Source organism: Quercus lobata, chromosome 8 (assembly GCF_001633185.2).
Source record: "Quercus lobata isolate SW786 chromosome 8, ValleyOak3.0 Primary Assembly, whole genome shotgun sequence".
NCBI lineage: Eukaryota > Viridiplantae > Streptophyta > Magnoliopsida > Fagales > Fagaceae > Quercus > Quercus lobata.
In genome coordinates, this window is record NC_044911.1 from 51,405,926 (window position 1) to 51,478,014 (window position 72,089).

The following is a 72,089-nucleotide window of genomic DNA, read 5'->3' on the forward strand; positions in this document are numbered from 1 at the left end:
GAAGAAGTTCCTGTGTTTGTGCATTGCAGGGTTTTATGACCAAGCATCTTTTTGATTTTCATCGTTGGAATGAACTGAAGAATTTTGCAACCAACAACTTTCTCTAGTTGGTGATTGAAGTCGTGTACTAGAATCTGCACAATTGATTAGTCACATATTGGGAACTGTGCATTAAAAAGAGAAATTTTCACTACAAAACAAGTCCAATTGGGTATTGGGGTAAGGGTTCAACTGTAGGTTGGTATAAAGTACTGGGATTCCTTTACTTGTAACCGCTTGTTGTGATAATGGTGGAATTTCAGGAGTGGTGACCTGAAAATCACCCGGTGGAGTTTTTGCCATGTTGGTTTTCCCCATTCATAAACAAATCACCGTGTTAATTTATTTTCCGCTACACTTAGTTTAATTGGTGATTTGTTTGTGCTACCACACTTTTGCATGTTAATTTGATTAATTAATAATCTTAACTAATTAATCAATTAATTCATCACAAGGGGTCAATTTGTTTTTGGCCTATTAATGTGTAGATTTATTTTTTGCAGAAATTCCAATTCAGTCCAAGCCTATTTGACGTGTAGGGTTTTGCGTTTTACTTCAAGTATTAAAGGAAAACCCATAACTATGTTTTAGAAGCCTTTTAAGAGTTGTATGTTGAATCTTTTGTGAGATCTAGAGGTGTTTACCTTCATACACACACATAGAGTTATCAAGATCAAGATTCGCGTCAAGAACTTGATGATCTCTTCAGTTGTTGCATAAAGAACTTTAAAGAAAATCTAAAACCTTTGAGTGGAGTCTCAAAGTCAAAAGTAGGAGAACTTGTGGTTGCAAGAGATCAAGGAAGGAAGTAGTTCGTGGACTTAGAGCTGTCACGTGGTTGTGGTAGTAAGTTTTCTACTTGAGATATCAATTAGATGTTAGTGGTTTAAGTTCCATTGTAAAAACTTCAATTCTTTTATAGTGGATCTGTTTTACCTTGAGGATAGCTAGGTTAAATCCTCCCCAGGTTTTTTACCGGTTAGGTTTTCTTGGGTTATTATATCGTTGTGTTCTTTATAATTTCGCATTTTTTACATGATATGCTTTATTGTGTTAACCTAGAACTGAATAATTTATCTAAGTAATCACTTGGTTAAATAACTAAGTTAAACAACTTGTGTTAAGGGTTCTAAAAACGTACAGTGGGTTTGTTGAGGATCAATGATAGACTTGGCTACTAGAAGAAATAGAGTCATAATTTGATTTTGTCAAGTTTGTGGGTTTGTTTTATTTTTGCTTTGATATTTCTAGCTTATGTTTCATTTCTAAGAATTTTTTAATTTTTTAAAGAAAACTTAGAATCATAATTTCTACTTGCTTGGCTTCAATCTTGTTGGAAATTTTGGTTGATGGGGGCAATAGCTTTTGGTCGAGGAAGAGAGAATAATAAAAAAAAAGTTGGGAAAGAAATAGTTTTAAGAGAATAATAAAAAAATTGGTAAAGAAATAGTATCTTAATGAAATGTAGTGTATAATAAATTGTCTGATGTGGATGTTTTGGCAAAGCAGTTGTCTAAAATAGAACAAGTAGGTTCTTATTGTAAAATAGACAGGATTCACATAAGCTCTTGTAAAAAAAATCCTGTCTATTTTATAATAAGAACATATTTTTTCTATTTTACACAGCTACTTTACCAAAACACCTACATTAGACAATCTATTTTAAACATTTACTTTATCAAAACACCCAAATTAGAGAAAAGTGACAAATAAAAGTTGTGATAATGATATAAAAATATAATATTAATAAAATAATGGTTGACAAAGCTATAGTAATTGTGTATATTTACATGATTACTATATTTACATGATTACTGTAGCTAGTTTATATATTTGCAAACTTTTACACTTGCTTGTGTGTGGTAGTTTTAACTCATATTGTGTAAAATTTTACCCTTTTTATATTTTAGCTAAACTAATGCAATTGCTAAGAGCAACCACATCAGTATGTGTAAAATTTCTCTTCTATTTTAGCATAAAAATCTACTTTTTCTATTTTACATGGTCACTTTTACAAATACCCATATTATACTATCTATTATACACCCTTTTTTATTTAAATATTCATTTATTATTAGTATTATTATTATTATTATTATTATTATTATTATTACCTTTATTTTTTCTCACACGTTATCTCTCATTCTCATCTCTCACACGTTCTCTCATCTCTTAGCTCTCTTCTCTTCAGAGTTTAGACCACCACAAAACTTCCCTGGCTGAACCTCTATAGCTAAAACTGAAATAGCCACCACGAAGGCGAACCTCCATGGTTGGGCCTCCATTTCCTTCATCTATTGCTGTCCTTGTTTGCTTTTGTTGCTGCTGCTTATTTGATGTTGTCATTGCTTTTTTTTCTTTTTTCTTTTTTTTTTTGCTACTGCTATGGCCGCTGCTTCTTCTTCTTCTTTGATGAACCACATATATTTGTATATGGGTTCGATGATATGGTTTTGTAAATGGGTTTGATGAGTTTGAGATTTAGATTTAAGAAAACCATATGGGTTTGATGAGTTAAGATCTAGATCTAGGATTTGTTTGATGATTTTGATGATTTGTTTGTAAATGATGATTTGTATAGAGGAGATAGAGATGGAAGAGAGTTAGGTGGAGAAGGGAGAGAGTTGATGGAGAAGAGAGAAAATATGACTTGAGAGTGAGAGAGAAAATTATTAAAAGAATAAAATACAAAGCTACAGTGACCGTGCGTATATGCACGGTTACTGTAGCAAATGTGCAAATATGTACACTTTTAGAAGCACTGATGTGGAGCATTTTTGAGGCAAAATATGTAAAATTTGTGTCTTTTTGTATTATGCAAAGGTTTACATCCTCTGATGAGGATGCTCTAAGAGTCCATTGGGTTGAGAAGATGGAAAAGTGGGAAGATAGAAAATAGAGAGAGGATGAAAAAGTGGCAGGATAGAAAAGATTTTAGTTTTCCTCATATGTGTTTGGTTGAGAGGGTGGAAAAGTGAAATGATGAAAAACTTTTTTGTTTAGTTGAAAATAAAGTTTGTATAAATTTATCATCATGTACCTATTAAATAAATAAATAAATAAAGTAACACATTATACTTTTAAAAAATTGTGTATAGATGGACACTTCATTAAAGTAAAAATGAGATGGCATAAGAAATTAACCCAAAACTGTTTTCTAAAAAAAAAAAAAACCAAAATTAATGAGAAAATAAACATATGAGCACCAAAAAAAAAAAAAAAAAAAGAAGAAGAAGAAGAAGAAAAGCTACACCTGGAAAAAAAAAAAACACTTCGAGACAAAAGCAAAGGAAAAAAAAAAAAAAAAGCTAATACATTAGTAACAGATAAAGAAAAAATCAAAGCAAAAAGAAAAAAAGAAAAGAGGAAGCCAACACGTAAAAATCAAAGGAAAAAAAAGAAAAGAAAAGAAAAAGAAGCAACCAACACGTTGGAGACTTAGAGGTAAATTCCAAGGGTGTTTTTGGAAGCTCATTTCATGAGCTTCTCTCTCTCAATTTTCTCTCCATTTTGGAGAGAAAATTTTTTGGTAGACTCGGAGAGAAAACACTTAGGCTCCATCATTTATTTTCCTTTCTCTCCACCCAACCAAACACACTTTAAAAATGTTTTCTTTCCTATTTTCTCTCCAAATTTTTCATTCACTCTATTTCACCTCCAAACAAACACACCCTAAGGGTGACAATTTTCATCCAAATCTATTAAGCCACCCATGACCTAGTGGGAGCCTAGGTTGTGTGCTAGTGTCAGTCCGTACAATAAATTTGTTTGAAGTTGGGCTAGAATGTTATCTTGAGTTGGATCAAATTAATATTTTGGGCTAAGCAATTGGATCCAATAAACGAGCTCTAATGTTTTGTCTTTTGAGCTCACTCAAGTGTCCGGTGAGCTAATAATTAAGCTGATTCAGGAGTCCAAATTTTTTGTCCCACACTTTCTGCTCCACTATATACTCCACAAATAAAAACATGCCACATGTCCATCTGATTTATTAAATGCTAAATTTATGCCTTCTATTATTTCAATTTCCTAAAATAAATAAATAAATAACCCATCATATCTAGGTAATTGAAATAATAGAAGGAATAAATTTAGCATTTAATAAATTAAATGGACATGTGGCATATTTTTATTTGTGGAGTATATAGTAGAGCAAGAAGTGTGGGATAGAAGATTTGGACTCCTGATTCGATTATTTAATAATAGTAATTTTTTTTTGAGAGAGAAAGACCATATAGCAATCTTTTTTTTTTTTTTTTTTTTTTTAAAAAAAAAATTTGTTTTGCCAAACCAGACAATTTGTTTTGATCCATTTGAATTTCGTAATCTCGGAAAATAAAAAAATAGAAATTCATTATGGCTTCATTGCACTACCATTTTCTAAATTTGGGGCATAACGAAAATAAGAGATTCTATAATGAGATGATACAAGATTTTTCAATAAATATAAAGTTTCAATGTTTTATTTATTTATTTTAAATTATGATCCATGGGATTAAAGCAACTAGCGAGTTAAGCGATATGCATAAAATCTAACTTTCAAGTTTGAGATATGTTGCTGAATTGGCACCTCTCCATATACAAAGTGCTTGGGAGTTTAGGGGAAAAAGGATTCGAGCTGTGCGTTAGCAGCATGTTGTAATTATCATTAAAAAAAAAGGGTTTGAGATATGCTTTTATTCTTTAAATTTTAAAAAAGTGTAATATAATAGGATTTTATTTGGCAAAGACTTGGCTGCAATTTTATAACATTCTTTGATTTTATGTTCTCTAGTGTTATTACTTGTAAAACCTTAAGTTTGAATTGAATTAGGTGGCTTTTATTTTAAAATTAAATTTAATTAGCAATTTAGGCATGCCTATTTTGTTTTTTCAATTTACATATTTATTTTTTGATTTCTAAAACCTATTTTTATATTTATATTTTTTTTATTTAGCATTGTGATTCAATTGATGACCCATTGGTTGATCTCATGACACAACTTTTAGACCTAGTTAACATCCAATCCATGTTTAATAACTATGTGCACAATTCCACCCAAAGGAATCAATACCATACCGGCAGTGGCAGAGCCAAGAAGTTTTTCTAAAGAGCCAAGTTAGATATAACAAAATTATTGAATATAAAAAATCAAGACCTAGTAAAAAATTTATTTTATGAATTAATATTTTAGCTTAATAATGTTGTTTCCTATTTTTTTTTTTTAATTATATAAAACTTTTTGAGGACTATTTTTTCACATCACATGACATTACTTCATTGGCAATTCACGCCACATTAACATATTATTGATTTTTGGGTAAATCTCTTTAAAGCCCAAAATAAGCTTATATCTCATTCAACTACAAGAATTGGGCTCACATGGCCCATAACATCTTCACTTCAAGAGGTGGATTCATGGTTCACATTTTCTCTTCATCGATTGGGCTTATGAACCATGACATTTTCAACATCAATATATGGATCGGGTTCAAGAAATGAATTAAAGCTCACAGCCCATATCCTCTCTCATGCTAATGGAAAAGCGGCTTCTCCAACAAAAGACCATATTTACACAAAATGAAAGCAAACCCTAAGGTATATCATCTCATCTTCGGCTCATGATCCAAGCTTATGACTCTCTTTGGGGAAACTTTGGGAGTCGTAGTTTGGAGGACTAAGAAGTATGTTCAGTAAAACTCCAGCAGTTTAAAGTTGATAAAAGTAACATGTTACTTGACATGTTTTTTCTAACTCCTTGAACTTTGATGGGCCAGTTTGTATCGGTTAACATATGGTAAGCCTCTCTTATCACATAAACACTTAAAATGATGAAACTCCTTTTTGCTCTTTGACTAAAACTTAATACTCATCATATAACAAACACTCAAAAACTCTAGCCATCTAAATGCTAAACTAATAAATATTTATTCAATCTCTAACTGTTCCTATATGGATTTAGAAACCTAATTATATTATTCCACATAAACTATATTACTATTTTCAACTAGAATCCAACTCAAACACATGGCAAAATTTGATTGACTATCTTCAATCTTCAAATATAAAATATTTATGATATCTTTAATACCTAGCTGCCATTTGCCATAATCAAACCAAATATTCCCTTGCCAGTTGCTAAAGCAGAGTATCAAATGCTCTTTTTGCTCTCCAAGATTAAGTCACAACACAATGAGACCTTGACTAAATTTCTAAAGCTTTATTAACTATCTATTAGTTATTCTATAACTTACTAAAAATGTATTGTAATGAAATCCTAGACAAAAAATATAAATACCCAAAAGAGGAAACCTTTCCAGTAGAACACCAGTAGTGTGTTCAGCACTTGAACCTAGCTGGAAGTGACATCACTAGCCATTTAATGCTCAATCCTAGTAGCCTGCTACTATACCCAAAATAGCAAGATATCCTTAAAAGAGATCTTACCATTTTTAACTAAATCCAAGAAATAAATTCTAAATATTCTCTCCAGCAACCTGACATCATCCAGCTAATCTCATTTACTTCAGCTCCAAGCAACAACTGCCTTATGACAACTATGACAACTTTTTCAGATAGTTGTGACAGTTGTTTCAGAATAGATGAGATAGCTGACCCAACAGCCTTAACATTACAGAATTTCTTTATTTGGCTAAAAACCAAAACGAACCAAAGAAACTATCTTTTTCTTGTTGAAATTCTTTCCTTTTTCGCTGGTCTTTCCTCTAGCTGATAATATCCAAAACAGCAAAATCCCTTTAAAGTTGAACATACCATTTTCAGCCAAATTCTAGGATAGATTTTCTAAAAATTTATTGCTGATTGGAACAGATTTTGGCTGAGATTTTTTGCTAAATACCCCCTTAAACTCAGCTATAAATAGATCCCCTCATCAACACACCAAAGCACACCAATAAAGAAGAACTAACCTCTCATAACTTCTCTATTTTCTCTCTCTCTCTCTCTAATTATCTTCTTAGCTCTTTAATGAGGTTCTGAGTTTCTGAGTTCTTAGTACTCAAGTTAGTAATTAAGCTATTCAGTCTGATAGTTTTTAGACCCCTTAAAACACAATTAGATTAACCTAGGTAATTAGCCAAGTTGTTACTTAGTCCAAATTCCAAATCTAGGTTATCACAATCAAACAATCATATCATGCAAAGCAGTGGAAAAATAAATAACACAATGATATGATAACCTAGGAAAACCAAACCGGTGAAAAACCTGGGGAGGATTTAACCTAGCTATCCTCAAGGTAAAAAGCAAATCCACTAGAAAGAATCGAAATTCATACAATAAGACTTACAAGCCCCCACGCTCGACTTCTTATTGCTATCCACCAATAGAACTTACTGACACGACCACGTGCAAGTTCCGAATCCACGGACTCCTTTCTTGGATTCACCACCAGATACAAGCACACCCGCTTGTGTTTTCTTTAAGTTTCAATGGCAGCAACCGAGTTGATCATCAAGGTGTAGATAATATCTCCTCCTTGAAAACCCTAAGTTTGTGTAAAGGAAAGTTTCTCTAAATCTCACAAGAGATTTACACAAACCGCAATATGAGCAACACTAAAACGTGGCTAGGGTTTGCCTTTTATACTTAGGACAAATTAGAAAACCCTAAAACATTTTAAACAACTAGGGCTGAGTTGAAAATCTGCAGAAAAAAAACATTTTGCCCGAGATTTGATCGATCAAGCCAGGCCGAAATGCATTAATCTTTTTTGCATTAGCTCGATTCCAACTTTACATAAAATACACAACTTTGATCAAGACTAAAACAATTTTAAACACATTGTTTTGATCACAGTTTGCCAACAATACATATTAGAGTTCTAAATATATAAATACCTAAGTCCTTAGAACCTAACACAACCCATAGCTCATAAATACCCCTAATACAACTACTCATAAACACTTATCCATCCCCCAACTGAAAATCCCAACAACATTGCTTAACACACTACAACACCATTACTCTTCTTATGCTTATTCTCTCACTCTCCATATTCAGAAAATACATCTATCTTTCTCTTACACAATCCCATACACACTTACTACACCATTCCAAACACTTACTACACCATTACATACTATACATCACAACTCTTCTAAACTCCACTCTCATACTCTCTTATTTTGAAATTCTACAGTTATATTGCCCATAAACACATCTCAATACTCTTTTCCACTTCTCTTATAAAATCCCATATCTTGAAAGCAACAAAAGCCATCACTATAATCTTTCCAACAGCTCTAATATCATTCCTTTTCCATCTTATATATCTCTCATACATCTTACAAATTATATCTCTCACAACTTACCCATACATATTTCTCATATATATTACAAACCCATCTCTCACCAAATACCTATACTTATTACTCATACAAATTACAAATACTACATCCCAACATCTATATCTTTTACCATCTCCATACTTGTTAAGAGATATCAAACACTTATACTAAAAGTCTTTCTCATGGAAGGCGTAAACTTCTAATACTAAAACCCTTCTCCTAGGATACACAAATACTTCTTACAAAAGCCCTTCCCATGGAAGACAATACTATTCATAGCTTCACAATAACTAAAAGAGTATTATCAAGGGGAAATTCATTTAAATGCATGATAAAGGGGACAAACTTAACCAGCCTCTACACACAACTGGACATACTCTCTCTCCCTCCAGTTGCACCCATTTTTCCCCTTCAATTTTGAAGTTATCATGGCATACTGCCTTTCCACCACTAGAGTCATTTTGCTGGAATGCTATCAACTCACTGATGCTATATAACTAGAGCTACAACCATACAAAGATAAGTCATTGCATTTCCATATCTCCAAATTTACATTATTGAATACATGATTACTTCGCTAAATACATATTACTTTATTCAACTATTATTTCAACAACTATATGATTCTTAGACTTTGCGGCCCAATGTCAAGTTTTGGACGCAACTCCCCATATAAACTCGGGTTTAGCAAGGTCACCACTATAGCGAACAACATGTAACTGCGCATCGAAATATGCCCCTAAGAAAACTCATTTATTATATAACCACTACAAAAAAATCGTCCTGTCCCAGCGTTTTTTTTCCCGGCATTTTTACAAACCGCCGTAATAGATAAGCCTATACCAGCGCTTTTTGCCAGCGCTTTCAAAGTGCTGCCATAGGAGTCCTATAGCGGCGTTTTTCAAAAACGCTGGTATAGGAAGCCCAAAAGCGTTGGGATAGGGTTACTGATTTCCCTTATAGGGAAAGAGCTATCCCAGCGCTTCCAAAAGCGCTGGGACAGGGCTCTTTTCATAAGGGAATGGAGGGACCTGTCCCAGCGCTTTTAAAAGCGCTGGGATAGCTCTTTCTCCATAAGGGAATGGAGGGACCTGTCCCAGCGCTTTTAAAAGCGCTGGGACAGGTCTCGCCGTTCCCTTATGAAAAAAGCCCTGTCCCAGCGCTTTTGGAAGCGCTGGGATAGCTCTTCCTCTATGAGGGCCTGTCCCAGCGCTTTTAAAAGCGCTGGGACAAGTCTATCCGTTCCCTTATGAAAAGAGCCCTATCCCAGCGCTTCCAAAAGCCCTGGGATAGCTCTTTCTCCATAAAGGAATGGAGGGACCTGTCCCAGCGCTTTTAAAAGCGCTGGGACAGGTCCCTCCGTTCCTTTATGGAGAGAGGCCTATCCCAGCGTTTTTGTAAGCGCTGGAATAGGGTCAACCTATTCCAGCGCTCTAAAAGCGCTGGGATAGATCACCTAAAGCGCTGGGATAGGTCACCTAAGAAATGACAAAAATACCCCCAAAACCATAAAATGACCAAAATACCTCTAAAACCCAAAAAATGACCAAAAATTACAAAAATACCCCCCCAAGCCCAAAAAATGACCAAAATACCCTAAAAACCTAAAAATTACCAAAATATCCCCAAAACCCAAAAAATGACCAAAATACTCTCGGAACCTAAAAATGACTAAAATACTCCCAAAACCCAAGAAAATAACCAAAATACCCCCGAAGTATTGTTAAATTATATTTTATTAATTTGAAGTATTATATTCAATCTTATTAATCAAGAAAATATTAAATATTACTTGTGGGGTATTTTACCCCACAAGCTGTTTGTCCTCTTTGGGGAGCCAAGCCCGCAAAGTTTTGTTCTTGGCCCCGAATGTGGTCTTTGGGATTTTCATCTCAGGCACTTTGGCCGATATTGGCTTGACACCCTTAGTCCCACATCGTGTGTTAGTGGTACACCATGCTGACGCTCCAAGAGCTTATAAGGCATTGGTGGGGCGCATCTCCAACCGATGTGGGACTAAGGGTGTCAAGCCAATATCGGCCAAAGTACCTGAGGTGAAAATCCCAAAGACCACACTCGGGGCTGAGAACAAAATCTTACTGGCTTGGCTCCCCAAAGAGGACAAACAACTTGCGGGGTAAAATACCCCACATTACTATTTATAATTTTAAAATAAATTAATCAAGAAAATATTAAATATTACTATTTATGAACTATTTATTTATAAAATATGTTCATAAACCTAATTGTACAAATTATATCAAGAAGTTCAAGGTATCCTACCGGCAAGGACACGCGTATTCCCACCATTCGGCCCAAGTTCGACCCACAGTTATCCCAATGTCAATATCAAAATGACTAGACACGGGTAATTCATATGTAAACTTTTACATTTACATTGCAATACAATATATATATTTTTTCTCTTTATGTACCTTTATTTATCTATTTTTGAAATTATTTTGAGTGTGATACCCTAGAAGGTCTAGATACTTATTTTTATTTTATTTTATTTTTTGTAATTTATGGAATATTTAGTTCGGTCATATATACAAGAAATTTTATCACCAAACCTATTTGGGATGGAACTCATCTACAATATGAAATTAAGAGATTTATGTGAGAAGAGCTATCTTTTTTATTTTATTTTATTGTGTTCCTATTTTTCTATTAACATAATTCAATTATTACTTAAATTCTATGATTTTTTATTAAAAAATTTAGATAATGCAATTCATCTTAATTATTGATATTATTTTTTGATTTGGTGTTCTTAATTGATTATGCTAATTATTTCCTTACTTATGACAATGTTAAAAAGGTTATGAGTGGTAATTTATAGGTAAAATTTACATATACATTGCAATCTAGATACTTTATTTTTGTAATTTATGGAATTTGTTTTTGGTTATATATGCAAGAAATTTGTTAGCAAGTATAATGGAAAGATTTTTAATTGTCATATATATATATAAACAAATTAAAATTTTACTACAAAGAGCTTCTAAAAATTTAAAACTTGCCATAATTTTTAAAAATTACTTTTTTATTTGTTATTAAATTATATTCTATTATAAAAAATATATTTTTTTATTAAGTTATAAATCGGGCATAATACTAGTTTATTAAATATTATTATGTCGAAAATATTTAAAGAGGAGTACTACTAGTTAAGTGGTAAGACACGCGCAGAATATTATGCGGCCCAAGTTCGAACCCTACTAAACACGTTTAAATTTTTTTTTTCTCTCCTTAAAACAAAAAAAAAAAAAAAAAAACCCTAATCTCTACTTTTCTCACTTCAGCCTCCTCATTCTTCTCTCATTTCTCTTTAATCTCCATTTTCTCTGTCTTTTTGTCTCTCTCCGGCAAACCCACACAACACCATCCACCAAAACTCAACCACACTCTTCTGTCACCACCAAAATTACCCGAAAAAAAACCCACATCCCAGAGCCGCCGCCGCCCAGCCTTGAACAACCCACCACAAACCCACAGGTATCTCAGACCCACACCACCACAATCATATCCACTTCTCAAATCTCAAACCCATGGAAAAGAAAAAAATGAGGGATCTTTGACCAGAAAAATAAAAGAAAATAAGTTTAGGATTTGGAGAGGAGATGAGATTTTGAGATAGAGGAACCGAGTGAGGAAGAGGGCGAGCTCAAGGTGAGCAACAGCCGTGGAGGCTTGGAAAGTGGCAGAGCAAGGTCGAGCCTTGGTGGTCTGTGAGCAAGAACTCTTCTTCTAGTTTGATGAAGAAAGCGAGGATCGATTCTTTTCGGCTTTTCGTCGAGGCCGTGGTGGAGAAGTGTGGTGGCAATGCTCAAGAGAGGTATGCATGGTATGGTGGCTCGAGGGAGGAACTTCTTGAAATCGTGAAACATGGGTTCAGTCACTGTGAAAGCCTGTACATGGCCAGTCTTATGGCTTCTGCCAAATATCCCATGGAAGAGTGAGTCTTTAATTTTGTTTCAATTTCTTTGTTAAATTTGTTGTTTCACATAGATTTGTGCAATGTCTTCTGTTTTCTTTTCTTTCTTGTAGAGGCTAATTGAATATAATCATACAGTTATATCAGTGATAAAAATTCTTAATGAAGGGAGAAAAAACTTCTTTAGTTACAATTGTTAAGTTGGATTTAGGTTAGCATATTTGCCTCAAGATATATTTTTGGAGTGTGTGAGAGAAAGAGGAAGTGAATATATAAAAAATTAGAAGATATGAGAGAAGGAAAAAAAATTAAAAAATAAAATTATTAGAGAAAGGAAAGAGAATTTTTAATGTGAGAATTTAGTTCGGAACTTCAGTTCTTGTCTGTTTAACACATACTCAAAGGGTTTCTTCACAAATTTGGCAAGTTACTGATATGAAAAGCATGCTAACATGTCACTAGGCTATGTAGTGTTGGAATCTTGTCAATTTTCATCCCTATAAATGATGACTTATCTTTTTGTTTTTGTTATTACTTTCATGGTTTTTGTATGACTAGGCTATTTTGCTATATAGGTTCAGGCTCTCATAAAGCATTTTGACTTGTTTTCATTAATATTTAACTGTACAGGATCTACTTTGTGCCATTTGTTTGTCACTAGGTTCCTTGATGATATAAACCATAGCTACTCATCTACTCATTGTTATGTGTTTAAAAATTTGAATTTTTGTGCCAAACTTTTGAATGTCTTTTTGCTGCTGTTGTTGTAGGTGGTGCAACATCAAAGCACAGCCGGGTGCCAATTGTTTAATTAAGCATTTTGGTGGTCATGGGGTCCCAATGGCATTGGCTTCAAACTCTCCAAGGGTAAATATAGAAGGAAAAATTTATTTTCATCAAGGTAAATCTTAAACCACTTACAACTTGACCGAGAAATTAACTTGCTAACATGCAGCAAGGATATCATTTTTTGTGTTTTTAATTTCTAAGATTCTTATTCAATATTTTCCAATTCTAGGATGGAAGGAATTCTTCTCTGTCATCATTGGTGGTGATGAAGTGGCATCTGGGAAACCATCTCCTGATATGTGAGATGCAACAAATTGTTTTTGATATTGACTTCTTTATTGAGGTTTTTTTTTTTTTTTTTGGTCGTAAGTGTAAAAGTCCATGTTTGTTATTCTAACTCCATGGTTCACTGTTTAAGATATCTTGAAGCAGCTAAAAAGCTAAATGTTGAACCCTCCAGCTGCGTAGTCATTGAGGATTCTATGTAAGTGACCTGACTTTTAACTCTAGAAGTTCCGAATTTGTCCTTTCATTGTATTATTCTGACCTTTGCTTTTGATAGCACCTACTGAGTATGGCATTGGGGAGGGGATGGTGATTTTCCCTTGCATGATTATTGATTTGCCCTTTTATACTTGCACTTTATAGTATCAACAGCCACTTATATTTAAGTCTTGGATAGAACATAGAAGAGTTACATATTGCCATGTGCTATATTGGAAGAAAAATATATTAAAAAATATTGTCTTCTTTTGTCTTTATACTTGTTTTTTATTTAGATTGGTGAGAAAAGAAATTTATGATAATAGAAATACCACCTAGATCACTTGGAGATCTGTATTATAAATCCCATGAGTCCATTAAGCTCCTTAAGCTTGTGTGCATTCCTCCATCACAGTCCATGTCATTTACCCTTGACACAGAATCAATTCATTTCTATTGAAGTACAATACTAACTAATTATTTGTTGCAGCCATTTTAGTTTTTTTTTTTTTTTTTAAATATTGCAACAAATCTTAATGTCATGGATTTTTTTTAAACTTAACCTTTTAGTTTTCTGAGACTTAGGTTGCAGAAATTCAGCCCTATAGAGGCATTACTTTTTCGTATATCTGTTATCTCTCATGGCATTAACTGTGAATTTATTCAATTTCCATTCTATTGTGAAACCTCCAAGTTTGAAATATTTAGTCCAAAACTTGTATGTAGCTCGGAAAATTACTTTGTATCAACATTTCAGGATTTTTGATTATTAATTCTTAATTTACTTGTTTTATTGCTGGAAGATGTGCAATTGTGCATGAACTTAACTGATGGAGTTGCATCTTTCACCCGTGCCTTTGTTAGATTCATGACTCTCTATTTCTTTTTTCTGTTTTTGATAAGCTTCAATTTCATTAAACTATAAGGAAGACAGAGCCCGGGGGGGGGGGGGGGGGGGGGGGATGTCTGCCTTACATGACCCTCTATTTCTTGTTTTCTAAGTTTGCTCTTTTTTCCTTTTTTCAGTTCTAGTATAATTCTTTTTGGTGATTTTCCCTTTTTTTTTTCCAAATTGGATTTCCAATTTAAAAGCTTCTACTATTTTGTTCTTGTTATTTCTTTTAGCTTTGAATGATGGCGGTGGCTTTATTTTATTAATGACTGCGTTAGAATGGTGCTGGTATTTGTGTTTGGTTTTAATTAAATGACTGGAATTTTTATATCATAGTCTAGACATTTGGGATGTATTATTTTGTGTATAACATTATAGACATTTGGGATGTAATTATTGATATGGTGTAATTAAATATATTTAGTTTCTTGGTTTAATGTGGTATTGTATTTGCTATTGGAAAATTTGAATTGTGGTTCATTACAGTTGCTATAAAATAGGTATTGAAAAATATGTATTGTAGTTCCATTATATGTGCTAAAAAATTAAATTTTTTTAAAAAAAAAAAAAAAGCCTATGCTAGCGTTTTTAAAAGCGCTGGTATAGGCCTTTTAAATTTTATTCATTCAAGACCTATTCCAGCGTTTTCAAAAGCGCTGGTATAGGTCTTTTAAATTTTATTCGTTTAAGGCCTATGCCAGCGCTTCAAAAGCGCTGGCATAGGTAGTACTTATTCCAGCGCTTTCAAAAGCGCTGGTATAGGTTATATTCACATTTTCGTAAAGGTTGTGCCGACACAAGTAAAAACGCCGGAGCAGGGTCTGAAAAGCGTCGGGACCTGTCCCAGCGCTTTTAAAAAGCGCTAGTACAGGTCCGGCGACCCTATTCCGACATTCAAACCGCGGCGGTTTGAAGCGCCGGGAAAAAAAACGCCGGGATAGGAATTTTGACCCTATCCCAGCGCTTTTTGGGGCTGTCCCAGTGCTTTTGAAACGCTGGGATAGCCCTGTTTTTTTTTGTTAGTATTTGGAGGTTGGGCCAAGGAATGAATGGGCTAGATAGGGTTTTTCTTTTTGGGTTTTCTTATATAAAAATTAATATTTTTTTTACCTAATTATTGATTTCTTTGGGTATTGCTTTTATTAGATTAGTTACTAAATTTGAGGGTCAAGTTTAAGGGTCAAAATCTTTGGGGGGGGGGGGGTGGTGGTGTGGGGTGGGGAGGGCATGGCTTCCCTAGCTCTGCCACTGCATACAGGTACCAACTATAGCACAATATGAACCTTATCGACCATTAAATCGAAACCAATATTAGCCTCCACGCACACTGGTGGAACTGACAGAGTTATGTAAAAAAAAGTTTTTGACAGAAATGCATGCAGAGTTAATCCCACATCATCTGGGAAGAGCCCTGCACTCCACTTTCTTTGACACTATGAAAGGCCTTTTAGGATCTATTCCCAAATGACACAAAAATCAATTTTAAAATAGTGATTTAAGAGGGAGGTTTTCTTTATAAAAAAAAACCTTCAAAGTAAAGTTTTCTTAGCCTCGACCATTTCTTGGTCTAAGCCTCTTAATAAAACGTTTACTAACCATTTTAGGTCTCTGTTTTATAGGTTTTATGAGCTTTTTGTTTGAGGTAATCTTTTGCTTTTCCTCTTTCATTTTCTCTAGTTTGTATTTTCTTCAGTGATTTAATTTGCTGCTTTGTAGCTTAAGTTTATTGCTTTAATAGTTCAGTAGCATGCTAGGTTATATTAGAACAGTTTAGGTTGGTTGTTGTATGTCTGGGTTCTATGTTGGGTTGTGTACATCGATCCTTCTCTGCGTACTGCATGTGTACACAGGCTTAACGCATAAACTCATAACTTGTTTGGTCTTTGCTTTCTTTCTTTTTTATTCAGTCTTAATGCATGTTTCAACTTTGGCTTAGATTAGGTAATGCATGTTTATGTTTTAATTGCTTTATTTGCTAGATCAATGATTAGGACTTGAGTATGCTTGGATGCGTATATGAACTTGCATATGAATATGATCATGTATCTGTGTATGGATGTTATGGTAATGCGGTGAGTTAAGTTCATACAGATTAACATGAACATGCATGTTTGAACATCATGAATTTGATGAGTATATGATAGGAATGCTTTGTGGGTATGTATGCTTAGACGTATGTTAGAGTTCTTGTATATCTTAGAACTAGAGTGTGTGTGTGTGTTTAGGGTAGCCTCTTAGAGGGTTCTTTAATAGAATTAGGATATAGAACACAAAGACATGGGCCGGGTAAGGTCGGGTGCCTAACACCTTCCCATCCTCATACCTTAACTCTAGACCTAAAATTTGGATATACAATGCTTTCTGCAAGGGACCTAAAGTTTGGTTCCTAAACCTATGATGTGCATTGATAGCTTAATTTTGCATATTTATATCATTATTAGAAAGCATTATCATAGTTATTTTGAGTTAATTCATGCATTTTATATTTGGTTTTGGAATAATATTGAATAATCAATTTTGTGCTTAATTGAATCTTATTGCATGAATTTGTCTTTTGTAGGAGAATGAAATTAATTAAGCAGATTTGTGCAAGGAAGAAAGCTAATGGACTTTAATTTTATAAGGGTTATGATGAAGTTAAAGAAGACCAACCCAATTAAATTTAAATCCAATTGGAGTAAGAAATCAAAAGAAATTTGCACCAAATCCAAGTCTATTTCTGATTAGGATTCCAACCTGCACATCAGTTAGTATTTTTGGCATAACTTTCAGCTTAGATATCCAATTGAGATGATTCAAGATGGGCTGGAAATTTAACTTAAAGGGCTACAACTTTGTAGTTTACCAAAAGTCCGAATTCTGATGTTAAATGGACCAAAATCGTCGGTTAAGTAAAGCCTAAAAATCTGGGATTTTCTCCAAACGGAAATTCAACTTGTAATAGGACTCCTTGACCTATTTAAAGGCTTTTTAGAGCAAAATTCAGGGAGGCTAGTGCTAGTGCTGAGGGCTGAATGTATAGAGAGCTACGGCTACCTCTTCCATGACAGTTAGTTTTAATTATTTTTCTAGTTTAATGTTTAGTACTTTATTTTTGTGTTTTCTTTCAATTACCATGAGTGGCTAAATTTATAATTAGGATTGAGGATGAAACCTTTTAAAGAATTATCAGTAATATTTATGTGATTTGATTTTCCCCACAGTAGTTGCTCTTTAATGATTTAAATTGTTCTTACTTCATATCAATTGACTAAGATGAGATTCTAGATATGAGTTCAATCATGTTTTTCTCATGATTTAGGATTTGTCTTAATTAATTGAATGTTGGGTTTATTAATTCTTGATTATAAATTGGATATCGCTTGTGATTTGTCTGTCAATGGATACAGTTTATGATTTGATTTTTAGAATTGGATATATCTTGTGATTTGTTTGGCTACAGATACAATTGATGATTTGGTTTTATACTTAAGAAGCAAAGAAGAACACGCTTTAGATTTTTAAACATAAGTTTTAATGATGATATTTTCCATGATAGCAAGATTGATTTCTATATTATCATCCAGTGGTGGGGAAAAATTAATGATCATAAATTAATGCTGATATGACTTACAAGGCAGATTCCAAAACCTTAATTCCTTTCCTTTGATTGTTTACAACTTTTTATTGCTTTATATCTTTTCCTTAGTTTAACTATTTGCTTAGTTTATTTAATCTCAGAAAAACCAATTTTTATTAAACTAGATTAGGATTAATTTGGTTAAGGTTTAATTGATTTTCCTACGTTCATTCAAGTCCATGTGGGTTCGGCCATGTTTTTGTCAAACTATACTTCGGTACGGTTCGTACACTTGTGAGTACTTTAAAATTTCACAACAAATTTTTGGCGCCATTGCCGGGGACTTGGTTAGGAAAATAAATTAGGTCTTAATTGAATTTTTCCTTTTACTAATTGTAGTTAATTTTTTTTTAAATTAAAAAAAAAAATTCTTTGTGCTTGGTGTACGAGAACTTGGATACGTGATAAAGAAAATTGTCTTGTTAGTTTTGATTATTCATCCACAATGGGAGAAATAGGAGATGATTCAAAAACTTTTAGGGAGTTGTTCTCACCTATAACTACCAACCCTCCATCTTGCATAGTATTGCCTGCAACCACTGCTGCACATTTTGAGTTGAAGCCACAGATAATCCACCTTCTTCCTACTTTTCATGGATTGGATAAAGAAGATCCTTATATGTATGTGAAGGATTTTCTTGAGATTTGTGCTACTTGTAAGTTCCAAAATTTCACTGATGACTCTGTTCGCTTGCGTTTATTCCCTTTTTCCTTGAAGGATAAGGCAAAAGCATGGCTTAATTCTTTGTCACCTGGATCTATCACTTCATGGGAACTGTTGGTCACAAAATTCCTCTCTAAATTTTTCCCAATGGCCAAGACCAATGCTTTGAGGAGAGAAATTGCAGATTTTTATCAGGATGAACAAGAGAAATTTTATGAGAGTTGGGAGAGATTTAAGGACTTGATCTTAAAGTGTCCTCATCATGGTTTTGAAACATGGAGACTAGTACAATATTTTTATAATGGTTTGACTCAAACAAATCATAACATGATTGAGTCCATGAATGATGGTGGATTTTTGAGTCTTAGGGATGATGAGGCATACAAATTTCTTGAGAATCTATCAGAAAGCTCACAACAATGGGATTTTTCCAATCGTAGAGAGAGATCTGCCCCTACAATTAAGAAAGGAGGATTGTATGAAGTCAGTGAAGATTTAGACATAAAAACTAGGTTGGACAATCTCACTCGTAAGGTTGAAGCTTTAGCTTTAGGTAGATGAATGAATTCTGTCAATCAAGTTCAAAGTGAAACATGCTCTATTTGTGCAAGTCCTATGCATACAACACAAATGTGTCCTTCCATAGCTGGTTACTTTGATTTTTATACTGAGCAAGCAAATGCACTGAATAATTATGGAAAACCACTTGCTAGTCCATTTTCAGAGACATACAATCCAAATTGGCAAAATCATCCTAATCTCTCTTGGAGGCAGAACCATTCCCCCACAAATATAGGTGGATAACAAGTGCATCAACAAAGTCAATTTCATCCACCTACTCAAGCATTTCCTCCCATTCCTCAATCAACTCCTCAGTTTATGGCACCACCAAGACAACGATCATCTTTGGAGGAGTCTCTCAAAACTTTCATGCAATCAACTAGCCAAGCCATTCAAGAGATAAAAGGTTCCACCCATTTGAATACTCAAGCTATTTCAAAGTTGGAAAATCAAGTTGGCCAGTTAGCAACCCAAGTTGGGGAGAGGGAAAAAGGAAAATTTCCTAGTCAACCTATACCTAACCCAAAGGGGCAGTATGCAATTAATGGTTCTTCTAGGTCTACTCATGCACATGAATCTGTTCAGTCTATTACTACCCTTAGGTCTGGTAAGCAAGTTGATAATCAAGTGAAAATGCCAGAAGTGGAGGATGATGAAAATATTGTGTTAAAGGAAAACAGAACTCATAGTTCACAGGATAGAAAAGAAGGGCAACTCAACCTCAATTCTAATTCAGGATCTTAGTTCTCCCCTTGATAGGAGGTTTGTTCCTAAAGCTCCATTTCTTCAAAGTTTAATCAGTCCTCAGAAAAGTGCACAATTTGGAGATATTTTAGAGGTTTTTAAGCAAGTGCAAATTAATATTCCATTTCTTGATGCAATTCAGCAAGTTCCTACTTATGCTAAGTTTCTAAAAGATCTTGTGACAATGAAGAGAAAGACAAATGTTCCTAAAAAGACATTTTCGACAGAGAAAGTCAGTTCAATCATTCAGAATAAATATCTAGTGAAATGTAAGGACCCTGGATCTCCTACAATTTCATGCAAGATTGGGGATCATCTCATTGAGCAAGCTTTGCTAGATTTGGGGGCAAGTGTGAACCTTATGCCATATTCAGTTTATTTACAGCTAGGTTTGGGGGAGCTAAATCCCACAACCATGACACTTCAATTAGCTGATAGGTCTATGAAAATCCCTAGAGGTATTGTTGAGGATGTGCTAATTAATGTGGATGCATTCTACTTTCCTGTTGATTTTGTTGTGTTAGACACTGAGCTTGCTCTGAAAGCCAGTACACAAATCCATGTCATTTTCGGTCGCCCTTTCTTAGCCACATCCAATGCTTTGATCAGTTGTCGGAATGGTGTGATGAAGATTTCTTTTGGAAATATGACTGTTGAGCTTAATATCTTTGACATAAGTAAGCAAGTACTAGAAAATGGGGATATATGTGAGGTTAGCATGATTGAGAGCCTAGTCCATGATACTTTCATACAATCAAGTTGTGAGGATCCCCTAGAAGCTTGTTTAACCCTTTTTGGTTGCAATTTGGATATTGAAAAATCAATTGAGGAGGTCAATGCATTGTTGGATTCTGTTTCTCTCTTAAGTACTGATAGCTGGCAACCAAAAGTGGTCCCTCTTCCACTTCCTTTATCCCCACTCCTATCTATTGTAGAACCACCAAAGTTGGATGACTTTTGGGAGCACCAATTGGTAAGTATACTTCAAGAGCATAAGGAAGCTATAGGTCGGAAAATTGCTACTATTAAGGGTATTAGTCCTTCTATGGTTATGCAAAGAATTCACTTGGAAGAGATTGCTAAAGCCTTCCAATATGTTTTTGACCTAGGTAAGCTACAATCTCATTGGACTAGTCCATTCATAATATGCATTATTTATCTCCATGGTGTTGTTGAGGTTTGGATGGTCCTGTTTATCAAGATAGATCTCCAGTTGTGTTAAATCTTTTTGCAAAAAAAAAAAAAAAAAAATCTTTTTCTTGTTTATTTTTTGCTTTTAGATCAATATTTGTATTTATTTTCTTGTTTAGTTTTATTTGCTTTTGTTCTAGCTGATATTTGACAGAAATTAAAATTTATAACAATCAGCTTGATCAAGGTACGTCTCCTCCTTCTCCTTACCTTACTTGGTTCTCATGTTGCATATTACTATTTTGCTCTCTTTTCATTCAAGACATATATTTGAGAGTATCATTTTTAACATTGAGGACAATGTTTGGTTTAGGTTTGGGGGGGATGTATATAGATTTCTATCTTTTTGTTTTGTTTTGTTTAGTTGTGTTAAAAAAATAAAAAAATAAAAAATAAATAAATCTTTTGCCTAGCTTGAGGTTTATGTTTTGAATTTGTTATACTACTCTTGCTTAAAGAATTTCATTGCTTTCATGCTCAATTCATTGCACATGCACATAGCCACTCAAACACAACTTGTTGTTGAAGGATAAAAATGATTAGAAACTCTTGATGATAACAATGTGAAGACTGTAACCCCTGTGAGTTTTAAGCCAATCATTATTTTTGGAGGGTTATTTATTGCTTCCAATCTTAAAGTTCATTTGGAAGTGCGTAACATATTTCCCTTGCTGTAGTCTCATTGTTCTTTCTTTTGTCCAAGAGAGAAAGAAAAAAAAATAATAATAAAAAAAGCTGATTTTATGCCACACTTGAATCTTTTGAAGTCATTGATGTTGAATAAACTATACTAGTCTTTGAGAGATGAAATTAGGCCATTTTTGTCTACTTTGAGCCATATATGTGTTTTTCTTTTTCTTTCTTGATACATTATCGCTAGTCACCCCGTTGAGCCTTTTAATTAGCCTTTCTTTCCTAAAACCCTTATTTATAGTGTTTCAAGATGAAATTTGATCAGTTTGTTTCAATGTGGTGGTTTGTGCAAGAATTCAAAGAAAAAAAAGGAAAAAAAAAAAAAGAAAAAAGAAAAAGAAGGAAAGTGTCAAAAAGAAGAAAATAAAAAGGGTTCTCATCAAATTTTGAGAAGTGAAATGTAAAGAAGGAGTACTGCTCTGAAGAAGAAGAGTTGAAAAAAAAAATGTTGAATGGAAATTCCAAAAAGAGTTGACATTCCAACTAATCTTGAAAATACTTCTTATATTTACCTTCACCCATTTTTATTTCATTCCCTTTCCTTTTACCCTACATTACGTCCTAATAAAGTCCTTATTTGATCTTGAAGATGGTATAGTTCAGATATTGATATGACTAAGAAGAAAAAGGTGTGGTATAAATATTTTTGGCATCCTTTCATGAGACTACTTGTTCTTTCTTAATTAAGCGTTTTTCATGCAATTTATATGTGAGGTATTTGATTTTGTTTACATTATTCCGCTCACATATATTGTTGAGAGTGTTACACCCCATTTCAGAGTGATTTCATTTGTTGAGTGATAACACTAGAAAGATTTGAGTTAAAGCATACTTTCAAATAGAGATTCGAGTCAAGTTTATTCTAAAACTAAGAGTATGTTTGGGTTGGCTACCACTTTTCACTCACATTGAGTTTTGATGGCATGAGAAATTTCTTTAGCATTTGTAGTGTTTTTGAACTTGAACTAATCCTCTTTGCAAAAGGCAATTGAAAAAAAAAAAAAAATTGATTTTCGTTGTTTTGTTTATTTTTTAGTATTCATTCTCAGAATTTTGTGGGTATATTCCCTGCAAACCCTCACGAGATTACAACTCGTCCACTAGTGTAAGCTAGGGGTTTAAAGGCTTGTTGCATATGCTAAATGCAATCGAAAATTCCAGCGAAAATGGATTAGTTAGGATTTCCTTTTTCTTTGTTTTGTTTTACTCTTTATCTGTTTTGCTCAAGGACTAGGTAATGAATCCTACTAAACCATTCTACTCCAGTCCACTCAACTGAGGCATATTCCTTACAACATGCAACGTGTGCAACAAGGGAAGTATCCCATGAACTGGTGCTTGCACCTATAGGATATCGATCATGATAGGCCACAAACTAAATGACCCATTGTGATAGAAATTAATTAATTAATTAGCCAAGTTATTAATTAATCAATTTATCATGCAAACGCGTGATAGCACAAACAAATCACCAATAAACTAATAATGCAACGGAAAATAAATAATACGGTGATTTGTTTACGAATGGGGAAAACCTAACGGTAAAAACCCCACCGGGTGATTTTCAGGTCATCACTTCCGAAACTGCACTATTATCACAACAAGCGGTTACAAGTAAAGAAATCCCAAGTATCTTATCAACTTACAGTTGAATCCTTACCCCAATACCCAATTGGATTTGTTTTGTAGTGACAGTTCCCTTTTCAGATGCACGACTCTCAAGTACGTGACTAACCAATTGCGTGGATCCCAGTACGCGACTTCAATCACCAACTAAGAAGGTTGTTAGTTGCAAAGTTTTTCAATTCATCCACACGATGAAGATCAAGAAGATGCTTGGTCACAAAACCCTACGGTGCACATACACAGCAACTTCTTCAAGAGAAAGAGATGAACTAGGGCAAGAACTTCGTCTCCGGTCACAATTTGCTTGAACAGAGTTTGCTCAAAGCTTGTGCAACTTGTGAACTATTTGACGGCCCTTAAAAAAATCCTTTTATATGTCTAGGGTTAGGAGAAAAGAAAGCCCAAAGACACATTCATGGATCCCAAGAAAATCATATTTGAATTCTGAAAATCTTAAACCTCAACAGATATGAGGTGTCGAGCAGCTGTCGAGCACACCGAACTTTGAATAGCTTTCTTAAGCTCGATAGATGAAGCTGTCGAGCTTTAAAGAATTTGCATTATCAACTTGATTTCTTGAATAGACTTGAAGGCTTCAATACTTGATCTTGAAACATAGTTTCTTGAAGTATTTAAACACATCCTAAATCTACCCAAATACAAGTAAAGTTTGTTTTGTCAAAGGATAAACCAATTACATAACATCATGACATATGTTCTTAACATGTGAAACACATATGTCCTAACAGATCAAGTTGGTTGGAATCGAGTTTTAATGCAAAGACCAATCAACCGACCTACCGTTATCGAGTTTTGGAGTGTAGAGACCCATTGTTGACTGTTACTGACATTGAGTTGGCTTGAACGATTTGGACAAGTGGGTAGGTTCCATGGTTTGCTTAGATACCTCTAGAAGATAGTGTTGATACCTTATTTTTTCCGGCTCTAATTTTCAATAAAATTTTTAGCCTAAAAATGAAGAATTTCATGGTTTTAATAGTGAGACCCCATTTTTTGTTGTTTTTCATCGAATTTATGTGGTTGAATAAATACATTTGAGTTTTGATTGGAATCTAACTATTGGATTGGATTAATTCTGGTGTTTTTTTTTTTTTTTTTTTTTTTTTTTTTTTTTTTTTTTTTTATACAAGATAGAATTTCTATTCTAGCCTAATCTAAGTGTATATGTGTGTAAAACTTCCTCCTGGAGACTTGAACCCTGACCCTTGCCCCTCACACCCACAAATACTTCTATTTGTGGAGTGACCATCGCACCAAGAGCGTGCGGTGGTGGTGCTATGTTTAAAACCATGAAATTCCTTTTAGATCAGGAAAAAAATGAGGAAAAAAAAAAATCTTGTTGATTAAAATTGGTGACATGTCATTAATTATAGTTCAATTTATTGAATTAATTACAAGTAAACAACCTTGGAATGGCCTAAACAAGGTATCATTGGAAAGGTCTTATGATGAATTTCATTTTGGGGAGCTTAATTTGCTAAAATTTTGTTTAATAAAAGCAAATTTATCAAAAACTCAAAAAAAAAAAAAAAAAAACTATTTTACTATTATTATTTATTCCAACCTTGTTTTAACCCCTTTTTCAAAAGCTCTAAGCTCACTCAGTTTGAAAGATAGAGATAAAAAGCAATGATCTTTGGGAAGTAGGCACTATAAGCTTTCCAACAACACTTCATTTGATCAAAATGGAGATCGGAAAGTTCAAAAAGGTTTAGGGGGAAAATAGGCCAAAGTTAAGGAAAACCGATAAGATTGCATTTTTGGAACTAATTTTGCATGCTGATTCTTAATTTTTCATGAATCTTGGACCAAAAAAACATATGATTTCTTGAACTAGGAGTGTTCCTTAACATCCTAGAACAAACGGCTCAATAAAAGGACGTCCAGATTAAGAGATATTAAGTCGGGAAGAATAGCCAAAATCATGGAGGTTAATGTGTGCAGCCAAATTTGGAGGCTAATAACTTTATGCTTGGAACTCCAAATGACTTGAGGCCAGAACTGGTAGAAAGTATGCTGCGATATCTTTCCGTGGACACCAAGATCATCCAAATTGGAGTTCGATAAGGCCTTCAAATTAGTATGCAAAATTAGTACCCGAGGATGATCAAAATTGGATCCAAAACTGGTTTAACATTTTAATTTGTCCACATGCACAGCTTTAAGCTGTGCTTGTGGTCCGAAGCTTTTATTTTAAAAGCCCAGCTTCCCCCTTTTTTCTAAACACACCAAAATTTTCCATCTCCCCAACTCTGCTCCCAGAACCCTCTATAACAGCTCCCAAGCCCTTAGAAAAATTCCTTTCATCCTCCATTATTGGCCTAGTCCAATTTCTAATAGGGTATACTTACTAAACCTCTATTTAATCTTGTCTTCTTTGTCTTTATATTGCTAGAATAAGGGGGTTTTCCATGTTCAAGAGCTTGAAGCTTCCATCTTCTATGCTCTTAGATATAGAACCTCATGCTATGTTTGCTTGATATTTTTGTGTTTACTATTAGTTTCTTCTTAGTTAATGTTGTTTAGCATGTTATATTTTATGTTTATGCTATGTTAGCTCTTCTATGCTTAAACACCATTTTCCACCATGGATGAAGCTTGAAACTTTATGAAAAAATTATGTTTTGAACTTAAAGCTTCTATTTTTCTTATTAAAAATTTAATTTAAAACTCTTTTTTTCAATCAAAAGCTTCTAGTTTTATGTTTCATTTAGAGTCTTACGTATCAAAGAGAAATTTTTTATGGTTAGAAGCTTTGAATTTCATTAAAGTTTAACCTTTTTTCCATTAAAGATTCCCCCTTATATAAAAGTTTCAATCTTTTGCTCTTGAATAAATGGAAATGGTGTTATAGCATAGAAAGTTTACATTTTTTATTTCTTTCCTAATGTGTATATTCTTCCATGCCCATGAAAGGTTGCCCCTTGGGTATGTTCTTGCTTTATGTGTATGAAAGGTTGCAACTTCAAGCTAAATCTTGGGTTTTTAATGTTATAATCCATGTTTTCACATTAAAGTTTGAACCTTGGCATCATGGACAAAGCCAAGACTTAGAGTTTTTTTTTTTTGGTGGGGGGGGGGGGGGGGGACGGGACGTATAAAAAGAAGCATTATGAAACTCCAAATAAAAATCAATTTTCCTTTAAAAAAATAAAAAAAATAAAAGCATCCATTTAGCATTAACAAACCATCAACAAAGACAAAGATATAAATTTTTTTTTAATACATTATAATACAATTATTTATGAAAATGAAACTTGACGTGTGACTCCTGTTGTTGTTGTTGTTTTTTTTCTTTTTCTTTTTCTTTTTTTTCATTCTTTTTTTCATTTTGTTTATGTTTGTGTCTTTGATGTGTGCATTTGCTACTAGGTAAGAACAAAATTATTTTGTTAAAATCTTTTAAGGGGTCAGGTTGTTTGTTTTGGGTAAAATTAATTGATTGGGCTTAGTTATTTTTAACTTTACTATTTGTTATTTTTGTTGTTGGGCTAATATTTTTGGGCTTGTTAATTTTGTTCCAGATTTTAGATCTATAACTTTTTTATGGTCTTTAAAAGGATCAATTACATTGTTAAGATAAACTAAATGTTATTTTATTGAATCAAATTATTAAAGTTAGTACATAAATATATACTAGTATTTAAAAAATAAATAAAAAATTGGGGCACCATTGCCCCCCAAGCCCAAGAACAACTCCGTCCATGCTTGGCATCAGAGTTTACATTTTTGCATATGGATTTATATTTTTTTGCATCTAATATGTTATTCTTTGACTCTCTATATTTCACAGTTTTTTTCCTAACTTGTGAGACGGTAAGTTGTGATTGGTACTATAAATAATGATAATAATGGTTTCATATGAAAGTGACATTATATTAATCATAAACTTCCATATTAACAAGTTATATTAAAAGTTGTAAAATTATCTTACACATCAACAAGCTATCATAGAAGTAGTTGTGAGAGTCAACCAACCATGCTGGGGCCTAACTTGTACCACAATTTATTTTATATAGAAATGGAGAAACTGCCTATAATGGGTGATCCCAAGACAAAAGCCCTTGAAAGGAGATGATGGCTAATATCAAAATCTTAACAATCTCATACAAACCTTCAAGTAGATCTGACCTCGACCGAGGTCCTATTGGTCCTCAGTACTAAGCATGCAATAATGGACAGCCGAAATTCCCTCTTGACTATATATATTTCTCTCTAGACTCTCTGAACTCCTTTTCCTTTAGTGTGTTCCCTTATTTATACTAGTGTATACAGTGGGCTTGAGATGATGGGAGCTCTGCTCTGTCAGATAGCATTCCTTTCAAACTCAAAACCAAGAGAGGAGGATAAAGGAGGAGGAAATTATGGAGCAAGAACACCACTTCTTGATATATGGAGAAAGAAAGAATCAAAGATTGTGTGTGTGTGTGTGTGTGTGTGTGTGTTTGTGGAGAGAATTGTAGAGAAAAGAGAGAGAAAACTACAGAAATACCCCAAAATTCATTCGTAATGAAATCTGGAGGGGGGATTATTTTATATTATTTTTGGGGGGAAATTAAGCTAGGCGTACACTTATTAGGGTGTGCCAATTCTCTGTTTGCATGCCTTTTCGGCTTCCAACTTTGGACACCTATTTGAGGGCTTTCCCAAACTTAGATTGACTTGGTTTTGGTAGCATTAGAAAGAAACGGATGTCTAGTTTCCAGATCACATAAGTTTTTGAAAATTAGACTACAAACCAAAAGGCTGTGGGCCCCAGAAGCAGACTAACTCGCTGAACACTATTTTCATGATATTTCAACTATTTTAACTCTAATTTCAACCCGTAAGCAGTGTTTTAAAAGGGAATTCAATGTTATTTGCAATGACATTAGATTTATCCTAATCAAATGGTCGAATTAAAATTCATCGCTCAGTCGCCACTAAAAAGTCAGCCCAAGACAAATTTGACAAAATCTCTAATAACCTTGAAGCTGATATAATGAAGTTTTGACATTTGGTCAACTCTTGGTTGACCAGGAGAATTTTGGTCGTTTTGACCAAAAATGGCATTTTGAGTGCACTAATGCCCAAACATAATAAACCATGATAATCTAGATGTTCCCACATTCCCCTAGTGAGAAGATTATATTTTTAATAATAATTTTCAGGGTCTAGTATGCAAATCGAGGGCAGTTTAATACGGTAACAACAACACACATCATGAGCATAATACTTTGGTGCACTCCGGTGTGCCATGAACCAAACATATTAGTGTATGCCTTAGACACAGGCGCAAAACCATATTAGTGTGCCATGACTCACCTAACACGAAACTCTGCTAGATTTCCACCATAGAAATAGGGCAAATATCTACTATATTTTCACTGCGAATGTTTGGTGTGGCTCACATTGTGCTTGCCATGATGCACCTGATCTAAAATGTTGTTGGATTTCTCTCATGAAAATAAGCTGAAATGCACGAATTTTCTTCATAGAAATTTGGTAGATATTCTAAGTGTGCTAGCAATACATTGATGAAGTTCACACACCTTTTTGAATTAAGCCTCAAAGCCCAAAACCTTTAAGCCTTGAAAACTACAACTTGATTTTATCTGCCAATGACTGAAATTTAAAAATTTATCAAAACTATCCCTTGACAATTGTTGTGGGGTGCATAACACCTTCCTCATGAGTAACCAGACTTTCCTATTCATGAATCAAGATTTTTAAATCATCCTTCTAGATTATGAAAAACAACTTTTTCTTAACCTAGGTTAGGTAATAAAATCAAAATAGACATAAGTGGTGATATCGTATTTTGTTCAGCTCTAAATTTTGATAGAAGTTAAGCCCTAAATTAAAGGATGTCATGGTTTTAATGGTTAAGCCCTTTTTATTGTTGATTTTTATCAATTTTTATGCAGTTGACCAAATTTGATTGAGCTTAAATTATCATCTAACCATGTGATTAGATTAATTTTTGTGTTATATTTAAAACCACAAAATTCCGTGTAATTTCATTGGTTATGGGCAAAAATTGTATTCGGTTTGAAGGATTCATCACCGATTGGATAAAATTACTCATGTTACATTTTAATTGCGGAAAAAGTACATAATTTTTTATGGAACACGTGCTAAATATACCATTTGGATCCTTATTTGAGCATCAAATTGATTAAAGAATTTAATTGATTTTCATAAATTACGTGTCTTGTTTTTATTCGGGTCCATTTACTTTGTCGTATTTGGTTCATCTATTTTTATCAAGTCATACATGTGGTTTATTTAAAAAATCAAGTTAATTTATTTTAATTAATGGGCATATCAAAATTTTATGCGAACTTAATTGTTGATTTAAAGTCTATACAGCACTTTAAGTGAACTATAGTCTAAGTTCGATTTTTTTGCACCGATGAATTAAGGTATATATATATAGATATATATAGGGTTCAGTTAATGTATGCACTTAGAGCATACATTAACAATCCATTTTAGAAATTTTTGTATTGGAAATTGAAAAAAGCTATCAAAAAGTTTGACAGCTTCTTCAATTCCCGATAAAAATTTTTCTAAAATGTTCTACTAATATATATATTCAAAAGAAGGATCAGCAACCAAGAGGCCCAAATCCCTAGTCATGGGAATCCCACCAATCTCATTCCCTAGGCTTCTTGTTAGGACATATGTGAATTATGTTAAGAACATATATCATTTAGAATTGGCTAATCCTTTGATAACACGCACTTTACTTGTAATTGGGTAGATCTAGGATGTGTTTAATACTTCAAAGAACAAGAGTTCAAGTCCAAGTATTGAAGCCATGCAAATCTGTTCAAGAAACAAGTGAAGAAGTGCTAATTTTTAAAGCTTGACAGGTAGCTCGACAGATGTTTCTATCGAGATTTAAAACGTGAAGCTCAACAAATAAGCTCGACAGCTGTATCTATTAAGAATTACGAAAATCAGTTTTTCAGATCTGATTTCACACATATCCATGTGTATGTGTTTAGGTTTTCTCTTCTCATAACCCTAGACATATATAAGGATTATTTTAAGGACGGTCATGTGGTTTTTGCACTTGTTGTTGCAAGCATATTGTGACTGGAGACATATGCCCTAGTTCATCTTTCTATTATTTGTACGCCGTAGGATTTTGTAACCAAGGAGCTTTTTGATCTTCATCGTGTGGATGAACTGAAGAACTTTGTAGCCAACATCTATCTCAAGTTGGTGTATTAGTCACGTACTTGGATCTGTGCATCGATTGGTTAGTCACATACTAGAAGCCGTGCATTGAAAAGGAGAGATTGTCACTACATTACAAGTCCAATTGTGTATTAGGGTAAGGGTTCAACTCTAGGTTGGTATAACGTACTGAGATTCCTTTACCTGTAACCACTTGTTTTGATAATAGTGGATTCTCGAGAGTGGTGATCTTAAATTCGCCCGGTAGGGTTTTTGCCTTGGAGGTTTTCCCCATTCGTAAACAAATCACCGTGTTAAATTTATTTTTTGCTGCATTTAGTTATTTGGTAATTTGTTTGTGCTACCACACGTATTGCATGTTAATTGACTTAATTAATTAATTTGGCTAATTAATTGGTTAATTCACCATAAGGGGCCAATACATTCTTGGTCTATCACTTCTGAGTCCTGATCAACCTCTTAGGTTTTCATCATACCAACTCCTATCTCATCCGAAAGCAACTACCTAAAAATCTAGACCCCCATACAACTTCTACTTCCAGCCCCTTCAAAGCACCAAAAATCAACCATTTTGCCCTCCCAAAATCAAAGCCTTTCCTCCTTTTTTACCTACCCAGCAAGTGCTCCCTTAAACACTCATCAACAAAGAGCCAACTGCCTTTACCTTAATCCTGACCCAAAGGCTCCCTCTTTTTTACCATCAAGCCAAAATAGGCCAATCCTTTTTGTCATTCACTCAACACTAACAGTAATAACAACATGAAACTGCCATTACTCTAACCAAACAGAAAACCTCAAGAATAAAGCCAGTGATGGCTCCAAGATTTTTTTTCCAAGGTGGTCCTTAAGAAGTATAAATTACACAATTTAATAAAAAGAGAAATTCATATATTGACACCAAAAACAACCAAAAAACACGTAAATTCATATCTAAACGAAGATTTTCTAAGTTAAAGTTAAAACAAATTCGCTTAGAAGATGAAGATGTATCTTGCACGGGAATTGAATCTTGCACAGGAGTTGAATCTTGGATACGTGGTTTCCTTATCAAATATTTTTCCATAATAACTATCAGAAGAGTAAACAATAAACTATAAGTTCATCTGAAATATTAATAAAATTATTAATTATTTTTGTTTAGTTATTTCATTATTTTTTTTTACTAACCGCTATTAATCTAGCACACACCCCACTATTTAGTTTGCTTTGAACAATGTAAAGACTAAAAATACACTGCATCATCCACCAGGCTCAACCCACTGCCTAGCATAGTTTATTTTTTATTTATTTTTTTTGTCTTTTATAATGTCTTGCTCTGGGTGTTGCTTTTAAGTGGACCAGGACCACTATCCCAATCCAATGCCATGGCCCCACCCCCACTTAAGAGACAATAGCCAATCAACAGTCAACACAAATACACAATTACATATTTACATAGACACACTTACACAAAAGATGAAAAGCCAATTTAGCCAAAAGAGAACTAGAGGAGAGCCTAAGTCTAAGTCAAAGTAGAGAAAAAGAGAGATTATAAAAGACAAAAAAATAGTCAGTAAGTCTAAGTCTAAGTCAATACATTGCATTATCAAAAAATAGTCACAAGTTAGACTATGAGATAGAGAAAAAGAGAGAGAAAATGCCGCTTTCAGTTAGAGGCTCAAAGCAGAGATGAGATAGAGAAAAAGAGGGAGAATTGAAATACCTTGATGTTGCCAGAGGTTCTCATTTCCCAATCTTGTCGTTGCCGTCGTCAATCTCACAATCTTCGATTTGGGCAAGGGAATCTCCAATCTTGCTTTCGACTGCTCTGGGTGTTGCTGTTGTAGTGTTGCTAAGTCGCTTCTGCTGAGGACCTGAGGTTCTTATATCCCTTTAGGTTAGGTATTTTTTTGGTTTAAAATTTGATTGGGTATTTAGTTAATTAGTTTATAGAAATTTAATTATTATTATTATTTTTTGTTGATTTAAAAATTTGCTTGAGTAATGAGTGAGGTCCAAATTGATCTTGGGATTTTTTTCCCTGAGCTCTTTTTGGTCTTGCTATTATTATAATTTTTTTCTTTTTCTTTTTTTTTTCAGATTTTAGTTCAATAATTTTTTTTGGGCTTTTTCTTTTTTCTTGAAAGGCCCAATATATTGTTAAGTGGGCTAAATTATGGACCAAAGTATAATTTTATTGGGCATAAAAAAACTGAGGGTGGTCAAAATTTTTTTTTAAGGATAGACAAATATAAAATTTTAAATTATTATATATAAATTTTATTTTTCCAGGTCAGGGTGATCCTATGACCACCTTGGCCTCAACGTGTTGTCACCGTTGAATAAAGCGTAAGAACAAAAAAAATCCCTCCTTTCCCACAAACCCGAAACCACTAGCAACTCTCCACAACAGTCAGACCAACTTCTCAAAGAAACCCAAAAACAGAACCAAAAAATACATAAAGCTCCAACCTTTTTTTCACATGTACGAAAACAAACAACAAACAACAACAGTTATCAAACAATAGTATCATACACTCAACGACAAGGAAAAGAAAGAGAGTAAGACAGAGTAGAACCCAAATATCTGAAATACCCTTCTTTCTTACTTTGTTCCAACTCTTTCTTCTTTCTTTTTCCCTTTAGCTCAAAGTCTAACCCAAAATTTGCTCATTTTTCAGCTATCAACAGAGCACGGAGTAAATAGAGTAGAGAGTAGAAAATTGGAGCAAAGGGTCCAAACAAAATGGGTAATATCTATATTTCCTACTCAAATGCTAGATAAATTTTTCCTATGCAATGTTTCTCTCTACATGTTCACACAAACATACAACACACATTGTCATGGCAAAACCTGCAAACACATGTTCACCTAAACACATTGTCAAGCACATTTTTTAAACATAAAAGCTCATATTTTTCAGTTAGTTTCATTCATATAATGCCTATGCTTGAACACAAGACACACATCACAAAGATACATTTCAATCTCCCACAAACATACAACACAGAAGCTCCCTTCTTTCTTTCTTTTTTTCCTTTTTTCTTACACAAACTCATTTTCAAACACGCATACAAACATCCACAGTCAAACCCAAATTCCTAAAATCGTAGACCATGATAGAAACACATATCCATATCAAACGCAACCACAAAAAAAATAGCAGCAACAAAATCCAAACAATCAACCCCAAGCCTCGAGCAAAAATCTTTTCTTTCTTAAACCCCGCAAAATCTAAATCAAAATCCCTTAGGGATGTGTACAAAACCAAAAAACCGAAAACAAGGGGCCAAAAATGCCCATAATCATGTCCAAAATTTTGGTTTGGTTTCAATGCGGTTAAGTTTTGGTTTCCCGTTTCTTGAAACCGAAAATTTCAATTTCAATTTCAATGGCAAGTCTGCATGCACCAAACTGGCCAAAAACCAAACCAAAAAAACTATATAATTTACACTAGCCTCTGAGCACGTGCTCACGCACGTGCCCATAAGCTCTTCTATTTTTTAGGTAAATTTTATTTGCATTTATTATAGTTTAGGATTACTACATTTTTCAATCACAAAAATTCCTAGGGGTGTGATGAGTATTATGCATTTGTGGGTGAAATAATTTTTTCATCATACCCTTAGGTTTTTTTTATGATTGAAAAAAGTAGTAATCTCAAATTATAATGAATGCAAATTATTAAAATTTACCCAAAAAATAGAAAAGCCTCTAAGCACGCGTGTGAGCATGTGTTTAGAGGCTAGTCAATTTTGAATAGGAATAGATGTAACAAACAAGTGAGACTGCTGACAAAAATTCTATTTCAATTAGAAATGGAAATGATAGTTCTTGTATATGTAGGGAAGAGTTTTTTTTTTTTTTTTTTTTTTTTTTTTTTTTTTAATTTATAAACTACTAAGAAGAGTTTGTGTTTGTGAGAAGTTCAGCGATTGAGAAGTTTTTGTTTGTAGTGGGTGGAGTGTTATTTCAATGTAGGGAGTGTTTTTGTTTGTACTGGGAGTGTTTTTTTTGTTATTTCAATAGGAACTTGGGTAGATAATTGATAGAGAGTGTGTTTTTTTTAATTAGGTTTTTTTTTTTAATTAAATTTTTAAATTTGTTGTGATCCACAAATTTCTACAGTTTTTATACTTTGAATTTGAAACAAAATAATGGGTGGCCAAGGTAGTTTTTTTTTTTTTTTTTGAAAAATAAAAAAGAAAATGAGATAGTATTTCAACACAGAAGTAGAAGTAGTGTTTCAATGTGGGTAGAAATTTATTTAGAAGAGAATTTACTATTTTAACCTAATTTGATTGATTTAAATTAATTAAATTAGGGGTATTTTCGACGGTAAAAAAAGTAATAACTAACTTTTCAAATTCTCTTAATATACACAAATATATACAGATTATATATAATATAAATTTATATTGGGCCTTGCAAAATATGTTGGGCCTCCGGCCTTGCAAATATATTGGGCAATTTGGATCTTGGCTTGGCCTTGCAAAAATTACTCAAAACTCATTAGATTAACTGACTAAAATTACCACCGCATACCCTTGGTGTGATGGTTGCACTACAAGTATAAGTACTTGTGGGGTGTGGGGGGCAAGGGCCAGGATTCAAGTCTCTAGGAGAGAGTTTTATGTACATATATATTTAGATTAGGTTAGAGTAGAATCTCTATCTTGTATAAAAAAAATAAAAAAATAAAAAAATAACTAAAATTAAACTAATTCAATATCTAATTAAACTTAAATTAATTAAGTTTTTTTATGGGTTAAATTAATTAAGTTAAACTAATTGATTAAGTCAAATAAAAAAGAAAAAAATAGAAACCCTACCCTACCTACCCCACATTTAACTCTCACACTCACACACAGCCTCCATCAATCCCTCTCACACACCGGCCTCCACAATCCACAGTACGAATCTTGCCTCTGCCACTATCCTCCACAAGCCAACTTCTTTGTTTCTCATTGTATGATTTTTTTTTCTCTCTCTTCTTTTTTTTCCCTCCATCTCTGATAAAGGAAATCTATCAACTTCATTCAACAATAGCCTCACTCTCTTAGTCTCTCTCTTTCTCTATTGCTTTGTTTTTTTATTTATTTATTTATTTTTTTTTTTATATGTGATTAAAGTTAGGGTTTTGAAAATCTCAATAACCCTCTTTTTTTTTTTTTTTTTTTTTTTTTTTTTGTATTTTGGGTTTTGTTTAGTACAAAATCAAAGCTATTTTTATGAGATTATAGCTAGTAGTCTAGTAGTAACAATGTAAGATGTTAATTTTTTTCAATTTTTATATACGAATAAAGTTAGAGTTTTGAAAATGTCGATAACCCATGTGCTTGGTTGCTTGTGTTGGTTGCTTTCTTTATTAAAAATTAAGTCATGTGCTTGTTGCTTCTTGTGATGTTAGTTTATATTTTATAGAATACTTTTCTTGCTTTTAAGTTAGCTGCTTTATTTATTTATTTATTGTTGGTGTATTTGTTTATTGTTGCTAACATGCTGTGAATCTATGATGTTGACTTGTTATTTTCTTATTGAATTTAGAGTTTTGTAAAAATCAATAACCCCATGAGCTTAATTGTGATGTTGGTGTATTTGTTTATTATTGCTTTGATGTCGAGTTGTTATTCTCTTATTGATGTATCTATTGTTGTTGTGTACTAGAGTCCTTTTTCATTTTTTTTTCTTTTGTTGCTGACTTATTGTGTTATTGTTGCCATAATATTTTTTCATTGTTGACTAGACTCATTTTTTAGTTTTTTTTTTTTTTTTTTTTGACTTATTGTGTTTATTGTTGTTTTATTTAATATTGTAGATGAATGATATGAGAAAAATCCCAAAGGGCCAAGAAAATGAAGGGGGCCAAGGGACAACCAATGTGAAGGAAGAAAAAGGCAAACCCCCACTCTCACCAATAGTAGGTAATGCTGAAAAAAAGAAAAAAGATCTATTGTTTGGGTTCATTTCACTAGGATTGAAGGGGGGAATTCTAAGAAACCTAGGATAGCTTGTAACTATTGTGGCACAACTTATGCTTGTATACTAAGTTGAATGTCACTACAGCCATGAAAACTCACACAGATTCACAATGTAAGAAATATCCTTTAGGGAGGTGGCAAATAACCAATCAACCCTAGCATTTAGACCTAAAGAAGTAGAAAGTAGTGGGGCACTTAAGCCTCGTGTATAATTTTGAGGCATGCAAGAAAGCATTGGCGGATATGATTATTCTAGATGGGATGTCTTTTAGGTTTGTAGAGGGTCTTTGTTTCAAAAGGTTTATGTATGTTGCCCAACCAAGGTTCCATTCAATCCCTTGCCACACAACAATGGCAAAAGCTTGCTTTAGGGTGTTTTTGGATGAGAAATAATAGTTGAAAGAAGCCCTTAAAGAGTAGTAGGTTTGCCTTACCATGGATACATGGAAATCTGTTCAAAATTTGAACTACATGCGTCTCAATGCCCATTTTAGAGACAGTGATTGGAAAATACAGAAGAGGATTCATAGCTTTCGTTTAGTGGAAAATATAAGGGTGAGAAACTGGGGAAGGCGGTTGAGATGTGTTTACTTGATTGGGGTATAGAAAAGATTCTAACCATTGTGGTTGATAATGTTGCCTCTAATAGAGGGCTCATTTATTTTATTCAAAAAAAGACTAAACATAGGAAGGCAACAATTTAATTTAAGAGCATAAATTCTTGCATTTGAGGTGTACTGCTCATATCTTAAACTTAATTGTTCATGAGGGGTTAACAAAAATGGATGAGACAATAGTGAAGGTGAGGAAATCTGTGTGACATGTGAGATCATCTCCGTAAAGACTAAGTGCATTTAAGTTATGTGCGGAGAGGGAGAAAAATGCCTCTAAAGGTCAATTGTGTTTGGATGTGCCCTATTGAAATATTAAATTTTCAACAACAAAAAAATGTCCAAGCAAGATTTATCAAGGAATATAAATTTTGGACAAGTTCATAGAACCCAAAAAAATGCCCTCCAAAATTAACAAAATTAATTAAAAATTTTTTGTAAAAAAAGCATAATATAAGGATGATATTAAAAAAAAGGAAAAAATAATATTAAACAAAGGAGGTGGGGTTGTTTATGGCAACCTAAACTTACTTCCACAATGTCACATCTTTGTTTTAAAAAAAAGGGATAAGATGAAAGTGGGACGTGTGGCTAAGTAACTTCTTGCCACACACACCACTCAAATGCTTTCAAAAGCAAAAAGAAGTTGATAATCAACTACAATTTACGCAAATTGTCGTGAAAGATGCTAGTATAGTACTGCACTTTCTTTGCAATTTTGGACCATGAATTGATCAGTTAAGAGGAAAAAAAAAAGGCGGGGGTGGGGGAACGGCTTCTCAATTCCTCTATAAATTAAAGAGGCTTTAGCAAATTTTTTTTTATATATAAAAAATAAATAAAAAATAAAAAGAAAAAAAAAAAGAAAAAGAAAGAGGAGAGGCACACACAAAAGAAGAAAAGACACAGAGAGAAAAAGAAGAAGAAGAGAGACACAAATAGAGATATAGAGCAACAAGCAGAGGAGGAACACACAACATTAGGTTGAGATTTTATCAGTCCATTTCTTCTCTAAATCTCTACCTCTCCATCTTCTTCAAATCTAAATTTTTGTTTGGTAAAACAAATAGGGTTGGGTTTCATGCGGAGTTCCTAACTCCATACATGAAGTTTGAGATACGAGTCCCTAACTTGTAAATCCTATTTGAAAATTACCAAATAAAAATTCTCTCAAATTTTGGATCAACATTTTCTCCATTAGAGTCCTTGACTTTACTGAATTAATAGAGTCCTAGACTCTACCCAATTAATGGAGTCCTTGACTCTACCATAATTTAATGGAGTCCTTAAATCTACCAAATTAATGGAGTCCTTGACTCGACCAAACTAATGGAGTCCTTGACTCCATCATGTTTTAATGGAGTCCTTAACTCTACCAAATTAACGAAGTCCTTGACTCTAGCACATCAATTGAGTCCTTAATTCTACCCAATTAATGGAGCTCTTGGCTCCCAAAATTATTTTAAATAAAGTGGGGATTTTAATTCCTTCAAATTCTAACATGACTAATTTTTTGGGGATTCCTAATTTCTTAATCAAGATTGGAGTTAATAATTTACAAAATAAAATTACCATAAAAATTTATTTGAGGAAATTTTCCAATTCCCAATTCCTTAAACATGTTCATAAAAAATAAAATTGCTTCAAAGGAGTTTTCTTTCCCTTAATTAAATTTGGGAACCTCAATCAAAATATCATTAAAATTCCTACAAAAAAGCAAATGAAAGAAAGGGGAAATTGGTTGGACATTCAACTTCTCAAAGAGAGAATCCTTGATTCAATTTCCATAAAAACATGGTCCTTGACTTATCCTTTAGATTAAAACCAATTATCTCACCCAAAAGAAAAATTAAGTCGATGCTTAATTAAATACAAAGTTTTTGACTTAAATGTCCATCATTTAAATTGGGCAAAATCAATTTGAGGATTTTAAATCTAAAACCTCAAATTAAGAACTACGAATTGGCTTGATCCCTGTCAAGGGTACGTAGGCAAATTAAATAAATTATTAGGTGTAGCCACAAATAAATAAAAACACATATCCCCTTAAACATGGAAATAAATAAACTTATGTACAAAGACGATGTGGTTGGAATCAAAGGGTCTTCCCTTGAAATAAGGGATTATAATTAAGAGATACATTATCTTCAATGGGCACTACTCACATTAATAAAACTCATACGCCAAAAGGCCTATGGATGAAATTATGTTTGATGAATTTGACTAATTTGAAAATTCTTGATAAATATAATTTGACAATGTTTGTTAAACATAATTTAACAATTCTTGTTAAACATCATTTGACAACATTTATTAAACATAATTTGACAATGTTTTTTTAAATATAATTAGACAGAATTTGTTAAACATAATTTGGCAATGTTTGTTAAACATAATCTAACAATTATTGTTAAACATGGGTTGACAATTTTCTTCAACATGCCCACAAGGTGAAACTGCACCTGTTTGATGTTGGAGAGTGTCAAGAAGTATCAAAAGGCTTTTGAGAGATTGGAGGAAGAAGATCTAAATTATTTTAGGACAATTAGAAAGAAAGCAAAGGAAGAAGGAAATGATGTGCGTGAGATTGCTTGGGGATTGGATGATGTGGATTAGGAAATGATTAGGATCTTTGGGAAATTTCTTAAAATTTTCTATGATGCAACCTTGCGGTTTTTGGGTTCTAATTATATCACTAGCAATTCCCTTTTTTTTTGCTTCTTTTTTGTTTTTTGTTTTTTTGTTTTTTTTTGTTTTTTTTTTTTTTGGGTGCTCATATCAATTCATAACACAATTTACTTGGAGTATGAAAAAGATTGCTATTTTTTGAGAAAATGACAAAATACATGAAGTCCAAATTTGAGGAAACTTTGATAATATGAATCATTTGTTTTATATTGGTTAGTTCTTGATCCCCAGTACAAGTTGCAGTATCTTGAATATTGTTTTGGTACTTTGTTTGAGGACCAAAAGGCTAATGATATGGAAAATAGAGTAAAAGGTGTATTGTTGAGTTTGTGTTATGCTAATACTTAAAATCAAGTGGGGAGTAGTAGTGCTGCTACTACTACACAACGCAAGGCCAAAAACTAAGTGGATCAATGGAAAGAGATTATTCTAGTGTGGTTGTGGATGTGAAGGCGATGAGGATGATGGGATTTAAGAAGCACTTGAAGGTATTGATTCTTCAGATAACAAATGAAAGGTTAATAAATACTTAGCAAAAAGTTGTGAAGATATCTTGGATGAGAAGTTTGATATTTTGGCTTGGTGGAAGGTTAATTCTCCTCGATATTGTGTGCTTTCAAAAATTGCACAACATGTTCTTGCAATTCTAGCATCCGTTGTAGCCTCAGAATCCGCATTTAGTATAGATGGTTGTGTTCTTGATCCATTTTCTTTGTCTCCAACTATGGTGCAAGCCCTCATTTATGGTCAAAACTGGCTACGTTCTATGTTCTCCACATGATGATGTTGAAGTGTTTGAAAAGCTTGATGGAGGTATGTCTATAAATTTTTTTATTTTAAAAAAATATGAATGTCCATTTCTTTATTTATTAAAAAAAAAAAAAATTGAATGTCTATTTCTTTCTTTATTAAAAAAAAAAAAAAACGAATGTCCTGGATTCTTGGTAGATGTATTGTTTTAATTTACAAGTGACTTTTTCATGTTTTTCAACATTTTTTTTTTTTTTTTTTTTTTTTTTTTTTTTTTTTTTGTAGAATTGTGAGTGATTTTGCATTTTCATTGAAATTGGACATGCCCACACCAACACCGATTGAATTTGATGATTGAGGATTGGTCTTTGCTCTTTGGACTGGTGCTATTGATGACTTTGGAACTGACTTTTTGTTGTTATTTTGCCAAATGATATTGGCTTTTGTTGATTTTTATTTTGACAACATATTGATATGTGGACTTACTTGACATATTGATAGGGGTGTAATTAGTTCGATTCAGTTGGTTTTGTTTGTGTTTGGGCAACCGAAATTGAAAATTTTGGTTAGTGAAATTCTCAGCCGAAACATAGCAAAATGTTCGGAAATCAATCGATTTCGGCATTATTTTAGTTTTGGTTGGTTTTCAGTTTTTGTACTTAGGTTTGGGCCATGGGTTTGGGCTGGTTGGGCCTTGGGTTTTTTTTTCTTTTCTTTTTTTCCATAAAATTTCTGTTTGGACTTTTTTTTTCTTGAAAAAATTGCAGTATTTCAAGCCCATTTATTTTTTCAAAAACCTATTTTGGCCATTTTTGGGCTTTTTGCACATCCTCTTTGTTATTGCGCCTTTTTTAGAAACTTTCTTCGCCCATTTTTAGGCCATTTTACGCATCCATACAATACAATAAAAGCATTTTACATATTACAATTTATACAATGACCAGGAACAACCAAATATCAGGAAACAATAAATTATTCATAACTTTTTTTTATTACAAATTAAATTTTCATAACCTGCTTAAGCTGCTTTTGCTCCAAAAAAATAAAATCTTATATAACCTGCTTATATTTTTCTCATTAAGATACTTGAAAATTAATCTTTTGATTAAAAAAAAAAATCTCACATAACCTGCTTCTATTATTCATTAAAATACAACCACAACAATACATATCCCAAATAAAAAATACTGTACACATACCTATTCCATACATACAAGATTAATGAATAACCAATACATAACCTATACTCATGAAAATACAACCTGTCAACAATACAACATGTCAACAGTATATATCATAGATTCATAAATCCAAAATTTTATACACATCCATTCCTTACAAACAAGATTAATAAACAACATTTACAAAAGATTAAAAGTAACTTGTTCAAGATATTAAGATAGCAAAAAATTTAGAAATTATCTAGAGCAAAAAATTGCTCTAATGCTTAAAATAACTTGTAACTTGTTACTGGTATTGGTACGGGTACCCATCAAACACAAACAAAATTAAAAAAAAAAAAAAAAAAAAAAAAAAAAAAAAAAAAAAAACCTATACAAGAAAAAATTGTGCAAATTTCATTAGTAATATGTCAATATTCACTTATTGTCCATGTGTCAATAGTCAATACCTACATATAGCCAAAGACTCCAAATAAATTGGTCATATGTTAATGTCAACATATACTGTCTATATGTTATATTTGGCCAAAGAGTCAAAATAAATTGGCCATATGTCATTGCCTTTTACCTAATACCATAAGCTATCTATGTATATGCCACTGTGAAAGACTCAAAATAAAAACCTAAATATGTAGGCCATTAACTAAAAAAAAAAGGTTCACATAATTAATCCCTTCATTTCCAAATCCTTAAAACCCCAAAAAGAAAACTAAATCCCCAACCCAAACAAAAATATAACCCAAAATTGACCCAAAGGTGGGAAATTTTGGCCATGGGGAAGTGAGAAAGAGAAAACTCGAGGATGAGAGCCACCGTGTCAATGGTGGCTCAAGTGGTCCTTGGTGGCCGGAGCTAGGTCTAGCCATGGGATTTAGTTTAGAGAAAGACAAGGAGCTTCGGCCATGAGAGGAGATAGAACTTGGGTCCGGATCATAGAAGAACCACCGCTGATGGTGGTGGTCTATGGTGATGACTACCGTGGGGAAGCTCTTAGAGTTTGCCATAGAGAGAGGGATAGAGCCGTTTGAGAGAAGATAATAGAGAGAGAATCCGAGCTCTTACTTTCAGCCACAGTGGTGCTTAGTGTTTGCGAACAATGAGAGGCCGAGCTCTTAAGTTTTGACCATGGAGTTTTAGGTGAGACAAAAGAGAAAGTTTAGGAGATTTGAAAGAGGGCTGGAATTTTATGTAGCCATGCCTTGCAAGTGTTATCTCTTCAAAATTGTAAAAGGGTGGCAAATCAGTATATTTTTAAAAGGTGGACAAAAGCTGCAAAGGATGGTTCTGCAATGAATAATTATATGCATGTAAGACCTCATGACCAAAATGCAGACGTGGGAAGTTGTTACAAAATATTGCTTAAATTGTATTCTAATTTGGCAGCGAGAGTTGCACTGACTAATGAGTCTTTTTGTATTTCTTTGGATGCTCATGAAAGTACTTTGAACAAAGTAGAGGTAAATTTGAAAAATTTATTAATTGAAGAATCTACTATTGGGGGCACCCGTTTCAAATCAAAGGCTTAGCAAGCTAATTACAATGTGTAACCTACTAATTGTGAAGGAAATCAAATTAAAGGAATAAAGCTTAATGGGAGACAAGCATGTGTAGGGGCATCTCGTAGAAGAAAGGGTGCATTAGAGAAAGCTACAAGAAAGAGAAAACGTCAAACTAATGCATCCTTTCATACTCAATAGCCCACACCGGTATGAAATGTGTTCTATGTTTTGTTGCTTTGTGCTTACAATTTGTTAGACAATAGTATGTACTAATTCTCTAAATTATTTATATGATTTTTAACAAAAGTAAAAAGATATATGTGTGTGTGTATAGTGTAAAAAAGTACTAATTTTTCAAACTATTTATATGATTTTTTTTCTTCAATAAATGTTAGTCACCTTATGATGGCGCCTTCAGCTCAAGGAATCAAGCACCTTATGATGGTGCCTTTAGCTTAGGGAATCAAGCACTGCAACATACAATGGTAAACTTTTAACTTTTGATTATGACTTTTTATTTATTTATTGTTATATTACTCTTACACTTTGTAATATCAACTCATAAATGGTTCATTGTATTATTTGTTATTTGTTTCAATCTGAAATGTATCAGGAAGATAGCATGGCAAATTTAAATACACCTGGTTATATTGATATGTTGAACTTGATATAGGTAATTAAATGAAAGTTGATTTATTGATTACTTTTTGCAATGATCTTTATTTGCTTTCATTGTGAAATGTATTAGGAAGATAGCATGAAAAATTTAAGTACACCTAGCTTTACTGATATTTTGAACTTGATAGTTGATACAGGTAATTAGAGGGAAGTTGATTTTATTTTTTATTTTTTGCTTTGATCTTATTGATTTTTGATTTGCTATACATTGATATGTAGGCAAAATTACCCAAAATGGGAGATCAAAGGAATTATGAAGATGTAGAATAACAAGATAGAAGTGTGATTGCTTGTAGGACTTTATTAGCCATGCTCCAAATCCACAGAGATCACACATTGAGATATTAGATAGAGAGATTTTAACTTAATTTTGCAAATTTTTTTAACCTTTTATTGTGGTTTTCTAGATGTGTCTTTTAGTTAGATCTTGTTAGTAAAATGGCTCCTTGAACTTATGTATTTGGTGGAGGAGCAAAGCTTTTAGTTTGTCTTTTGTTTGAGACTTTGAGTTATTAGGAGGGCTATTGTTTTGTCTGTAGGCCTAAAACTTATGCTTCCTTTAACAATTATCTTTCCTGTTCTGCTACAATGCATATATCATTAGTAAAGCTATTGTGGCACTTGCCTAATTTTGTTCGTGGAGTTCTATTTTAATTGAAGTGACAAAGTTTTTGACTCTAGAGTCAATTGAAAGTCATAATCCATATAGAGAAGATACTGGTTGATTTTGAATTTCATATATGAGATCCTATTATGATAGCATGACAGTAACAGATTGTATATTAACTAGCCTTAATTGAAGCATATCAATGATATTACCCATAGAGTAATTTCACCCAATTTATGGGCTTAAACCCAACCATCTATTGAGTCATATCCGACCTTATCTCAATTAAAACATAAAACCACAATTGATGCACAAAAACAAAACATATCAGTTCAAGCATTCTCAGTAGATATCCATCAACTAATTTAGTTCTCATCAAATAGATTTTGATAAAATAATGAAATCTTTTTTTTTTTTTTGGAATATAAAATAATGAAGTCTGAAATTTAAATAAAATGTTATCCGTATATTCAAATCAAATTGTAATCTCTACAATAATATATATACAATAGAGCTTCTATGGAGGAGCTTCCTGTCCCTAAACTCATTCAAGAATTTCAACAAACATGTAAAATACAAAATATAGCAACCCTAAATAGTTAATGACTACAACCTTTACATCCTCCAAAAACGTTTTTATTTCCACATGTTTCCTAATGGAACAAAAATCAAACACCATTATCACCATAGACAAATCACTTTGTTTCTCTCCACACTTTACTCCCACATCAAACCCACAAAATGTTCAGTAACGAAAAAACCCAGAAGATTTCCTTTCCACAAACCAATAGAAGCAGAATTGGGTTTTGAAAGAACAAGATGAGGGTGATTTCATAGAAAAGAACAGAGCTTGGAAGCCTCAATGATCAAACTGTATGTGACAAAACCCACCCCATATGATTACGAGATTGTTTATCACATGGAAATCAAATCCATTTAAGGGATTTATAAGCTCCTTTGCTTTCTATGATGTATAAAACAAATGTTAAATGATGGGCTCCTTTGCCTTGGCCAAGAAGACAACCATGGGTAGGGTTTGAGAATTTTGTCTTCTCCAGCACTAGTGTTGGTGTAAAAATGTTGTAGGGGCAGAGAATTTTACTATGTACTACCATCGATGGTGGCCTTGTGATTTATTTTGGTTGTACCGAAGTAGGAGTTGGTGGTTGATGAGGATGAATCCGATGGTGGTGCAATGATTTTTTTTTTTTGGGTTTGTCACATGAGTTGGGAGATTGACTTCGTCTAACCCTTCCGTTTGTGCTTAATAAATAATGTCCACATGGCTTGATTTGTTTGGTGGAGCATATAAGTTAGGACAAAAGATTTGAACTCGAGTTAGAGGGTTTGGACTCTAATCCTATAGTGATTTAGATTAGAAGTACAAAGAAGTAAAAGAGATAGGGATATGATGTGTCAGGTCTTCATTGATCCTTAGGGATTTCTTAGGATCTGATTAGGTAAATACATTTCGGTCATCGGTTCGAATCAATCCATCAGTTGTTTAGGTCCAGCCCGAGAGTCTTTTAATCCTAAAATCAGAACCCTACAAATAAAAATAACCTTCAGCCCATTCACTAAAGTGTAGTCTAGCCCAATCCGAAATTCATTTAAGCATGGACACTTAGGCCCATCGGATTTCCCAAAACTTTAGGTGGAACATCCTCCATCCAAACTAAAAAACCTGGCACATTAATAGCATATCGAGTCAAACAATGAACTACCTTATTGCCTTCCCTCTTAACATGAGAGTGATACAATTGAGTAAAAAAATTAGACCCATATCAAACATCATCCAAAAGAAAAGCACAAGGAGACTGATCAACACAACCATTTTTAAGAGCTTGAATCAACATCAGAGAATCACCTTCCAAAACAGCATGTTTAGTTCCTACCTCAGCAACAAACTCCAAAGCCCGTGCAGCAGCTAAGGCCTCGACTTCTAGTGGAGCAAAGGCTTGAGAAAATTTTTGCGACAGAGAGGCAATTACAAGACCCTGATGGTTAAGAATCACCACTCCAGCACTGGAACAATTAGACTCGGAGAATATAGCACCGTCAAATATTCATTTTCAGCAACTCAAGAGGTGGGGGATTCCAACGAACATGGGGATACTGACTTCATGGCTTTGGGCTAGGCCAAACTGCTTGAAACTCCTTAAGGCAATCTTTAGAAGTCTTGGCTAATAAATGAGAGCTGCAACTAGGTTGATGAAGCCGAATTTGGTTCGTTGGCACCAAATCGACCAAACCATTACTGTAAAAAGTTCCCGCTGTTTCTGATTTTGAAATATCCACCGAACCAATTCTTTCGAAGAAACAAATAGGAGGTCACGCAAAATCTCCAAGCAGAAACATCAGACCAAATGACATCAAACTCCAGACAAAACCAAAGAGCGTGCAACTAGTCTTCATGCGCTAATTTACAACGATCACACATGGGATTATTAATAACAGTTTGACGAACTAGATTCGTTTTAGTGGGCAAAGAATTTCTGCAAGCTCCCACGGCATATTCTTCATAGAAATTCTTTGACCCCAACTTAAACCCAAACATTCATCCTAATCCGTGGGTCCACAAGCTACACAACTTCCCAAAATTACAAATCAGCCCCTAAAATTTTCAAATTGCATTTGACCCCAAAATTTTTCCAAATTCACTTTGACCCAAAATTTTCCAAAAATACAATTTGACCCAAAACTTTCCCAAATTATGCTTCAACCTTGAACGTTTTGAAATCACAAAATTGACCTTTAAACTTGCAAAACTTCATTTTTAACCCTTCTTTTTCCAAAATAGAAGATTTTTCACAAAAATAATAAATTTGTTAAACAACATTCTTTTTAAAACCAAATGCCAAATATTTCAAGTTGTTCTTTAAATGGTGAAATTTAAGTTAAATTCAAGAAAAAGGCACTATTGTTTTTGTTAGGCATTGTAGGGGTGCCTAACACCTTTCCCACACATAACCGAGTTTCCGAATCCATGTCTTTTGGTCAAGATATTCTTTTATTTTCTAGATTAGCTTAGGAACCCTAGAGTTTTCTTAGTTAAAATTAGGAAATAAAAATAATTAGACTTAGGTGACCAATCACACCTTAGACCTTAGAATTCTAATGGTTGGTGGTGACTCCTAAAAATGAATAAAAGTATGGAAGTTCACTTGCACACACCCCACCTTAGTGTTGTACACATGTCACACATTTTTTTCATTTTGCACCAAACATGCGTCATCAAGTGAAAAACCCTCAACGATAATTAGGAGATAATGTCGAATGCGGGCCGAAATTCGAGTACAACAATAGGTGACCGATCACAACTAGAAAAACCCAATGATTAATGGCAACTCCCGAACCATGATTAAAATAGATAACTTTTATAATTGACACCCACCGTGAATATTTTAAGGACACTCGTTCCCTCCTCTTTGTATCCATGCATCACTATTTAGGGTGGTTGTAATCTCGAGGTATCAACAACCATGCATCTTTGTTTTTCTTTTTAGTGACTCCAGGATAGTGAGTCACTAGCCGTTTGCTTGACAATTAGCAACCAGGCTCAAGGATAGTTAGCATGTCTCTGCTCATTTCCCGAGCAACACTCGTGGGAATTCAGTCATACGTACATGTTCCTCTTTCTATCTAATAATTATATGCTAAACGTTTATTTTGTTTCAGTGGATTATAATTTCAATACTTGTTGTAGTGGGACATCTTTTGTGTAGACTAATCATTGTAGGAGGTGGTTTTGGGGCTTTATTATTATTTCTTGTTCAGTGCACCTTGATAAAAATTAAGCACTTCACATTTTGCTGATAGCCTTTGAATCATGTTCATGTTCTATAGCTCAAAGTCAAGTTTCAGTCTTGGCATCCCCAAATATTATATTTGCAACAAAAATCACCCTCAACATATTGTAGTGTATATAAAAATGTGAAAATGGTTATTTCTCAATATTTGTTCATGCTGAACTTATTCGATCGTAGTAACGACCTCTTAACTTTTTCTTGTTACATGATGATTAGTTCTTCTTTATTTTCCAGCACCAAAAGAATAGACAAACTTTGCCGTAGATCTTTCTGTAGCAATAGCTATAGCAATTGAGGCATCCCACCTCAGCGCGAAATTGACCATACGAACTAAGAAAACAATTTCTCGTACAATTACTGTAGCAAACATTCAGATCTCGTTCATTTGCTGTAGACTGGCCCATAAGCATCACAACCATTAAAAAAAGCATCAAAATTGACCTCTTTGTTCTTCTCTCTTCCATAGCGACCTAGAAAAGAGAGACTTTGTAAATCCTTGACCAATGTTCTAAACACTGATGTGTTTTCAAAAAAAAAAAAAAGATATTGTTTTGTTTTCAAATCAAAATCTATCTCCATTTTTTTTTTGGGTAAAAAACACAACTGTTGATATGTTTTTGAAGGAATCGCTTAAAACTGGTTCAATCGGCCTGTTTTCCAGTTTAACAGTTAAACCGCTTATTTTCAATTTATTTTGATTTTCGTAAAATATTGGTTTTTTATTAAACTGAACCAGATTAGTGTCCGGTTGACAATTGAACTAGTCTGACCAACCAGTCTGTTCCTCTTTTAAAGATAATGATAAAATGTCATATGTGAGTAAAGTAATAAAAAAAATAGTTGTAGGGAGAAAATATCAACCAAAATCACCATACCGATCATATTTTAGTAGAATGGACTGGAACGAGCAGAATGGATCGGTATGGGATGGAATTTAGAATGAGATGAAATAAATGGGTGATTTGTATTGGTTAACTAACATAATTGAAAAATTCCAACCATTTCAAACAGAAATGAAACATAATTAATAACATTATTGTGAACTAAATCTCTGTTTACCTTGAAAAGTATAGGGATTGTGCATTTTTGTTTTATACAAAAATGCAAAAGTTTATATATAGTTGGGGGTGGGGGTATTTGAAGCACGTATGTCTTCATTCGATGTGTCAACTAGTTGAGTTACAAAACTCTTGACAATTATCTAAAGTTAATCATGTTATTTTCTCTCATGCAATAAAACCAAGAATCTCTACTAGTTGAGTTAATTAAAATTCCCATATACAAATGCAATCATAATAAATATTTTTATTTTTATTTTTTAGGCTCCATCATTAGAAAAAATTAAAAAAAATAAAAAAATAAAAAAACCTTAATGCTAACCTAGAATATATATTTGCAGATAAAACCACAATCATAATAATTGACTAGTTTAAGACCCCAAATACTTGGCTGTTGCAAGTTAGTTACCAGACGTGGATAGTTAATTTTAGACATGTGAATGTGAGAGATTAGAGGTTGTTACTTGGTTAAGAAGTTGTTTGGACTGTAACCACCAATAAAGTACATGAACAAACGATAAAAGAGGAATTGTAATCTGTACAATGCTATGCCAGTAATAAAATGCATTGTTCTAAAAACCTAACTAGACCGGACGGTTCAATCAGGAACTAGACTCAGAACCGGTCTAATAAAAACTGAAAAAACTAGTACATAATCAGTAAAAACCGGTCAAGAAAGGGAACTGGTCTCTATTCTGATTTTTTTTAATGTTTCATTTTTTAAAACCGTGATAAATGTCTTTAGTTTCTCTCTCTTTTGTCTCCCTTATTCTTTCTATCTCTATTTCTCTTAAGGAGGGATTGGCTCCATCGAAATACTCAGATGCCCTTAATTCCCAACAATGCAGTGTATAGCCAAGAACATTTTTACAAACTATTAAGTCAAGAGCCTTATTGCTTAATTGATTGATATCTTTTGGTATGTTTGTGACATTCAGGATTCAAATATCCTATCTCCATCGAATTTAAAAAATAAAAAATAAAGAAAAAGAAAAAAAGACTATTAATGGATACTATATTTATCAAATATCATATACAGACAAAAAAAAAAAAAAAAAAAAAAAAAAAAAAAAAAAAAAAAGAAAGAAAGAAAGAGAGAGATTAAGAAAAAATCATATATAAGTTTGATATTTTTGTGCATTGCACAATTCCTGACTAGTTATACAAGGGAAGAAACCAACTCCATGAATAATTACCACTTGAGGGAAAAATCAAATTGAAAGAGAAAGAAACTTTCACTTACCAGGTGAGTACTCTTACTCTCTGTGCAAATGTTTATGTTATTGATCAGATGCTCTCCCTTTACAGTTTGTCCAAAATACCTCAGAGCTGTTTTTATTTTGTTTTAGCTTTTTTTTTTTTTTTTTTTTTCTTGCGAGAATCTTGTTTTAGCTAGATTTGTAAAGTGTAGCGTTGGGATTTATACCATATAAGATAAATCAAACGTCTCTCAACCATAACTGTAGTATTATTATTAATTTTTTATATAACGTAAATGTAGTGTTAGATAGCACTCAGCAGGAAATGTAACCAGTATTTATATCAGCCGTTAAATATTGGACGAGTGGGCGTTGAGGTTTTTATCGTCAGGGGAATATATATATATATATATATATATATATATATATATATAAAGGAATATTCATTAAGCTAAAAAAAGAGTTAACAGGAGTGGCCTCTGCTACGGCTGTCAAAGTTTGGTTAAATCCGGCAAAAGGACACAAATTTTTTTTATGGGTTCGGACATGATCACTAACATAGAAAGGCCCCCAAATATGGGGGCAGTAAGTTATTTTTTTTATTTTTTTTAATTAAAAAAAAAATGAGTTACATGTACTTCCCACTATTTGGAATACCTAAAATATTAGAGTTATGCAAGTATATTACAAGTTTTATCACATAGGTCTTATAAATTGACATGTCACCAATCACAAGAAGTAATTCAATACTCATTTATTTTTTTTCTTGAAGTGCCACCTCATTGCCACATTAGTTTGTAAGTTTTTTATAGTAAAATTTGTAATAGTTTTAGCATTTTCTCTATAAAAAATTATGAACTAATAGAAGTACAAACCAATCACCATTAAGTGAATGAAAAATGCTAAATCTAATACAATAGATTCTCATTCCTATTCCAGTTTCTGTGGATGTTGAGATGAATGAATCTCTCACTGACAAGTACACTAGAGCTAAAGTGGAGCGAGCTTTGAATCAAATGGAGCCTTTAAAATCTCTAGGACGAGACGGGTTACCACCACTCTTTTTTGAAAAATATTGGCAGTACATTGGTGATAATGTTGTTGCAGCAGTGCTCAGTTGCTTAAATTCAGGTTCCGTTCCACCATCCATAAATCACACTTTCATCACTCTCATCCCCAAGGTAAAAAGCCCAACAAAAATCATTGAATATCACCCTATTTCTCTATGTAATATACTTTATAAAATTGTATCTAAGGTTGTTGCAAACAATTTAAGTGTATTTTGCCTGATATTATTTTTGAGTCATAGAGTGCCTTCTAGTTAGACAAAGCTATATCTGACAACATTTTGGTGGCCTTTGAAACATTGCACCATGTGAAGACTTAGAAATAAAAAATGAGCAAGGCCTACTTTAGAGTGGAGTGGTAATTTAGGACATATGTGAATCATGTTAGAAACATATGTCAATGTAGAATTGGTCAATCCTTTAACAAAACGCACTTTACTTGTAATTGGGTAGATCTAGGATGTGTTTAATGCTTCAAGGAATAAGGCATCAAGTTCAAGTGTTAAAGCCATGCAAGTCTGTCCAAGAATTAAGTGAAGAAGTGCTGGATTTTAAGCTCGATAGCTAGTATCTATCGAGGTTTAAAAAGCTATTCTAGCCCAATACTCGACAGCTGTTTGATAGATAGTGTATCTATCGAGGTTTACGAAAATAAGTTTTTCAAATCTGATTTCACTCTAATCCATGAATAGATGTTTGAGCTTTCTTTTCTCACAACCCTAAACATATATAAAGATTGTTTTAAGGGCCGTCATAGCTATTGCAACTTAATGAAAAAGTTTTTCATGAGCATATTGTGAACTGGAGACATATGCCCAAGTTCATATTTCCATTCAAGAAACTATTGGGTTTGTACATCGTAAGGTTTTGTGACTGATGAGCTTCGTGATCTTCGTTGTATGATGAATTGAAGTACTTTGCAGCCAACATCTATCTCAAGTTGGTGATTAAGTCGCATACTAGGATCTGCGCATCTATTGGTTAGTCACGTACTGAGAGCCGTGCATTAAAAGGAGAGATTGTCACTACAGAATAAGTCCAATTGGGTATTGGGGTAAGAGTTCAACTATAGGTTAGTATAAGGTACTGAGATTCCTTTACTTGTAACTGCTTGTTGTGATAATACTGGATTCTCGGGAGTGGTGACCTTAAAATCACCCGGTAGGGTTTTTGCCGTGTTGGTTTTTCCCATTTGTAAACAAATCAACCTATCAATTTATTTTTCGCTGCATATTTGGTGATTTATTTGTACTGCCACGGATATTGTATATTAATCTAATTAATTAATCAACTTGGCTAATTAATTGGTTAATTCATCATAAGGGGTCAATACATTCTTGGCCTATCAAGTAGTATCAGAGTAGGCACACTCTGATTAAGTTTTAATCTTTGTTGTGTGATCCATTGACCCCTGTTTGTAATGAATAGATGACAATCTCTTATTATACCTCCTTTGTTTTATGGTACTAACTATGCATACTGGAAAGTACGCATGAGAGCTTTCTTGTAATTTTTAGATGAGAAAATGTGGCAAACTGTGGAGATAGGCTAAACCAAGCCTAAGGAAGCACCGGCCGATTGGGATGATGCTAAGATCAAGGCGGCAACCTTCAATAGCAAGGCATTGAATGCTTTATTCAATGCAGTCACGAATGAGGAGTTCAAGAAGATATCCTCCACTGAAACTGCTAAGGAAGCATGGACCATTCTCTTGACAACCTATGAGAGAACCAAGGCTGTCAAAGATTCGAAGTTTCAGAGGCTCACTACAAGTTTCGAAGAAATCAAGATGGAGGAGGATGAGTCATTTGATGAGTTCTATGCCAAGCTCAAGGACATAGTGAACTCAACCTTTAATCTTAGGGAAACCATTCTCGAACCCAAAATTGTTAAAAAGGTGTTTAGATCTCTACCCGAGAGATTCCATGCCAAGATCACTGTGATTGAGGAGTCAAAGGATATTGACAAAATTCCTTTGACAGAGCTGGTTGGAAATCTATAGACTTATGAGTTGGGTTTGTCTAGGATCGAAAAATAGAGTAAAAGCAAGAGCATGGCACTGAAGGCCAAGAGAAGTGACACGAATGAGTCTTTAGACAACGAAGATTCTAAAATGAAGTCCTACATTACAAGGTAATTCAAGAAGTTCATGAAGAATGCCAATGGGAAGGGCTTCGATAAGGACCTTAGGCAATCTAGTTCTTTTCAGTTTAAGAGCCAAGACAAAGGGAAGAAGGAAACTAGGGATGGCAGTCAGTACACTGTTCCCTTAGGACCAAAGTGCTTTTAGTGTCAAGTTTTTGGTCACATGAAACAAGAGTATCCTACATATCTCAAGACCATTAGGAAAAGCAAGGAACTTGTTGCTACATTAAGTGACACCAAGCCTGAGGATGACTCCGACCATGAGGATGATGGGATCCTAAATGCCTTCACTACCACTATAAATCCTACTAAGGGGATTGTTGAAGATGTGGATGATGAAAAGGACTTGGTGGACTCTAAGTTCGAGAAAATGGAAGATCAAGATGATGTCCATACAAGTTGTATAAAGTTTCTGAGAAGCATGAGAAACTATATAGGTTGGCCACCAAGAAGCTGAGTGATTTGGAACTTGATTGAGAAGAGCTTTCCATAAAGTTTGACGAAGCTAATTAGACCATTGGAGCACTACGATTTGAGAACAAATTTTTGGCTGAAAAGACTAAGAAGCTTGAGACAGAGCTATTCCAAGTCAAAACTTAGCTGGAGAGGACTTCAAGTGCAAAGTTTGATGAGATGCTCAACTTATAGAAATCTGCTTCTAATAGAACTAGTTTAGGGTATGATTTTTCTTCTCCTAGTGTTGCTTCTACTAGTACTCATGTTTTTGTTTCTCCTACTAATAATGTTGTTTCTGAGAACAATGATGTTAAAATTGCCTTAGCTAGTGAGAACATAAATAAGGGTAAATCTATCTTAGGAGCACCCCCTAAACTTGTTAACAAAGAGACTAAAAACCCTAGGGCTAAGAAGGGTAATACTCAACAGTCTAAACAGAAGAAGCAGCATCTCTGTCATCACTATGGAGCAGCTGGACATACTCGACCCAATTGCTATAAGTGGTTAGCCACTTAACAGAGCAACAGTATGATCTCATCGAGAAACTAGAATCAGTTCCCAACCTCATTTGCTCCTCTTGGAGATCTACTCAAAGTCCTCATGTTCCTTTCGAACTTGAACGGTTTCAATTCTTTCCCCTCACCGCCGGTTCAAGGGTTTGCTCAAAGGAAAGGTTCCTCCAAGGTGTGGAAGGAAAAAGGCTCCAAGTAATTTAGTCACTTTTTCTCTCTCCCCCTTTTTTATTTTTGTGTTTACATTACTTGTGTGTTTTGCTTTATTGTTTTGAGTTAATCTAGTTTTATGCATTGCTTCGTTTAACATGTTTCTATTTGCTTATTTTCAGTTTTGCTTTATTTTGTTTTTCATTAAAAAAAAAAATAAAAAAAATACAAAAACAGTGTGTATTTGTGTACATTGGTACTTGTGTACCTTGGATGGCCATTGAAACAAAGTTTTCTAAACTTTGTATCTTTTATAGCTTAAATGAGCATCTCTATGCATAACTAAACAAGTGAGCTTTATGGCTCGTGTTTGTGATGAGTAAGATTAAGTAATCCCTTATACTTAACACTCGTATCACTCTTTTTGACGAGGAGGACTAAAAAATCTTAAGAGAAAAGCATAAATAACCATCTCACCATTGTTGCCCGCCAATTATGAAATGACATCTGTATGTTTCGGTATAGCAAAAGTGCAATGTCAAAAGTTTAGCATAATTGGGTATTTCTTTTCTCTCTTTTATACACCCATGCATGGTTTGCTCAAAAGAAAAATATGTAAAGAAATAAAAGCAAAAAGAATAAAAATGCTTTATATATGATTGCAAGCGTGTCTTCTAGGAGATGTGGGAGTTATAGGATGTACCTCAAAGTTGATAGTCCCCATCAAACAGTTATGATTGTGTGTGAGTTTAACATGTTGACACTTATGCAATTTTGCGATGTTTTTCATACACAACATGCAATATTCTTTTCTACTCTTGATACATGTGCAGGTACAATGTGATTTAGCCATCACAAGGAATACATGTGTTAATATATAATCACTAAACTGTCTTAACTTGATTTTGAAAAATAAAATTGGCTAGACTTGTTGTGTGTGTGTGTGTGTGTGTTTGGGATCTAAATGTGTGAGAGACCGCGCCCCCGACCCATTTTTTAGAGTGTTGGGTCAAACCCACGTGAATGGGTGGAGTCGTGTTGTTGCCTCTCAAAATGGAGGTTCGACTAGTTATATTTTCCCCTTTGGATTAAGGGTTTTATAATGGAGTCGCCACTTATTTAATTATTGAAATAACTAAAAAAACCAAAATTGAAAAAAATTCCTCATTTTATTTATTTGAAATTGAATTTACATTGATCATAGGAAATTACATAGGTTTGGTCCTAAATAAAATCTAAGATAAAGTACATTGCTTTGTTTCCTAGTTACAATCTAAAAATCGAAAAGTACATGGATAAGCATTTGATCTTCTAACCCTTGATCTAAACTCGGAGGCTATATTACAATGTGGGAAGGTGTTAGACACCCACCTTGTGATAAACCATAATTCAATTTATAAAATATTGCATTTGGATTGAAAAATAAATTCTAGTGAATGTGTGTGGATGGTGATATCTTAGATTCAAGGATTTGAAAGAATTATGAAACAAACATATTTTTCATATTTTTGATATGGATTTAGGATCAAAACTAGTATTTATGCATGAACATGTGATGAACAACCAAAAACATATGAATAACACATAAGAACATTTAAGAACATTCAAATATATTCAAGAGAATTTAAATAATTATTATCATGCTTTGATCATAAATTCTCATCATGGCAACATAAAAAACCAATTAGGGAAAGTGATTATACCTTTATGCAAGATCCATATGGTGGAGAAGACTCTTGATGGAGGTCCTAAGGGTGGAGGAAAAGAAGAGCTAAGAGAAGAAGAGTGAGTCTCATTCAATACCTTGAGTCTCAAGAAGACCAAGATATGATAAGACTACTCAACTTCACTAGAACTCAAGAAAAGAGAAGAAATGGGGTTTTTGTGTGCTTTGAAATGAAGGAGAGTGTGGGTTTATATAGTAGTGGTGAAGGAAATATGAATGGAAGGTCATTTAATGAGAGTTGACAATGAATCATGAACTTAGACCTCATTTTAGCCTTTGGCGAAATTTGGTGCATTAAATATGGAGATTGATGAGAGTAAGGAGCAAACAAAGTTCGGTTTTCTTGTAGCTGCTATAACAGCCTGTAAAGCCATTTTCGAAAAGTCATATCTGACTCAATTCTAATCGGAATTGTCTCATTCTTGTGCTCAAATTGAAGTCTCGGATGTCTAGTTTTTGGAAAAATTAACCTCATTCACAGATTCGAACTATTCTGAGAGATATCGATGAAATGGTGAGCAGAGGTCATTTGTTAGAAAATGGCTTCAGCACAATTAATATTAATAAGTCCCAAATTAGCTCCCAATTAACATTAAATGGCTTCAATCACTCACATTTCAAACTTAATTGGTTCCAAATTTACTCTAATTAAAATATAATTGCACAAATTACTCATTGAATAATTAATGTTTAACTATCTAGTTAATTAGGTGTGTGCAATCCTACTATAAAATGTAATCTTAACCAATCAAATTATGATATATCCTCGGTCTCAAATTGATTATACTTATAACCAATTGAAATCAATTGTTCATAATCACATATAGTTGGACTCAATTTGTAATAGTGTATCTCAGCCATTAAAACTTGATTTGACGATAACTTTCAATCTAATGGTCCGATTAGGGCTCATGACCAATCGATTTGATCGTTAAAACATCAAGATCATTTTGGTGAAATGAGATTAAGGATCTAATGACCAGATTCAAGATGTATATTTTCAAGGTGAAATTACCCTTTTACCCTCCATGTGAGGTTAGATGCGGGTTGCAAAATAGGGTGTCAATAGAATGCCCCTCATTGGCAGAGCTTGAAAAGCGAATGTCAATGTATGAAAGTGATACCTAACTTTGCAATCAATATTTAACCACAGTGAATGTATGATGCATGTAGATAAGAATGCAGATCGTCATGTAGTGGATTAAAATGTGGACCGAATCTCGAGGGAGATTGCCTACATACCTTTTAGTGGGAGGATTAGGTCTAAACGTAGAAAAAAAAATGAGTACAAGACATGCTTACCAATGGTCTGATGGATTTGAAGTTTTGGATGTGCTTCCCAGAGATCTATGGATTTGAAATTTGGACGTGCTTCCCAGAGGTCCGATGGATTTGAAATTTGGACGTGCTTCCTAGAGGTCCATTGAAATTGAATTTGGACATGCTTCCTAGAGGTCCATTGAAATTGAATTTTGGACATGCTTCCCAGAGGTCCGATGATTTGAAGTTTGGATGTGCTTCCCAGAGGTCCGATGGATTTGAAATTTGGACGTGCTTCCCAGAGGTCCGATGTGTGTGGGCCTTTTACCCAAATACCTGCAAAATAAATACTTTCAATTAGTAACAGAGTTATTCATTGAAAAGACTTTGGCATACCTGGCAAATGCCCCTAGTTTGGGACATATTCCATGCTTCGATGAATGCTGAGAGTGGACAATTGACTTGATGTTGCACCACTGGAGAATATGGAAGAAGATGATAACTTTCTATTCCTGAAGAAGAATTTAATGAAGATTTTTTTTTTTTTTTTTTTTTTTTTGAAGAAGAAGAAGAAGAAGAAGAATTTGGAAATTTTGAATTTTTTAAAGGAATTAAAAATTTTGATTGATTTTTTTTTTTTTTTAAACTATCCTTTGAATGAGAATAACTTTAGGTGGAATTTGATGCGGATTGCTAGATAAGTCCTTGCTTAGTTCCTACAAAAAGATAATTTCAATTAGCAATGGATTTATTTATTGAAATGAATTGGAATTACTTAACCAATGCCCCTAGTTTGGGGCATAATCCATGCTTAGATTGAAGCTGAATTCATTTGATGTTGTGACCATTGGGGAACATGAAAGAAGTCTGCCATCCTTGGTTCCTACAAAAATGCTCTCTTTCTCTAGCTTGTTAGAAACCAATTATCGTGAAAACTTGCACACAATATAAATAGGCTAACGCACCAAGTTTAAACATGCTTAATGCAAACAAATGGGCTTAACCTAACATCCACCCAAACAATTTGTCACATTGTTTTGACTTTGTTCTCCAAGGTTGTTTGGGTGAATGGGACCGAGCCTCTGCAAGGCTGCCTATGTACCTCTGTCATAGAGGATCAGGTCAAGACGTAGTTCAAGAGAACTGGAAAAGATTTTTTTTTTTTTGAATGAGATTTCACTTTTTTTTTTTTTTTTTAAAAAAAAAAAAAAAAAAAAAAAAAACAAATTTCCTTTTTTTTTTTTTGGGACATGATGTGATCCTTTGAACAACCATTTTAGAAAATCATAGTGTTTAAGAACCAAACAAATCTCTTTGATTATGAAAGATCAAGATCATTAAACTCATGTAATCAATATTTGTTTCTTTCTTTTGAACATTGTCAGATTATGTCTTCAAAGGCAATCAAGAAATAAAATGTGATAATATTTAGGAATCATATTATTGGGTGCAAATAAGGAGAGTACTCCAAGTTTGAAAGAATTATGAAACAAACATATTTTTCATATTTTTGATATAGATTTAGGATCAAAACTAGTGTTTATGCATGAACATGTGATGAACAACCAAGAATATGTGAAAAACACATAAAAACATTCAAATATATTCAAGAGAATTTAAATAATTACTATTATGCTTTGATCCTAAATTCTCATCATGGCAACATAAAAAACCAATTAGGGAAAGGGATTATACTTTCATGCAAGATCCATATGGTGAAGGAGGAGATTCTTGATGGAAGTCTTAAGGGTGGAGGAAAAGAAGAGTTAGGAGAGGGAGAGTGAGTCTCACTTAATACCTTGAGTCTTAGGAAGACCAAGATATGACAAGACTACTCAACTTCATTAGAACTCAAGAAAAGAAAAGAGAGGGGGTTTTTGTGTGCTTTGGAATGAAGGAGAGAGAGAGGGGTTTATATAGTAGTGGTGAAGGAAATATGAATGGAATATCATTTAATGAGGGTTGACAAAGAATCATGAACCTAGACCTCATTTTAGCCTTTGAGGAAATCTAGTGTATTAAATGTGGAGATTGATGAGAGTGAGGAGCAAGCAAAGTTCGGCTTTCCCGTAGCTGCTATAACAGCTTATAGAGCCAATTTCAAAAAGTCATATCTGACTCAATTTTGATTGGAATTGTCTCATTCTTGTGCTCAAATTGAAACCTCGGATGTCTAGTTTTTGGGAAAATTAACCTCATTCACAGATTCAAACTAGTCTGAGAGATATCGATGAAATGGTGAGTAGAGGTCATTTGTTAGAAAATGGTTTCAGCACAATTAACATTAATAGGTCCCAAATTAGTGCATCTTAGCTGTTAAAAGTTGATTTGATGATAACTTTCAATCTGATGGTCCGATTAAGGCTCATGACCAGTCGATTTGATCGTTACAAAATTAAGATCATTTTGATGAAATGAGCTTAAGGATCTAATAACCAGAATCAAGATGCATATTTCCAAGGTGAAATTACCCTTTTACCCTCCATGTGAAGTTAAATGCGGATTGCAAAATAAGGTGTCAACAAAATGCTGAACATTTTTTTTGTTGGGAGATGATTTTGAGAGCTTAAAATATTGTTTGGATCTTTGGTTGAGTAGCATGTTTGATTGCATTCTTGTCTGTGTTTTTTTTTCTTTGAAAAACTATTTTTAAGCAATCTCGACAGCTTCTCGATACCTCTCGAAAGCTAGGCTATCTATCAAGCTCTTTAGGTTCTTTTTATCGCATTCTCGATCCATCGAGCCCCTTTTGCTGTGGACACCTTTCGACAGATTGCTGCTCGATAGCTTTTTCCTCGTGTTTTTAATTCTCGATAGCTCTCGACACCTTTCAATCTATCGAGATTTAATGATTTCTATATAGAGGGTCCGCGCAATTTTTGTCTCATTTCTCTCGATCTCTCTCGATCCTTTTTGACCTCTAACCTTCCCAATCGCTTCTCTCTCTCTCTCTCCAAACTTCATACCCAGAAGATTTTTGGCCTAGATTGATCTTCTTCTCATTGGTAAGATCTTGTTTTTCTTCATTCTTCATGCATTTCATGCATTAGACCTAGGTTTTTGGGTTTTTGAAATTTTTTTGGGGTTTTTCAAATTTGATGAAGTTTTTGTGAAATTTTTGGGTTAGTTTTTGCTTAAATGAGTTTAAAATCATCATGCATTGCATCTCATGAACATTTTAACTATATTTTCATGCATTATAGATGTGTGTTATATATGTTGAATTGTTGTGTGTTGTTAGGCTTGGATTGGGCTGAGCCCATGTTGTTTTATATGTTGCATATCATATGCTCATGCATTTTTATGCATACATACCTTCAATTCTTTATATTCTATATATTGATTTGTTTGGTGCTTTTCTACTTGTCTCTCTCTCTTTCTCTTTCTTGCGTTAGTCTACTCTATGACACCTAAACGCAAATCCACTTCGTCCCAAAACCCTCTTCGTTCTGAGGCATCTTTTTCTTCTGACTCCACTCCGTGATGATAAAGCCCGAAAGGACTTTTTGGTGAACTTTTCTAGACAAGGCATTCATTCAGAACGCCAAGTCATCCTATCGGATTTTTCCAATACTGACCTTCCCACTGTCATCTACAGTCGAGGTTGAGAGTCAATGTGTGGCATCCCAAACACTTGTCCCTCCATGATCATATAAGAGTTTTACTCCAACATGCAGAGATTTGATAATTCTATACCTCATTTTGTCACTGGCATTTGAGGTACACGCATTGTAGTTACTCTGGATCTTATATCCGAGGTGCTACACATTCCTAAGGTAGTGCATCCTGACTACCCTGGTTGCGATCGTCTGAGGACTATGTCCAAAGATGAACTCATGTCTCTATTCTGTGAGACACCATCTTCATGGGGTGATCGTCAAAACACCCAATGCTTGACCTTTGCTAAAGGTCCGAGATTCCTAAACTTGGTGATGACATTCGTTCTCCATCCATTGTCTCACTATATCTCTATCGCATAGCCCCGTGCTTGATTTTTGTTATCCCTCTTAGAGTACATCTTTATTGACATCTCTTCTCACTTCATTCTATCCCATATAAATGTCTATAGGGATGCGGCGACCCATGATAAGCTCATTTTTCCTTTGGCTATCACGAGGATCCTTTACCATTTTTCTGTCTCCTTTCTCGTGTTTGATCACTTTTTCGTCTTAGGTGCCATTGACGCTGCTACTATTAGACGGAGTGATGCTCAACTTCGCCTGAGGTGGACGAAGACTGAGAAGACAGCTCCTTCGGCTTTTTCAACTCCATCCACCTCCGCTCCTTCTTCTTCTGTGGGTGGTGTGACACTTGATGTGATCATGGCTCAACTTCAGCGCATGGATGCTCGCCTTGACACTCTTAGTGATGAGTTGTGTCAGGTGAACACCCGTGTTGGCCGTATTGTTCGACGGTAGGCTCGCCTTGGTGGCTTCATCAAGTCTCCCTCTCCTTCTCCAGAGGCTTCTGAGGAGGAGGAGGATGACGATAGTGACTCTGATGATGATGGTGATGAGGACGATAATGTTAGCTCACCCAGTGATGATGAGATGTCTACTTGATTTGCTTACCCTTTGTCACTTATGACAAAAAGCGAGAGTAGTTGTGGATATGAGAGCGGTCATATACATAGGGGGAGAGTTAGCATAGGAGATTTTTGTTAGGGGGAGTGTTTTTTCTTTTTAAGGGATGTAGTGAGGACTTATGTATTCTTTCTTCCTTTTTAGATACTTTGTTCTTACATTGTGATAGCAAACCATGTACTTATGATGCTATATATATATATATATATATATATATATGTTGACATTGTTATTACAATTCTTTCACCTATCTTTATATGTGTTGTTTCTTTTCTCTCTTTATACACATGCTTCTTACATCCTGTATACAATCTTTTATTTCTGTTTCACACTAAGATACCGTGATTGTTTAAAGTATTTCAAAAATACAAGTTGTCAAAGTCTTCTTACCACGAACTCTCTTCTTGCAAAGTTTTTCAAGAGCTTGTGTTAGGATAGATTTTATTGTATTCAACAAGTGAGTATGAGTTGAGTGATTTATGACTTCTCTCATATGTTCATTTGTTTGTTGTGGTTTTGTCATGGATTGACAAAGAGGGAGATTGTTAGGACATATGTGAATCATGTTAGGAACATATGTCAATATAGAATTAGCTAATCGTTTGAAAAAATGCACTTTACTTGTAATTAGGTAGATCTCGGATGTGTTTAATGCTTCAAGGAACAAGATTTCAAGTTCAAGTGTTAAAAACATGCAAGTTTGTCCAAGAATCAAGTGAAGAAGTGCTAGATTTTAAAGCTCGACAGCTAGTATCTATCGAGGCTTAAAAAGCTATTCTAGCCTGATGCTCGACAGCTGCTCGATAGATAGGGTATCTGTCAAGATTTACAAAAATCAGTTTTTCAGATAAGATTTCACTCCAATCCGTGAATAGATGTTTGGGCTTTCTTTTCTCACAACCCTAAACATATATAAGGATTTTTTTAAGGGCTGTCGCAGCTAATACAACTTAATGCAAAAGTTTTTCACGAGTATATTGTGAACTGGAGACATATGCCCTAGTTCATCTTTCTATTCAAGAAGCTGCTGTGTTTGTACATCATAGGGTTTTGTGACCAAAGAGCTTCGTGATCTTCATTGTGTGATGAATTAAAGAACTTTGCAACCAACATCTATCTCAAGTTGGTGATTAAGTCACGTACTAGGATCCGCGCATCTATTTGTTAGTCACGTACTGGGAGCTGTGCATTGAAAAGAGAGATTGTCACTACAGAACAAGTCCAAGTAGGTATTGGGGTAAAGGTTTAATTGTAGGTTAGTATAAGGTACTGGGATTCCTTTACTTGTAACCGCTTGCTGTGATAATAGTGGATTCTCGAGAGTGGTGACCTTAAAATCACCCGGTGGGGTTTTTGCCGTGTTGGTTTTCCCCATTTGTAAACAAATCACCGTGTCAATTTATTTTCCGCTGCATATTTAGTTATTTGGTGATTTGGTTGTGCTGCCACACATATTGTATGTTAATCTAATTAATTAATCAACTTGGCAATTAATTGGTTAATCTTTTACAAGGAGTCAATACATTCTTGGCCTATCAGTAGTTTTTACAAAAAAGAACCATGGAGAGAAAGCTTTTTACTCAATCCTAATGAGTGGAGAGCCATAGGGTGATATTAGGCTATCTAGGGGCATCAGACATGGAGATCCGCGCATCTATCTCAAGTTGGTGATTAAGTCACTTACTAGGACCCGCGCATCTATTGGTTAGTCACGTACTGGGAGCCATGTATTGAAAAGAGAGATTGTCACTACAGAACAAGTTCAATTGGGTATTAGGATAAGGGTTCAATTGTAGTTTTGTATAAGGTACTGGGATTCCTTTACTTGTAACTGCTTGTTGTGATAATAGTGGATTCTTGGGAGTGGTGACCTTAAAATCATCAGGTGGGGTTTTTGTCGTGTTGGTTTTCCCCATTCGTAAACAAATCATCGTGTCAATTTATTTTCCGCTGCATATTTAGTTATTTGGTGATTTGTTTGTGCTGCCACACATATTGTATGTTAATCTAATTAATTAATCAACTTAGCTAATTAATTGGTTAATCCATCACAAGAAGTCAATACATTCTTTGCCTATCAGTAGTTTTTACAAAAAAACCATGGAGAGAAAGCTTTTTACTCGATCCTAATGAGTGGAGAGCCATAAGGTGATATTAGGCTATCTAGAGGCATCAAACAAGGAGATCCTTTGTCCGCCTATTTATTTTTGATTTGTTTAGAAGGGCTAAATCGACTAATCCAGAAGGTAGCTAGGGAAGATTTGATCAGAGGGTTTTCTTTGTGTCGGAATGGCCCTACTTACTTATTCTTTGCTGATGGCACTTTACTATTTTGCCGGGATGAGATGGGAGATTTACAGGCTATTTAGGAAGTTTTACAGCTCTATGAACATGCTTTGGGCCAAAAAATCAAGAGGTAAAAAACAACAATATATTTTTAGTAAAGCTACTTCAGAGGAGAGAAAGGAGGAGATCAAAACAATTTTGGGAGTGAATGAAGTCAGAGAATATGAAAGATATCATGGCCTCCCAAATGTACCTCAAAGGTGATAGTTTCCATCAAACAGTTATGATTATGTGTGAGTTAAAGTGATTTTTCATATCTCAAATGGTCATAACATGTATACATTTATACAATCTTGCGATGTTTTTTCACACACAACACGCAATATTCTTTGCTACTCTTGATACATGTGCAGGTACAATGTGATTTGGCCATCACAAGGTTTACATGTGTTAATGTATGCTCACTAAACTGTCTTAACTTATTTTTGAAATATAAAATTGGTTAGACTTGTTGTGTGTGTGTGTGTGTGTGTTTGGGATCCATGTACTTAAAAATTGTTGTTGAGAGATGATTTTGAAAGTTTAAAATGTTGATTGGATTATTGGTTGAGTTGCATGCTTGATTGCATTCATATCTGTGTTTTTCCCTTCTTGAAAAATTATTTTTAAGCAATCTCGACACCTCTCGACACCTGGCCTTTCTGTCGAGATCTTAAGTTGTTTCTTATTGCAATCTCAATAGTTGTCTCAACAATTGGTAGATCGGTCGAGAAAGTTTCTGGACCCTTGATAGCTTCTCGACAACTGGTGGATCGATCGAACTTCTCTTTAGCTTTTGTTGAATTGTCCCTCGACAACTCCTCGATAGCTTTATCTGTTGACGCCTTTTTTCCTCAACACTTGTCTCAATACCTTTCGACACCTCTATCTGTCAAGAATTACTGAACACCTATAAATAGGTTTTAGCACGATCCGATCCTCATTTTCTCAATCTCTCTAGATCTATCCGTGCCTATTCACCTCCCAAACACTCTCTTCTCTCTCAAAACCTTCAACCCACATGATTTTCGGCCTTTCCTTGCTTCAAATAACTTGGTATGATCTCTTTTTCTCTCATTATTCATGCATTTCATGCATTTAGACCTAGGTTTTGGGGTTTCTGAAAATTTTTAGGGTTTTTCAAAATTGTTAAGTGTTTATTGAAATTTTGGGATGGGTTTTTGTTTAAATGATCTTTTAACCTCATGCATTGCATCACACATGCATTATAACTATATTTTCATGCATTTAGATGTGTGTGTTATATATGTTAAACTGTCTGTGTGCTGGTAGGTTTGGATTGGGCTAAGCCCATGATGCTTTTTACTTTGCACGTCACATGTTCATGCATTTTCATGCATACGTACCATATATTCAATATATTTGTGTATATTTGAACTGTTTGAAGCTTTTCTGAGTGTTTCTTTCTTCCCCCTCACTTTCTAGTTTACGTTAGTGCATCAATGGCACCAAAACGTAAGTCTGCTTCGTCCCAGAACCCTTTGTGTTCTAGGGCATCCACTTCGTCTTCTGATCCTACCCCTTCTTCTATTCGATTCCGTGATAAGGATGCTCAAAATGACTTCTTGAAGAACTTTTCTTGACAAGGTGTTCATTTGGAACGCTAAGTCATTTTGGCGGACTTCGCCGACACTGACCTACCCGATGTCATTCACAGTTAGGGTTAGGAGTCACTGTGTGACATCTCGGTCACATGTCCATCCGTGCTGATTCAGGAGTTTTACTCCAACATGCATGGAATTGATTCTTCAATACCTCTCTTTCATACTCGCATTCGAGGTACGCACATTGTTGTCACACTAGAGTTGGTATATGATGTGCTTCGTGTTCTGAAGGTAGAGCATCCTGACTACCCTGGTTGTGAGCATTTGAGGATTGTGTCCAAAGACGAGACGATCTCTGCTTTCTACGAGCACCCTTCTGATTGGGGTGATTGTTAATTTACTCCATGTAAGGCCTTTGCTAAAGGTCCTAGATTCATGAACATAGTGATGACTTTTGTTTTGCACCCACTCTCTCACTAACTCTATCACAGAACCTCTTGCTCGATTTTTGCTTTATTTGTTAGAGCACCTTACTATAGATTTTCCTACACATTTTGTTCTTTCTCTTATAAATGTGTATAGGGTTACGGCTACCCATGTTAAGCTCATTTTCCCTTCGACTATCACAAGGATTTTAAGCCATTTTTCTGTTCCTTTTCCCTTTTCCGACCACTTCCCCATTATGTATGCCATTGACTATACTACCGTTAAACGGAGCAAGGCGCAATTTCGATAGAGGCGGTTCGGTATGGCAGCTCCTCCTACTCCTTCTGCTCCATCCACATCCGCTCCTTCCTCTTCTACTAGCGGAGTGACTCTAGAGGACATCATAGCGCAACTTCAATGCATGGATGCTCACCTTAACACTCTCAATGATGAGTTGTGTCAGGTGAACACCCGTGTTGGACGCATTGCTTGACGCTAGGCTAAGATGGGTGGTTATACTATGCCTTCCACTTCTGTGGACCTTGCGGATGAGAGTGATGCTGATGATGCTAATGATGATAATGATACTGATTCTAATTCTGATGATGAAAATGATGGCGATGCTAGCTCACCCAGCAACAACGAGATGTCTACTTGACACTCTTACCCTTTGTCACTTATGACAAAAAGGGGGAGTAGTTTTGGTTATGAGAGGAGTCATACTTAGGAGGAGGGTTAGCATATGAGATTTTTGTTAGGAGGAAAGTGCATATTGAGGGATGTAGTGAGGATTACTTATATCTTTTTCTTTTCTCTGCTTTAGATACATTTATTCTTATTATTGACATACATTGTACTTATTTTCTTTATATGTTGATGTATGTTTCTATCACCTATCCTTGCATGTGTTGTTTCTCTTCTTTCTTTATACACATGGTTCTCATTACTTGTATGCAATCTATTATTTCTATTTCATACAAAGATGCCTTGATGAGTTTTGTTTAAAGTGTTTCAGAAATACAGGCTGTCAAAGTCTACTTACCATAAGCTCTCTTCTTGTAAAGTTTTTAAAGAGTTTGTGTTAGGATAGATTTTTATTGTATTCAACAAGTGAATATGAGTTGAGTGATTTATGACTTCTCTCATATCTCATTTTTTTGTTATGGTTTTGTCACGGATTGCCAAAGGGGAAGATTGTCAGGACATATGTGATTCACTTGTTAGGAACATATGTCACTATTTTATGTAATTGGCTAATCCTTTGACAAAATGCACTTTACTTGTATTTGGGTAGATTTAGGATGTGTTTAATACTTTAAGAAATTTTGTTTCAAGATCAAGTATTAAAGCCATGCAAGTCTATCCAAGATTCAAGCTGAAAAATGCCTATCATTAAAGCTCAACAGCTAGCCATCTATCGAGCTTAAAGAGCTGTTCAGTCTCGTGGCTCGACAGCAACTCGACAGATAGGGTATTTGTCGAGGTTTATGAAAAACAGAATTTCAGTTCTGTTTTGACTCTAATTCGTGATTATCTGTTTGGGTTTTCTTTTCTCACAACCCTAGACATATAAAAGGATTATTTTAAGGGCCGTCAAAGGTGACACAAGTTGCACAAGTGTTGAGCAAAGTTTAATCAAGCAATTTGTGACTGGAGACAGAATTTGCCCTAGTTCAACATTCTTGTGAAGAAGTTGCTGTCTTTGTGCACCGTAGGATTTTGTGACCAAGCATCTTCTTGATCTTCATCGTTGGGATGAACTGAAGAACTTTGCAGCCAACAAACTTTTCTAGTTGGTGATTAAAGTCACGTACTAGGATCCGCGTAATTGGTTAGTCACGTACTAGGAGTCATGCATTAAAAAGAGAAATTGTCACTACAGAACAAGTCCAATTGGGTATTAGGGTAAGGGTTCAACTGTAGGTTGGTATAAGGTACTGAGATTCCTTCACTTGTAAACACTTGTTGTGATAATAGTGGAATAATAGTGGAATTTCGAGAGTGGTGACCTTAAAATCATCCGGTGGGGTTTTTGCTGTGTTGGTTTTCTCCATTTGTAAACAAATCACTATGTCAATTTATTTTCCGCTGCATATTTAGTTTATTGATTATTTGTTTGTGCTACCACGCATTTGCATGTTAATTTAATTAATTAATAAACTTAGCTGATTAATCAATTAATTCATCACAAGGGGTCAATACGTTTTTGGCCTATCATTTTCTTTCTTTCTTGTTTTATATTGAGTCCTATGTGATTCAACATAAAATGCAACACACAGTGATATTAAGATCCAAGAAAACCAATGAAATAAATTGTATCATGGTAAAAACATTAGAAAAACATAAAGGGATTAAACCTACCAATCTCAAGCTAAACATATTTACTAAACATACTGCTACCTCTTATAATACTTACTAATGTAATCACACATAGTTCCAAATTCACAGACTCTTCTACTGGTGAACTATCACATGAACTCTGTACTCGTGACACCAAGAACCTCTTGAAGGTTTGATCTTTGCAATAAACACAGGGATAACTCTATGGCTTCAAACAAGATATGTACTATAGTAATTGTTTGTTTTTAGACTCCTTAAAACACAACTAGATTAACCTAGTTAACTAGCCAAGTGATTATTTAGTCAAATTAAACAGATCTAGTTAACACAAATATATCATATCATTGTAAAGTGTGGAAAATAAAGAATACAACGATATGATAACCCAAGAAAACCAAACCGGTAAAAAATCTGGAGAGGATTTAACCTAGCTATCCTCAAGATAAAATGAATCCACTACGAAAGAATTGAAGTTTACACAATAGCGACTTAGACCACTAACATCCTATTGCTACCTTAAGTAGGAAACTTACTACCATAACCACGTGACAGCTCCGAGTCCACTACTTCTTTCTTGGATTCCCAGCAAGTACAAGCATTCCCGCTTGTGTATCTTTAAGCTCTTGAATCAGTAATTGAATTGATCACCAAACTCTTGACATCAATCTTGAGATTGGAAACCTTAAGTGTATGTGAAGGCAAACACCTTTAGATCTCACAGAAGATTCACACACACGGCACAAAGAGCAACCCTAAAATGTGGCTAAGGTTTTCCTTTTTATACTTAAGACAAAACATAAAACCCTACACGACAAACGGGCTTGGGCTGAGTTGAAAATTCTGCAGAAAAAAAAATCTGCACGACTTTCAATCGATCGAATCTAATTTCTCGTTTATTTTTAGACCCCTTAAAAAACAACCAGATTAACTTAGTTAATTAGCCAAGGGATTACTTAGTCAAATTAAATAGATCTAGGTAAACACTAATATGTCATATCATTGTAAAGTGCGGAAAATAAAAAACATAACGATATGATAACCTAGGAAAACCAAACCGGTAAAAAACCTGGGGAGGATTTAACCTAGCTATCCTCAAGGTAAAACGAATCTACTATGAAAGAATTAAAGTTTACATAATAGCGACTTAGACCACTAACATCCTGTTGCTACCTCGAGTAGGAAACTTACTATCACGACCACGTGACAGTTCCGAATTGATCACCAAACTCTTGACATCAATCTTGAGATTGGAAACCCTAAGTATATGTGAAGGCAAACACCTCTAGATCTCACAGAAGATTCACACACATAGCATAAAAGCAACCCTAAAATGTGGCTAGGGTTTTCCTTTTTATACTTAAGACAAAACATAAAACCCTACACATCAAACGGGCTTGGGCTGAGTTGGAAATTCTATAGAAAAAACAATCTACACGACTTTCGATCGATCAAGTCTAATTCTCGATCGATCGAACCAGGCAGATTTACACAGTAAATCTTGCAGTAACTCGATTCCAACGTTACATAAAAACACATACTTTGAGCAAGTCTAAATAAGTCTAAAAACGTTTTGATCATGGTTTGCCAACATTACAAAATGAAGTTCTAGTACATTAGTTCCTGATTCCTTAGAATCTAACAAACTCTCCTTTTGGCAATCCGTGACAAAACATAAACTAAACAAATTGCTCAAAGTTACATAAAAACAACCCATTACAAAAATATTACCCAACACAATAAATTCAACCTAACTACCATCTATCAGTTGCAAGTGTAGACAGCATCACGGTTGAATCAACTTGTATATTCCTGTAACACTTAACAAACACATAAACGCATATGTGGAAAATACAAGTAAAATAAAGTAACTTCTTGATTTCACAAACATAAAAAATAGAGACATATATCATGAATAACCTCATAAATATAAATCAATAAATAATGTGAAACAAGAAACATATATCATCATTGTCGCTCCCCCTATCATGAACAACCCAATCAAAAATAAAAAAACATCATGGGCCAAAAAAATGTAAATACAGAATAAAGCACCTAGATACAATCTAAAGGCTCCACAGCTCCAAAACATCCAAAATCTCCCCCTAACAACAAAATCTCTCCTACATATGTACTCCCCCTTTTTGTGACAAATTGCCAAAGGGCACTCACTCATCATCAAAAGGAGATGGCGGAGGCAATCGTCTAAAATGCTCCAAATCTGCTCGCAAGGCACGAAACTCATTAAGCATGTCCACCAAAAGCTGACCATAAGCCGCCTGATCGGTTATGATAGTCTCCAACATACATCGAATGTTTGAATCATCCAAGGTAGAAGAAGGAGGGACAGCAGCAGCAGCAATAGCAGTATCAACAGACTCCTCAGCTGTAGTATCACCTGTAGAAGAGGGAGGAGGAGGTGCAACACCAGAAGACTCAACCCTAGGGCATTTAAAGCTTGCTCTCATCTTAGCAGCCATTTGCCTAAGAAAGGTGGCACTGATAGGAGCGATAATATGAACAGGCTCAGACACCGGAAACTCATCTAAACCTAGATGTAACAAAATCCAATGAATAAAAACGGGGAAGAAAAGAGCATGAGCAGTATAACTACTCTTATGAACCTCAATCAAATAACGAATAAAAAGATGAGAAAAGCTCATAGGAGCATTAGAGACAAGGGCATACAAAAACGCACATCTCTCTAAAGGAATGGTGTATAGATGAGAAATAGGCCAAATCGAATAGCAAGAAATCCGAAAG

General features: G+C 34.2%; 2 protein-coding genes and 1 non-coding gene across 3 annotated transcripts; 2 read left to right on the plus strand and 1 right to left on the minus strand.

The window, feature by feature from the left end:
• Nucleotides 1-12,083: 12,083 nt before the first annotated feature.
• On the plus strand, nucleotides 12,084-14,018 carry LOC115957035 (bifunctional riboflavin kinase/FMN phosphatase-like). The gene is made up of 4 exons (XM_031075278.1): nucleotides 12,084-12,283; nucleotides 13,033-13,163; nucleotides 13,281-13,350; nucleotides 13,470-14,018. Exons 1-4 carry the CDS (start codon nucleotides 12,084-12,086, stop codon nucleotides 13,537-13,539), a joined length of 471 nt encoding a protein of 156 aa, XP_030931138.1. The 3' UTR covers nucleotides 13,540-14,018.
• Nucleotides 14,019-18,869: 4,851 nt separating this feature from the next.
• LOC115958665 lies at nucleotides 18,870-18,978 on the minus strand. The gene has a single exon (XR_004084591.1). It is a non-coding gene; the product is annotated as a small nucleolar RNA R71 (small nucleolar RNA).
• Nucleotides 18,979-19,588: 610 nt separating this feature from the next.
• On the plus strand, nucleotides 19,589-44,358 carry LOC115957036. The gene is made up of 5 exons (XM_031075279.1): nucleotides 19,589-19,980; nucleotides 20,030-21,123; nucleotides 43,308-43,381; nucleotides 44,172-44,238; nucleotides 44,321-44,358. The coding sequence occupies exons 1-5, from the start codon at nucleotides 19,589-19,591 to the stop codon at nucleotides 44,356-44,358; spliced, it is 1,665 nt and encodes a 554-aa protein (XP_030931139.1).
• Nucleotides 44,359-72,089: the final 27,731 nt, after the last annotated feature.

What these genes read in the sequence shown, in the direction of transcription:
- LOC115957035 (XM_031075278.1), top strand. Translation starts at nt 12,084, where the DNA reads ATGAAGAAAGCGAGGATCGATTCTTTTCGGCTTTTCGTCGAGGCCGTG. An exon ending in GCCAAATATCCCATGGAAGA is followed by an intron (nt 12,284 to 13,032) that starts GTGAGTCTTTAA and finishes CTGTTGTTGTAG; the next exon opens with GTGGTGCAACATCAAAGCAC. An exon ending in AAAAATTTATTTTCATCAAG is followed by an intron (nt 13,164 to 13,280) that starts GTAAATCTTAAA and finishes TTCCAATTCTAG; the next exon opens with GATGGAAGGAATTCTTCTCT.
- LOC115957036 (XM_031075279.1), top strand. Translation starts at nt 19,589, where the DNA reads ATGGCACCACCAAGACAACGATCATCTTTGGAGGAGTCTCTCAAAACT. An exon ending in GTACTTTGAACAAAGTAGAG is followed by an intron (nt 43,382 to 44,171) that starts GTAAATTTGAAA and finishes GAAATGTATTAG; the next exon opens with GAAGATAGCATGAAAAATTT. An exon ending in GAACTTGATAGTTGATACAG is followed by an intron (nt 44,239 to 44,320) that starts GTAATTAGAGGG and finishes ATTGATATGTAG; the next exon opens with GCAAAATTACCCAAAATGGG.